General features: G+C 38.2%; 4 pseudogenes; all 4 read right to left on the reverse strand.

The window, feature by feature from the left end:
- Positions 1-2,773: 2,773 nt before the first annotated feature.
- On the reverse strand, positions 2,774-18,641 carry LOC133251820 (olfactory receptor 7A17-like; annotated as a pseudogene).
- Positions 18,642-18,850: 209 nt separating this feature from the next.
- On the reverse strand, positions 18,851-24,323 carry LOC133251821 (olfactory receptor 7A10-like; annotated as a pseudogene).
- Positions 24,324-37,549: 13,226 nt separating this feature from the next.
- LOC133251822 (olfactory receptor 7A10-like) lies at positions 37,550-54,096 on the reverse strand (annotated as a pseudogene).
- A 5,361-nt stretch (positions 54,097-59,457) lies between these two features.
- On the reverse strand, positions 59,458-60,446 carry LOC133251823 (olfactory receptor 7A17-like; annotated as a pseudogene).
- Positions 60,447-72,089: the final 11,643 nt, after the last annotated feature.

Raw genomic sequence — 72,089 nt, forward strand, 5'->3', positions numbered from 1 at the left:
GGCAAAACTAATACAATTATGTAAAGTTTAAAAATAAAATAAAATTAAAAAAAAAAAACACAGAAATCCCAGAGCTGAAAAAAAATTAATAAACCAGATGAAGAATGCATTAGAAATCACTGGAAATGGGACAGAATTAGTGAATTTGAAGACGGAAATCTAGAAATGATACAATCTAGAAATGATAGAAGAGGGAAGAGAAATGAGATATTTAAAAATGAGGAAATTCAATGAGAGTTAACACTCTTTTAGGAAGGACAACATTGAGATAATGGGTGTCCCAGGAGAACAGAGGAAGGAAAGAGTGGAGGGTTTACTTAAATAAAACTAAAAACTTAAATAAAACAGAGAGCTTCCAAAACCTGGGGAAGGAATTGGATATACAAGTCCTTGAAGTTAAGATCATCTAATTATCTCATTGCACACAGACTTTTCCCCTCATATTGGGTTGGCCAGAAAGCTCGTTTGGGTTTTTTGCAAAACATTCATTAAGAATGGAACTATCTTAAAACAAATGTTGAAAGAAGCTCTTCTACCAGAAACAAAAAGGCAAAAACACACAAAACCTGTGTGTGTGTGTGTGTGTGTGTGTGTGTGTGTGTGTAAAACAGAATATCATTGTTGTTGTCACTTAGTTGCTAAGTCAAGTCTGACTCTTTGTGATCCCATGGACCACAGCCTGCCAGGCTCCTCTGTCCATGGGATTTCCCAAATAAGAACACTTGAGTGTGTTGCCATTTGCTTCTGCAGGGGATATTCCCAACCCAGGGGTCAAACTTGTGTCTCCTGCTTGGCAGTCAGATTCTTTTTACTACTGAGTTGCCTGGGAAGGTGAATATTATTCATCCATGTTGTTCATCTTTTAAGAATGAAATCCTGTCATTTGTAGCAATGTGGAAGGACCTAAAGAATGTTATGCTAAGTCAGACAGAGAAAGACAAATACTGTATTATATCACTTATATGAGGAATCTAATAATGGTGTTGGGCAAGTTAGGGGAATGGTATTAAGATATACAAACTACTGTAAAATAAATGAGCAACAAGTATGCCTTGTATAGCACAGGTAACTACAGCCATTTTCTTCTAACATCGTTTAATGAAATATAATCTGAGGACTTCCATGGTGGTCCAATGGTTAAGAATTCACCTTCCAATGCAGGGGACATGGTTTGGTCCCTGTTCAGGGAACTGATAGCCCACATGCTGTGCTAAGCCCTTGTGCCCATGCCCTGCAATGAAGATTCTGCATGCCACAACTAGGACTTGACACAGCCAAATAAATAAATATTTTTTAAAAGAAATATAATCTGTAAAAATATTGAATAACTGTGATGTACACTTGAAACTAATATAGTATTAGAAATCAACTATATCTTAAAAATCAGAAAAAAAAAAAAAAAGAATCAAAAAGTGTTACCTTGTAGAGTCCACATGGAGACATGTATTTGATAATCTACTTTTGCCAGTGACAATGGTAGGAATTGTGGACCCAGACCTGAAAAAGATGATAGATTCCTAATGAGAAAAATAAAATTTATTGAAACCCTGTGAAATACACTGAATGTAGAATCTAGGATATTAGGAAAAGGAGTTAACATAGTGACCCACAAGGAAATGATATAAACAAAAGTGAAATTCTGTGGGCTGAAATTTTCCTTTCTATAACCCTAAAAATAGCAACAGGTACCTAGAGTATATTTTTGCCACAGTGGCAAAAAACTTGATTATCCTTTTAGTACAACAAAGAAAGAAGACTTGTTTCTATGTATTTTATTTCAGAATAAATTGTTCTTAAGAAATCCGTCTAGACATACCATAAACAGTAATTTCCCAATTGTTCTGATCTAAGTTGAGAATAAATTTGAGTGGGAAAACCAAAAAACGGAAAAGCTTATGAAAATGGGAGAGATCACAAAGCCTAATCAAGTGAGTTTTGTAAAGGTCTATGTGAAGAGTTGAATCATTGGAAAAGACTCTGACGCTGGGAGGAATTGGAGGCAGGAGGAGAAGGGGACAACAGAAAATGAGATGGCTGGATGGCATCACCGACTCAATGGACATGAGTTTGGGTGAACTCTGGGAGTTGGTAATGGACAGGGAGGCCTGGCATGCTGCAATTCATGGGGTCTCAAAGAGTCGAACATGACTGAGCAACTGAACTGAACTGAACTGATACAGTCAAAGCTATGATCTTTCCAGTAGTCATGTAGGGAAGCAACAGCTGGACCAGAAAGAGGCTGAGTGTCGAAGAATTGATGCTTTCAAATTGTGGTACTGGAGAAGGCTCTTGAGAATCCTTTGGACTGCAAGGAGATCCAACCAGTCAATTCAAAGGAAATCAACTCAGAATAATCATTGGAAGGACTGATGCTTAAGCTAAAGCTCCAATACTTTGGCCACCTGAGACAAAGAGCTGACCCATTTTTAAAGTCCCTGATGCTGGGAAAGATGGAAGGAAGGAGGAGAAGGGGGCAACAGAAGATGAGATGCTTGAATGGCATCCCTGACTCAATGGACATGAGTTTGAACAAACTCTGGGAGATAGTGAAGGACAGAGAAGCCTGGCATGCTGCAGTCCATTGGGTCGTAAAGAGTTGGACATGACTTAGCAACTGAACAGCAGCAAAGTGTATGGAGGACCTGAAGTCAAAGAAAGGTAAATTCCAAGGAGTAAATCGAATGAGAAATTTCTGATTTCTTAAACTGTCAAAGGTCTGAAATTTCTGGCTCTGAGGCTTTGAACATTTCAAGCTTCAACTGTAAGCCCTTCTTCAGCCCAGGAAAATTTGCTTTTTATAACTGACCACAGTATACATCACAGAGGCTATTTTACTTGAGTGTGAGCTGTGGGTAGCAGCAGAGCTAAGGTACACTCCTAAGCCTGTACAATAAAATAAGGAGACAACTGAGAGGTGAGACGCACAGGTGGGAAATGCTTTATACTTCCCTTAAGCTGATGCAATTCTATGTATGGAGGAAACCAACTTAGAATAAGAGTAAAAGATACCAACAAGGGGAATACTACCCAACAGCCCAGCTGCAAATTTCTTTTTTTTTTAATTTTTGCAGGGCACAACCTTTATTATTTTTTTTTTCTTTACTTTTTTTTTCCACCACAGGTATACATGTGTTCCCCATCCTGAACCCTCCTCCCTCCTCCCTCCCCATACCCTCCCTCGGGGTCATCCCAGTGCACCAGCCCCAAGCATCAAGTATCGTGCATTGAACCTGGACTGGCATCTCGTTTCATACATGATATTTTACATGTTTCAATGCCATTCTCCCAAATCTTCCCACCCTCTCCCTCTCCCACAGAGTCCATAAGACTGTTCTATACATCAGTGTCTCTTTTGCTGTCTCGTATACAGGGTTATCGTTTCCATCTTTCTAAATTCCATATATATGCATTAGTATACTGTATTGGTGTTTTTCCTTCTGGCTTACTTCACTCTGTATAATAGGCTCCAGTTTCATCCACCTCATTAGAACTGATTCAAATGTATTCTTTTTAATGCCTGAGTAATACTCCATTGTGTATATGTACCACTGCTTTCTTAGCCATTCATCTGCTGATGGACATCTAGGTTGCTTCCATGTCCTGGCTATTATAAACAGTGCTGCGATGAACATTGGGGTGCACGTGTCTCTTTCCCTTCTGGTTTCCTCAGTGTGTATGCCCAGCAGTGGGATTGCTGGATCATAAGGCAGTTCTATTTCCAGTTTTTTAAGGAATCTCCACACTGTTCTCCATAGTGGCTGTACTAGTTTGCATTCCCACCAACAGTGTAAGAGGGTTCCCTTTTCTCCACACCCTCTCCAGCATTTATTATTTGTAGACTTCTGGATCGCAGCCATTCTGACTGGTGTGAAATGGTACCTCATAGTGGTTTTGATTTGCATTTCTCTGATAATGAGTGATGTTGAGCATCTTTTCATGTGTTTGTTAGCCATCTGTATGTCTTCTTTGGAGAAATGTCTATTTAGTTCTTTGGCCCATTTTTTGATTGGGTCATTTATTTTTCTGGAGTTGAGCTGTAGGAGTTGCTTGTATATTTTTGAGATTAGTTGTTTGTCAGTTGCTTCATTTGCTATTTTTTTCTCCCATTCTGAAGGCTGTCTTTTCACCTTGCTAATAATTTCCTTTAATGTGCAGAAGCTTTTAAGGTTAATTAGGTCCCATTTGTTTATTTTTGATTTTATTTCCAATATTCTGGGAGGTGGGTCATAGAGGATCCTGCTGTGATGTATGTCAGAGAGTGTTTTGCCTATGTTCTCCGCTAGGAGTTTTATAGTTTCTGGTCTTAGGTTGAGATCTTTAATCCATTTTGAGTTTATTTTTGTATATGGTGTTAGAAAGTGTTCTAGTTTCATTCTTTTACAAGTGGTTGACCAGATTTCCCAGCACCACTTGTTAAAGAGATTGTCTTTAATCCATTGTATATTCTTGCCTCCTTTGTCAAAAATAAGGTGTCCATATGTGCATGGATTTATCTCTGGGCTTTCTATTTTGTTCCATTGATCTATATTTCTATCTTTGTGCCAGTACCATACCGTCTTGATAACTGTGGCTTTGTAGTAGAGCCTGAAGTCAGGTAGGTTGATTCCTCCAGTTCCATTTTTCTTTCTCAAGATCGCTTTGGCTATTCGAGGTTTTTTGTATTTCCATACAAATTGTGAAATTATTTGTTCTAGCTCTGTAAAGAATACTTTTGGTAGCTTGATAGGGATTACATTGAATCTATAAATTGCTTTGGGTAGTATACTCATTTTCACTATATTGATTTTTCCAATCCATGAACATGGTATATTTCTCCATCTATTAGTGTCCTCTTTGATTTCTTTCACCAGTGTTTTATAGTTTTCTATATATAGGTCTTTAGTTTCTTTAGGTAGATATATTCCTAAGTATTTTATTCTTTTCGTTGCAATGGTGAATGGAATTGTTTCCTTAATTTCTCTTTCTGTTTTCTCATTATTAGTGTATAGGAATGCAAGGGATTTCTGTGTGTTGATTTTATATCCTGCAACTTTACTATAATCATTGATTAGTTCTAGAAATTTTCTGGTGGAGTCTTTAGGGTTTTCTATGTAGAGGATCATGTCATCTGCAAATAGTGAGAGTTTTACTTCTTCTTTTCCAATTTGGATTCCTTTTATTTCTTTTTCTGCTCTGATTGCTGTGGCCAAAACTTCCAAAACTATGTTGAATAGTAATGGTGAAAGTGGGCACCCTTGTCTTGTTCCTGACTTTAGAGGAAATGCTTTCAATTTTTCACCATTGAGGATAATGTTTGCTGTGGGTTTGTCATATATAGCTTTTATTATGTTGAGGTATGTTCCTTCTATTCCTGCTTTCTGGAGAGTTTTTATCATAAATGGGTGTTGAATTTTGTCAAAGGCTTTCTCTGCATCTATTGAGATAATCATATGGTTTTTATTTTTCAATTTGTTAATGTGGTGTATTACATTGATTGATTTGCGGATATTGAAGAATCCTTGCATCCCTGGGATAAAGCCCACTTGGTCATGGTGTATGGTCTTTTTAATGTGTTGTTGGATTCTGATTGCTAGAATTTTGTTTAGGATTTTTGCATCTATGTTCATCAGTGATATTGGCCTGTAGTTTTTGTGTGTGTGTGTGTGTGGGATCTTTGCCAGGTTTTGGTATTAGGGTGATGGTGGCCTCATAGAATGAGTTTGGAAGTTTACCTTCCGCTGCAATTTTCTGGAAGAGTTTGAGCAGGATAGGTGTTAGCTCTTCTCTAAATTTTTGGTAGAATTCAGCTGTGAAGCCGTCTGGACCTGGGCTTTTGTTTGCTGGAAGATTTTTGATTACAGTTTCAATTTCCATGCTTGTGATGGGTCTGTTAAGGTTTTCTATTTCTTCCTGGTCGAGTTTTGGAAAGTTGTACTTTTCTAAGAATTTGTCCATTTCTTCCACGTTGTCCATTTTATTGGCATATAATTGTTGATAGTAGTCTCTTATGATCCTTTGTATTTCTATGTTGTCTGTTGTGATCTCTCCATTTTCATTTCTAATTTTATTGATTTGATTTTTCTCCCTTTGTTTCTTGATGAGTCTGGCTAATGGTTTGTCAATTTTATTTATCCTTTCAAAGAACCAGCTTTTGGCTTTGTTGATTTTTGCTATGGTCTCTTTTGTTTCTTTTGCATTTATTTCTGCTCTAATTTTTAAGATTTCTTTCCTTCTACTAACCCTGGGGTTCTTCATTTCTTCATTTTCTAGTTGCTTTAGGTGTAGAGTTAGGTTATTTATTTGACTTTTTTCTTGTTTCTTGAGGTGTGCCTGTATTGCTATGAACTTTCCCCTTAGGACTGCTTTTACTGTGTCCCACAGGTTTTGGGTTGTTGTGTTTTCATTTTCATTCGTTTCTATGCAAATTTTGATTTCTTTTTTGATTTCTTCTGTGATTTGTTGGTTATTCAGCAGCGTGTTGTTCAGCCTCCATATGTTGGAATTTTTAATAGTTTTTCTCCTGTAATTGAGATCTAATCTTACTGCCTTGTGGTCAGAAAAGATGCTTGGAATGATTTCTATTTTTTTGAATTTACCAAGGCTAGCTTTATGGCCCAGGATGTGATCTATCCTGGAGAAGGTTCCATGTGCGCTTGAGAAAAAGGTGAAATTCATTGTTTTGGGATGAAATGTCCTATAGATATCAATTAGGTCTAACTGGTCTATTGTATCGTTTAAAGTTTGTGTTTCCTTGTTAATTTTCTGTTTAGTTGATCTATCCATAAGTATGAATGGGGTATTAAAGTCTCCCACTATTATTGTGTTATTGTTAATTTCTCCTTTCATACTTGTTAGCATTTGTCTTACATACTGCGGTGCTCCTGTGTTGGGTGCGTATATATTTATAATTGTTATATCTTCTTCTTGGATTGATCCTTTGATCATTATGTAGTGACCTTCTTTGTCTCTTTTCACAGCCTTTCTTTTAAAGTCTATTTTATCTGATATGAGTATTGCTACTCCTGCTTTCTTTTGGTCCCTATTTGCATGGAAAATCTTTTTCCAGCCCTTCACTTTCAGTCTGTATGTGTTCCCTGTTTTGAGGTGGGTCTCCTGTAGACAACATATGTAGGGGTCTTGTTTTTGTATCCATTCAGCCAGTCTTTGTCTTTTGGTTGGGGCATTCAACCCATTTACGTTTAAGGTAATTACTGATAAGTATGTTCCCGTTGCCATTTACTTTATTGTTTTGGGTTCGAATTTATACACCATTTTTGTGTTTCCTGTCTAGAGAATATCCTTTAGTATTTGTTGGAGAGCTGGTTTGGTGGTGCAGAATTCTCTCAGCTTTTGCTTGTCTGAGAAGCTTTTGATTTCTCCTTCATACTTGAATGAAATCCTTGCTGGGTACAATAATCTGGGCTGTAGGTTATTTTCTTTCATCATTTTAAGTATGTCTTGCCATTCCCTCCTGGCTTGAAGAGTTTCTATTGAAAGATCAGCTGTTATCCTTATGGGAATTCCCTTGTGTGTTATTTGTTGTTTTTCCCTTGCTGCTTTTAATATTTGTTCTTTGTGTTTGATCTTTGTTAATTTGATTAATATGTGTCTTGGGGTGTTTCACCTTGGGTTTATCCTGTTTGGGATTCTCTGGGTTTCTTGGACTTGGGTGATTATTTCCTTCCCCAGTTTAGGGAAGTTTTCCACTATTATCTCCTCAAGTATTTTCTCATGGTCTTTCTTTTTGTCTTCTTCTTCTGGAACCCCTATGATTCGAATGTTGTAGCGTTTAATATTGTCCTGGAGGTCTCTGAGGTTGTCCTCATTTCTTTTAATTCGTTTTTCTTTTATTCTCTCTGATTCATTTATTTTACCATTCTATCTTCTAATTCACTAATCCTATCTTCTGCCTCTGTTATTCTACTATTTGTTGCCTCCAGAGTGTTTTTAATTTCATTTATTGCATTATTCATTATATATTGACTCTTTTTTATTTCTTCTAGGTCCTTGTTAAACCTTTCTTGCATCTTCTCAATCCTTGTCTCCAAGCTATTTATCTGTGATTCCATTTTAATTTCAAGATTTTGGATCAATTTCACTATCATTATTCAGAATTCTTTACCAGGTAGATTCCCTATCTCTTCCTCTTTTGTTTGGTTTGGTGGGCATTTATCCTCTTCCTTTATCTGCTGGCTATTCCTGTCTCTTCATCTTGTTTAAATTGCTGAGTTTGGGGTGTCCTTTCTGTATTCTGGCAGTTTGTGGAGTTCTCTTTATTGTGGCTTTTCCTTGCTGTGTGTGGGTTTGTACAGGTGGCTTGTCAAGGTTTCCTGGTTAGGGAAGCTTGTGTCGGTGTTCTGATGGGTGGAGCTGTATTTCTTCTCTTTGTTCAGTCGCGCTGTGGGGAGGGAGGGAGGGATGCTGCAAACAAATTACACTGGCGTGCGCTCGCAGTGCCTCAGCCACACTGGGTCTGCCCCCGCTCACGGCGCATGTAGCCTCCCTGCCCACACTGCTTCGGCTCTAGGTTGTTCCGCCGGGAACAATCCGAGGCTGGCCCTGGGTTGCATGTACCTCCCAGGTCCAAGCCGCTCAGGTTCAGGCACTCGGGTAGTCCTCAGAGGCGCAGACTCAGTTGGGCCTGAGTTTTGTGCTCTTCCCAGGTCCGAGCAGCTCAAGTGATGAGGTGTTTGGCGAGCGCCAATGCTGCAACTTATCGCCTCCCCGCCAGTCGGTTATCTGGGTGTAAAACCGGCACACCTTCTCAGGCAGATGTTGACCGTCCAGACCCCCAAGAAGTTTTAGTTAGCAAAGAAGCCTGCTTACAGTTTTATAGATAGTGTCTCTCTGGGGCTGCGATTGCCCCCTTCCGGCTCTGGCTGCCTGTCACCGGAGGGGGAAGGTCTGCAGCCGGCTATCTGTGTTCAGTCCTTTGTTCAGTGCGCGGGCCTCGCGGTGTCTTAGGTTGGGGTTGGCTTTTCGCGTGGTAGATATCCCACAGTCTGGTTTGCTAGCCCAAATTATTTCGCTTAGATAGTGCTCAGGGTTTTCAGGCCAGATTCTTACTCTAAGCGATGCAGCCCGCGCTGCACCTCCCTGCCCAGCCCCTGCTTGCTAATGGCGCGTGCAGGCGTCTGCGCTGCTTCTCCGCTGGGGGAGTTACCGTAGGACTCGCAATCTTCGAGTTTTAATTGTTTATTTATTTTTTCTCCCTGTTATGTTGCCCTCTGTGCTTCCAAAGCTCGGCACAGGTTCGGCAGTGAGAAGGTTTCCTTGTGTTTGGAAACTTCTCTCTTTTTAAGACTCCCTTCCCGGGATGGAACTCCGTCCCTCCCTGTTTTGTCTCTTTTTTTGTCTTTTATATTTTTTCCTACCTCCTTTCGAAGAGTTGGATTGCTTTTCTGGGCGCCTGATGTCCTCTGCCGGCATTCAGAAGTTGTTTTGTGGAATTCACTCGACGTTTAAATGCTCTTTTGATGAATTTGGGGGGAGAAAGTGTTCTCCCTGTCCTACTCCTCCGCCATCTTCCCAGCTGCAAATTTCAACACCATGTCATTAAGAAAGTTGTCAGAACAGGCAAGATAAACTAACTGAGTTCACAAAAATAGTGAGGGATTTTCACCTTGCTACAGAAGGACAGCCTCAACACCATTAAGCTTTCTAACAAGGAATGCAGGACACTGATGACCCAGCTAACCAGAACCAGAATTCCACAGAGCTAGGAGTTCATGATGACCACCTAGTGCAGGGGGTGGCAGATGTCCAGAAAGTGGTCATAGGCCATTGTTGGCAGAAGGAAGTCATCCAAACCTGCAAACAGCATGCCAAACACACACACACACACACACACACACACACACACACACACCTGGGTGATACAGGCTTCATAGGTTATAACTTTGCTCTGTGTCTGGATGCTCCACAGCATCTTTGGGATGGTGGTGGATGTGACACAGATGTCTACAAAGGACAGGCTAGAAAGGAAGAAGTACATGGGGGTGTGGAGGTGGGAATCTGAGCTGACAGCCAGGATGATGAGTAGGTTTCCAAATACAGTGTTCAGGCACATGGAGAGGAAAAACCCAAATATGAGGGGCTGCAGTGTTGTTCCTCTGAAAAACTCAGAAGAAATTCTGAAACTCCTGTTTGGTTCCTTATGCCACCTTAGTGGTGGAGGTAACTCAAAAAAAAAAAAAAAAGGGGGGGGGGAAATAACATGACTAATTTTCACACAATCAGGCATGGTTCACATTGTTGAAATGCTATCATTTACATTTTTCTGTCAAAAAATTAATTTCAACATTTTATTCACAGACCAGTTCCCCTTTATTGGTTAAGCTAATCATCTCTGGGCTTCCCAGGTGGCTCAGCAATAAAGAATCCACCTGCAATGCAGAAGATGCTGGTTTGATCCCGGGGTCAGAAAGATCCCCTGGAGAAGGGAATGACAGCCCACTCCAGTATTCTTGCCTGGGAAATCCCATGGACAGAGGAGCCTGGTGGACTATAGTCCATGGGGTGGCAAAGAGTCTAATATGATTTAGCGAGTAAACAACAACAACTTCATCTCTAATTAGAAAACTTTTTCTGCTTTTAGCATTTTCCCCAACATATCATCTATTCAGCACATTTAATGAAAAGCTATTTCCTTCATTTTGGGAATACAAATTCAGTATAATGTTCCAGGTGCTGCCTAGGCAAAGATTGGAGCATTCTGAAAAATAAAAGCTCCTAAAAATCCAGCCATGGAGAAAAAAACACATGACCAAATAAAAAATTATTTAGCATGCCAAAGGGTGACAGGTGCTTTGAAGAAATTTGCATGCTGCTAAAAGGGAAAGAGTGAAGAAGAGTGTAGTTTTGGGGAAATGTTCATGCAAGACATGGAAATACGGTGACATTTGAACAGAGACTTTCAGGGAAAGGAAGCAGGAGCCACAAATATATCAGATGAAATGTGTGTCAGGCCAGGAGAACAGCCTGTGCAAAGGCTTTAGGAAGCTACTTATTTAAAGATGTTCAGTGTGTGGAGTGACATGAGCAGGAGGGAGAATGAGGAGATATGGCGTCAGAGGATACTGAAAAACAAGTTGGCCTCCCTGTTGCTGCCGAAACTTCAAGTCACAGGGTTCTCTAATCCACACAAATTGTTGCAAAGATGTCCTGTATGTGTAAATGAATCTCTTCTGTTGATTGAGCTCTGGCCTCTGTATATTAGTCACATCAGAATACGTGAGGTCCCCCTGGTCTCAGGACTTTGCACGCTTCACAAGACATGGGCAGAAACACAAACACAGAGTAGACCCTGTCTTCCTAGACTGTTACTTTCATCTATATTTCACCCCTAGAGACCCTGATAAACTTAGAGATGATAAAACTCAAATTGATCAGGTCAGGTTATTTGTAAATAATTTTTTATTTATTTCCAGAATTTACAGTTTTAAATTTTCCAGGTACCAAAAAACTTGGGGTTCAGTTGTGGCATGGCCACCTTATGCTTTGTATTAACAATCCATATTTTTTTTCAGTAAACAAATATATTTGTGTATGTGGGTTTTTCTGGTGGTTCAGACAGTACAGAACCTGCCTGCAGCATGAGAGACCTGGATTTGGTCCCTGGGTTGGGAAGATTCTCTGGAGAAGGGAATAACAACCCACTCCAGTATTCTTCCCTGAAGAATTCCATGGACAGAGGAGCCTGGTGGGCTACAGTCCATGGGGTTGATATCTTGCATTAAAAATATATAACTTTTTTCAGTAAAAAATATTTTTGTGTATTATCTGTATTATTTCTGTAAAACTGGGTTTTAAGATATAGGTATACATTCTGAAAGAAAAGGAAAGAGAGAGAGATGGACACAAGAGAAAATAAAGATCCCCAATAAGCTGAAACACTCCCTGAGAAAATATGCGGAAAAAGACTCCTTTGATTCTGGAACATTTCATGTGTTGCTGTATTTCTTTGATGTCTAGGAAAAGTAATAAAAGAGAAAAAAATAAAGTAATCCAAGAGATAAAGTTGTGATGTAGTGAGACACAGACTGTACAGCCCAAGATAAAAATGAGCAAAAAGAATAAACCAATACTACACAACAGTATGTATAAAATGTGCAGTGAGTGTAAAATGAACTTGGTTAATTTTCATACAGACAGCAAAACTTGCTTTTCCTGTGCCTATTTCCTATTCATTTGACTAATTGGTTTTACATGATCTAATAGCAGAGGAGGCCAGACTCTTTCTCTCTTTTTATATGTAGCATCTTCTCTTTGTTATTCTTTGATTTTGTTCCTTTTCTGATGAGTCCTAAGGGCTCACTCTAGTTCTAGGTCTGATCTTTGCCCAAGCTTTAACAATGACTTCTCAAGACTGGCACATACCTTGATTATTCCAACATTTTTACAGAGTAACATTTTTTGTTACTATTAGTAACAAAATAGTATCATTAGTTTTTCCTATTTTTAATTTTTTCCTATTACATTCTGGACATTGTATTATATACACATTTCATTCATTGTACACTATTTTCTCAACTATGATGATAGATCTTAACAGTCAGGAACTTCTACTTTGTTCACCTTTGTGTTTTAACCAAGTGTGTAAATGTAGATACACTTGTACAAAAATAAATTTATAAAAATGAAAAATTAGGAAATAAAAAGAATGGCAAGGAGATTGAAACCAGGTTAAAATAGTAGAATTTAAAAACAAATGCAGTAAATAAAATTAAATGGAGTGTTGAAAAATAATTGAACAAGAAATACAGTAGCAGTAACTTATGATATCAGTATAGGTTAAATTGGCAATGAACTAGATATAAAATAAAATGATATATAATATTCTTAGAGTGAACTGGTATGTAGTACATGCTCAATTATTTTTTGTTGAATGAATTGACTGAAGTATGTTGTTATTTATGAACACACAATATATGACAAGGCTGTACTTCAATTTATTTAGAAGGATTGATTTGCTGAAAAAAAAAAAAAAAAAAAAACAACTAGCACAAACATCTATCAAGCTTGCAAAAATAAAATTTCCTCCTTCCCTCAAACATCTTAACAAAAAATGAGAGTTACAGAATCAGTGTAAGAAGAACCAACACAGTATAGATAAACATATTGAAATTTACATATAAAATAGTTGGTGGATAAAACTATTTTAGATAAAGCAAGAAACTCAAAGTAAGACAATAAACACATTTAACTAAGTAAATATCTTTAAAATTATTTCCAAAGTGTCACTTAAAAGTCAACTGAAAACCAATCTTTTGTAAAAATTGTCTGAAAGGCTATTAACTGTGGAAAAATTGACTTATAACTTATGGGTACATAATAATAATAGGCAAATCAAAGTGGTGACCAAATATATAGATATTTACTTTACCTCAGTATATAATTTGAGAAAACAAGAAGAAATCTCTTTCATAGCATCACCTTGAGGAAAAACTTAAAGATCTCACACTTTGGAGTGAGAAGCTTTGAATTAACAGCTGTGGCATGCTCTGATTTTTCTGGCAGAAACATGAGTGTTATAACTTTTTAGGTAAACAGTCTGAAGACAGCTATCAATATTTAAAATACAGATAGTCTTTAATTTGAGGATCTTCAGAGTTGGCATGATTGACATTCAAGTCCAGATCACTGTGGTGGAATCTGTCTTATACATTGTGGCCCCTGTGGAGCCACCCATGTGACAGACAAAAAAAAAAAGAAACCAGAATATTGCTCAGTGTACCCTGGGTGACAAAATCATCCATGATTCCAACCACAGTTCAAACATAACTATCTCAACATCTATTAGTAGCATTGATTAAAGAAGCAACATGACTGTAAAGAATATGAGAGTAAAAGTGAGGGTAACACAGGCACACCATGAAATGTTGAATGGCCATAAACAATGAATCATCACTAGACTAGTGATTGGAGGCAAGTCCATGAGGAAATATTAAAATGGAGCAAGGGGTAGGAAAAATGACTCCATTCAAACAAAAGAGTACTTATGAAGTATATGGAGTCTGTGTGGATAATATAAAAAGTGAAGTTTTAAAAGAATCTAAAAATTTATGGAAAATTGTCAGTGAGAATAAAATTAGGTTAAGTAGAGCGGTTTTAAAACAACTATAAATAAATAAATTTTAATTAAAAAAAACTATACATTATATGTGGAATATAGAAAAATAGTACTGTTGAACCTATTTGTGGGGAAGGAATGGAGATGCAGACATAGAAAATGGACTTGTGGATGCAGTGGGGGAAGAAGAGGGGGAATAAACTGAGTAAGTAGTGTTGACATAAATACACTACTATGTGTAAAATAGCTAGCTATTGGGAAGCTGCTATATAACACAGGGAGCCCAGACCTAGAGGAGTGGGGTGGCAGGGGGAGGAAGGGAGGCTCAAGAGGAGGGGATATATATTTATATTATATATTTATATAATATATAATTATTAAAAAAATATGTGCTCGACTGCATACCAAAGTCACATATATGCCATCATTTCCCCCCTACCTCTTTGGAGCTATCTGAGGTGCTGTATTCTGGGCTGCAGACCTCCTATTGTTACAAATAAAACTTAACATGCAACTTTCATGGTGTGCACTTTTTTTCGTTGACATGGAAAAAGTGTAAAGGGCAATATATTAGCACTGTGCTGTGCTGTGTTAAGTTGCTTCATCGTGTCTGACTCTTTGCAACCCCATTGACTGCAGCATGCCAGGCTCCTCTGTCCACAGGAATTCTCCAGGCGAGAATACTGGAATGGGTTGCCATGTCCTCCTCCAGGGAATCTTCCCAACCTAGTGATCAAACCCGCATCTCTTATGTCTCCTGCATTGGCAGGCAGGTTCTTAACCACTAGGGCCACCTGGGAACCCCCATATTAGCACTAATGAGTCACAAATTTTAGCATCATTTTGCTTAAAACAATGATTTGCAAGTGGGAAACATTAAAGTGACAGCTCATCTCCTTCAGGGGAAAAAACAAACTTAAAAATAAAAAACAACGGAGAACACACAGTGTAATTGATGGATAGGTTTGACCACACAAAATTTATAAACACCCACAGTTCCCCTCCAATACATTATATATAGATAAACGAACTAAATGACAAACAGCCACAAACTTTTTTTTTGTGAGAAAAAAAAGTCCAATTCTTTTTTTTTTAGCATTTTATTTATTTATTTTTTAACTTATTTATTTTAATTAGAAGGTAATTACTTTACAATATTGTATGGGATTTGCCATACCTCAACATGAATTCCCCGTACCATCCCTCTGGGTCATCCCAGTGCACCAGCCCCAAGCATCCTGTATCCTGTATCCTGGACTGGTGATTCATTTCTTATATGATATTATACATGTTTCAATGCCATTCTCCCAAATCATCCCCCCCTCACTCTCCCACAGAGTCCAAAAGACTGTTCTATACATCTGTGTCTCTTTTGCTGTCTTGCATACAGGGTTATTGTTACCATCTTTCTAAATTCCATATATATATGCGTTAGTATACTGCATTGATGTTTTTCTTTCTGGCTTACTTCACTCTGTATAATCAGCTCCAGTTTCATCCACCTCATTAGAACTGATTCAAATGTATTTTTTTAATGGCTGAGTAATACTCCATTATGTATAGGTACCACAGCTTTCTTATCCATTCATCTGCTCATGGACATCTAGGTTGCTTCCATGTCCTGGCTATTATAAACACTGCTGCGATGAATATTGGGGTACACGTGTCTCTTGCAATCAAAAATATGAATAAAGTTTCTCTGATTCTTCTCTACCAAAGCAAGGAGTCATACAGATAATTTGAGATAAAGAAAGTAAATGGCAGTTCTAATGAGATGGATGAAACTGGAGCCTATTATACAGAGTGAAGTAAGCCAGAAGGAAAAACATAAATACAGTATACTAACGCATATATATGGAATTTAGAAAGATGGTAACAATAACCCAGTGTACGAGACAGCAAAAGAGACACTGATGTATAGAACAGTCTTATGGACTCTGTGGGAGAGGGAGAGGGTGGGAAGATTTGGGAGAATGGCAATGAAACATGTAAAATATCATGTAGGAAACGAGTTGCCAGTCCAGGTTCGATGCATGATGCTGGATGCTTGGGGCTGGTGCACTGGGACGGCCCAGAGGGATGGTATGGGGAGGGAGGAGGGAGGAGGGTTCGGGATGGGGAACACATGTATACCTGTGGCGGATTCATTTTGATATTTGGCAAAACTAATACAATTATGTAAAGTTTAAAAATAAAATAAAATTAGAGGAAAAAAAAAAAAAAGAAAGTAAATGGCTAATAAATCCACAAACGTATCTACCCTCATAGGTAATGAAATGATTGCAAAGTAAGATAATTAGCATACCCCTTCTCACATCTAAAATTCATAGAAGATACTGTGAAATATGTTTCTCACAACCACAAGGACTTTTGCAAAGATGCATTTGCAAGAATTCCTTGGTGTGGATCTTTCTTATCAATAAGTAAACATGGTCAAATATGTCATCCTAAAACTTAGAAAGAAATGTTTTCATTTCATTTTATACCTCTACACAGCTAGTACACTATTTCTGCACTCCAGTTAATTAATAAGATACTTGGACATAAGTCCTACTTTAACTGGAAGCACTTTTTTGCCTCTCATCCCTTTTCTGATGGAGCTTTCATTCCTATTAATATCTCATTATTATCACTGAACATTACCTTACTGAGTTCAATGTTCATGTCTCTTTTTTAGCATCTAAAAAATACTTTGAATTTTCACCAAGCAACCACATCCTGTCCATCCTGAAGGGTGCAGTAGGGAACTATATACAATTCCCTGTCTGCGCATTAGCACATTTCTCTCTTGTTACAAATGCTTCTAAATAATTGATCTTCTTGCCAGACACTGGTCTGAACAGAAAGAATAATTTCCTTGTTGAATCTCTGTTCCTATGCAACTGGGCTATAAACCGGGTGAATTCAATTTTTATTATTCCTTATCTAATACTTCTCCTGACTTCCAGAGGTCTAACCTTAAGTTGTTTTTTCCAGTTTATAATGTTGAGTGACTCATCTTGCCTACGTTTCTTGGACTTCCAAAGCCTTGACTTGTGATGGGGGTAAAACTCCTGATATTCCTAGAAGTTTGATTTTTCCCTTCATAACAAAGGGGATACTTTTTTTTTTCTATACATAAAACTTTTATAATACAGTCCTTAGCTTTGTGACACTTTTGCAAAATAATGAGGGATTTCATATTTATATAGCAGTAGAAGTGTTAGTTAAAATTCAGTATTAAAAGTTTGTTAATTACAAGAGATATATTTAGGCCTTAGCACTTTATATATATTGTCTAACTTTGTTTTGAAAAGTCTTGTCTATGCATTCTTAGTCATTTAGTTGTGTCTGATTCTTTTGTAACACTATGGACTGTAGCCTGCCAGGCTCCTCTCCATGGGATTTTTCAGACAAGAGTACTGAAGTGGGTTTCCATTTTCTCCTTCAGGGGATCTTCCTGATCCAGGGATAGAAGAGGCATCTCCTGTGTCTCCTGCATTGCAAGCAGATTCTTTACCCACTGAGCCACTGGGGGAGTCCTATTCTCTATGAACAGTTACTATTAGGATCTCTGTTCTTCATGCAAGAGTGGGGTTTACAGGGATTTAGTAATCTGCTCATGTTATAGTCTAATTAATGAATAGAATCTTATTTAGAAATATGTCAGGATCCTTGCAGTTCTCAAACTCTGTAGCAGTGTTTATCAACCATGTATGATTTTCCTCCTGGGGATATTTGACATTGTCTGGAGGGACAGGCTGGTGACACTGGCAATGCAGAGAATAACACCAACAAATAATCATCAAACACAAATATGAATGGTAAGAATATAAATTCTGGACCAACACTTCAACTTTTTGATGTGCACAGGAGTAAACTAGGGAACTAAGGACACTAGTTCAAATGTAAATTCTGATTCAGCATGTCTCCTGTGATCCCAGAAACTCTGCACTTCTAACAAGCTCCTGGATGATATTGTTGCTGCAGGTCCTAATCTATGGACCACTGTCTGAGTTGCAAGACTGTGGTCATGTGTTAAGAGTCAGGTGTGTTAAATTTTTCTTCACCATATATTTTGCTAATATAAGATTTTAATGAAAAACATATTCAACCAATTCAGAGGCTACCATATATTCTGTGTATGATTTATATTACAAACCTCAAGGGACTTCATTTAGTATACTTCTGAAAAGACTGTATAGTAAACAGAATGTGTTGTACTCAGTTGCATCAGACTCTTTAGACTGTAGCCCGCCATGTTCCTGTGTCCATGGGATTTTCCAGGCAAGAATAGTGGAGTGGGCTGCTATTTCCTCCTTCAGGGGATCTTTCTGATCCAGGGATCAAACCTGCATCTCCTGCATTGGCAGGTGAATTCTTTACCAGTGAAGCCACTTGGGAAACCAGTAAACAAAATAAGGACTTCCAAAAGATGTCTACCTACAAATCCCAAAAACCTTAGAATATGTTAGTTTATATATTATAAAAATGTATTATATAAGTTTAATTATATATTAAATAAAATTTTGTCTCAGACAACTAAGTTTAAGCCTCTCATTTCATTTGTTTAACTTACCTTGGGTGAGGCTATGTTACCTTGAAATTCCATCTTAATAGAAGACTAAGTTTTAAGTACTTCTGGAGACAGGCTACCTGCTCTAGCTGACCCAGTAAATGGCCTTTTCATAAATGTAAGTCTGATGGTCTGATTCTGAGGCATTTGAGGAATAAATATAGGAAAATAATTTACTATGAAAATCATCCTATTTTAATTCTGTTTCTAAATTCCTGCACTGTTGTTCATGCTAATTCAAACATTCATTCTTTGATTTCTATCATCTTCAACTTCCTCTCAAATTCTCTTTCACTGTAAAAGAAGAGATCATAATTGTCTATGCAATTGTACATAAATGTGTTTGTGCTTATTTGAAAGAAGAATGTGTACAAATGCACATACACAGACCACTCCCATGAATGTTTTCTTTGAATATAATTAAATATTTCCACACACTTTTTTAATTCACCATACATCTCTCTGAATTTTTTTTTTTTAATCCCACAGTACCTTCAGAAATATAGACTTCCCAGATGGCTCAGTGGTAAAGAATCCACCTCCCAATGCAGGAAACATGGAACAGAAAGATTCCCTGGAGAAGGGAATGGCAACCCACTCCAGTATTCTTGCCTGGGAAATCTCACCAGAGGAACCTGGCAGGCTACAGCCCATGGAGTGCAAAGAATCAGACACAACTGAAGCAATTTAGCATGCTTGCACCTTCAGAAGTAAGAAAATTGAGGTTTATGGAAACTAAATTTTTGCTACGTATAAAACCCTTAAAGCTTATTTTCGTGAATTATTAATATGTACAAATGCAAAACTGCAGTATGCCCTCTTGATTCTGTAAAGTTTCTTTAATTCATCAAAATTTACACTTAACAGGTGCAGTTTATTATGTTCATTATATGCCAATGAATTCTTTATTTTTTGTAAATTAATTAATTTATTTATTTGGAATTCTTTAAATGAAAAAAATCTCATGGTTGAAGTATGATCTAGAAAGCACAAAGGTAGCTGATTCACCCTTAAAATGAGTGGAAGGTATGTTTTCTAACTATGACAAAAGCAAAATGTCACAAACATATAGGATCAGTGCATTGAAGTCAAAGTAATTTATATGCTAAATATGTTTTTTTTTCTGTAAATACAATTTAAAAAATAGAAGTGAAGTAAACTGACCATAAATTTGTTCGAGACCAAAAGGCACTATAGACACACATGGGGCATGGACGAGCCCTAAAACCCACCACAGAGCCTGACAACTGACTCCACATTCATAAGGAACTCACTAGAGTTCAGAATAACTTCACATCATGTAGCCCCTTTTAATAATAAAGGCATTCAATTAAACCACTTGATTTTCTGAAGATCTATTATATAACAATAGTTAACTGATATAACAAAGTCATCTGAACTGAGGACAGTTCTAAGAGTTCACTACTTCTCATGTCAGTGATCTCTGTTCTGATATTTGAGGACACTGTTCATGATAACTCTGATATAGTTTATTTCAGACAACTCTACTAAAAAGTGAGGTTCTGTTCCAGGGAACTTGGACAGGTGAGAAGGAGTTGCATTTTCATGCAGAAAATCAGCTGTCCCTGAATCACATGATTGGAAAGGAATTCAAACTCTCCTGTGTCATAACATCTCATGAAGATTAACATCTTGTTCATTCTACAAGTAGACATGGAATGAATAATATGTTAGTCCACTACTCCTTTAGACATGATGTTGCAATTTAGAAAAGATTGAGGCATATCATCTAGAGAAATGGAAGGATTTATATATGTAGGCAGCACGACATTTTCAAACAGATTTAGGAAGATGACCAATCCCATTGAAACACATGAAACAATCCAACAAGTCTTTCACTCCATTATATAAACCCTCTAAAAGATAAACACAAATCTTCCATATGTCAATAAGTAGATTTACAACTTGAAAAGCAAATATTTGCATACAATGTATAATTTTAAACTTTGCTTTGTCATATTTAGGGTCACCTATGTTTCAATATTGGAAAAAAAAACCTGAGATCATGGCAACTGGTCCTATTACTTCATGGTGAATAGAATGGGAAAAAGGTGGAAGCAGTGACAGATTTCCTCTTCTTGGGCTCTAAAATCACTGTGGATGGTGATTGCAGCCGTAAAATTAGAAGACAATTGTTTCTTTGCAGGAAAGCTATGACAAACCTAGACATGTGTGAAAAAGCAAAGACATCACTTTGCCAAAAAAGGTCCGTATAGTCAAGGCTATGGTCTTTCCAGTAGTCATGTATGGATATGCGAGCTGGACCATAAAAAATGTAGAGTGTCAAAGAACTGTGATGCTGGAGAAGACTCTTGAGAACCCCTTGGACAGCAAGATCAAAACAGTCAATCCTAAAGGAAATCAATCCTGAATATTCATAGGAAGGATTGATGCTGAAGCTAAAGCTCCAATCATTTGGCCACCTGATGCAAGGGAGCTGACTCACTGGAAAAGACCAGTGAAGGGAGAAGGAGAAGAGAGCAACAGAGGATGGGATGGTTGGATGGCATCATCTACTCAATGGACATGAACTTGGGCACCCTCTGGTAGATGGTGAGGGACAGGGAAGCCTGGATTGCTGCAGTCCATGGGGTCAAAAAGAGTCAGACACGACTTGGTAACTGAACAGCAACAATGACTCCAAGGACATATTAAGTGAATTTGTTTATTCTAAGTTGTGTTGAATAAATACTCCACATGGAGACATATACCTAATTACCTATTTTTTGCCAGTGGCCATGGCAGGCATTGTGGACATGGAATTGAATAAGAGAATAGGATCCTAGTGAGGAGAATAAAAGTCAGTGACTGGATATAAAATACAATATATATTGTATAAATTACTATAGAGATATAGAAAAATGATGGCCCCAAAAGGAAAAAAAAAATTGTCTGAGACTTTCCTTTAAATCATATATAAACATATAAATGTGATCGTTTCTGAGTGTATTTCTTTCCAAGGGAGTGTACAACTCATGACTAATCTTTTACTTAAAAAACAAAACAAAACATGGCTTCAGGCAGTTCAGTCCCTCAATTGTGTCCGATTCTTTGTGACCCCATGGACTTCAGCGTGCTAGGTCTCCCTGTCCATCATCACTCCCACGGCCAACACAAACTCATACCCAATGAGCCAGTGACACCATCCAACCTCATCCTCTATCGTCCCCTTCTCCTTCTACCTTCAATATTTCCCAGCATCAGGGTATTTTCAAATGAGTCAGTTTTTCGCATCAGGTGGCCAAAGTATTGGAGTTTCAGCTTCAGCATCAGTCCTTCCAATGAATATTAAAGACTGATTTTCTTTAGGATGGACTGGTTGGATCTCCTTGCAGTCCAAGGGACTTTCAAGAGTCTTCTCCAACACCACAGTTCAAAAGCATCAATTCTTCGGTGCTCAGCTTTCTTTATAGTCCAACTCTCACATCCATATATGACTACTGGAAAAACCATAGCTGTGACTAGATGGACCTTTTGAAAGGTTGTTACTGAACCAGGAAAGATGAAAAGATTCTTGGCCTCTGGAGGAGAAGAATTCAATCTGGGCCAGAGACGAGGCTTGATCGCTCAGAGCTTTTGTGTAATAAAGTTTTATTAACGTATAAAAGAGATAGAGAAAGCTTCTGACATAGACATCAGAAGGGGACAGAAAGAATACCCACCTGCTAGATTTTTTATAGCTAGTTTTTATATGCTGGATGTCATATAGTTACTAGCAGTCTGTTAGTGAAAGAGAAATGCCTAAAAACTCAGAGAATGGCACCAGGCCCCTCACCCACAAGATGCATTTTGAGATAATCTTGGCACCAGGCTGGTGATCCTGGGCCATAAACTGATTGACTTGAATCTTGTAGAATGGCAGATTACCATACAAATAGTTCCATTTACATGGATAAGGAGAACAATATATGAGGATAACATACTGGTTTGTCAAGTCAGTTCTGAGCCTTTAGGGGGAAACTACTTGAAGTCAGGGTTTGGGGTAAATGCATAGTACATTAACATAGCTTAAGACAAACATTTCCAGAAGAAAAATGCGTTGGTTAGCTCAAGATTTGAGAAAAGTTAAGTTCAGGTGGAACCAAGTGTCATTATGGCAACATAGTATTTTAAGAGAAACATCTTTTTAAATTTGTATACAGAAGGGGAAAAAACATATCACTAGTTTGTTTTCTGACACTTAAGAGGGAGATAAAAAAAAATGTCTGACACTTGCAACCTATTTCCTCCGTTTGGAGACCCGTGGCCTTCCTGCCTGTTACCCTCTCACTTTGTTGGCAAAGTAATGTCTCTGCTTTTCAATATGCTGTCTAGGTTGGTCACAGCTATTCTTCCAAGGAGCAAGTGTCTTTTGATTTCATGGCTGCAATCACCATCTGCAGTGATTTTGGAGCCCAAGAAAGTAAAGTCTGTCACTGTTTCCACTGTTTTCCCATCTATTTGTCATGAAGTGGTGGGACTGGATACCATGATCTTGGTTTTCGGAATGTTGAGTTTTAAGCCAACTTTTTCACTTTCCTCTTTCACTTTCATCAAGAGGCTCTTTAGCTCTTCTTCACTTTCTGATGTAAGGCTTGATATTATATTTTTTATTTGAGAAAAAGAATTTTAAATAAATTCAAAGTCATATGATTTGAAATAGAAAATAATTTGGGAGAGCAGGAAAATGATAAGAGGTAAAACTGCTGAAATCATACCTTCTGGCTCCAATATTATGAACCCTGTACTCACATGGCCTTGTTCAACTCCAGGACAGTTGCACCTTGTTGCTATCCCCACATATTTTTTCATAGCCTTCTTTATGTCTTTATTTCTCAGACTGTATATGAAGGGGTTCAGCATGGGTGTGACCACTGTGTACATCAATGAGGCTGTTGCACTTGAGTGTGAGCTGTGGGTAACAGCAGAGCTTAGGTACACTCCTAAGCATGTACAATAGAATAAGGAGACAATTGAAAGGTGAGATGCACAAGTGGAAAATGCTTTATACTTTCCCTAAGATGATGAGAATCTACAAATGGAAGACACTATCTTAGCGTATGAGTAAATGATACCAACCAGGGGACCACCACCCAGAAGTGGGGCTCCAAAACACATCACTATGTCATTAAGAAAGGTATCAGTGCAGGCAAGTTGAATCAACTGATTAAGTTCACAGAAATAATGAGGGATTTCTAAATGTGTATAGAAGCCAAGCTGCAAAACCATTAAGGTTTGTAAGAAGGAATGCAAGACATTGATGATCCAGGAGACCAGGAGCATAATGCCACAAAGCCATGGATTCATAATGACTGTGTAGTGCAGGGGGTGACAGATGGCCACAAAGTGGTCATAGGCCATGGCCATCACTGTTAGGAAAAAGTCATCCAACCCTACGAAGAGTATGACAAAGTACATCTGAGTAATGAAGCTTTCATAGCTTATCAGCTTTCCCTGGTTCTGGATGTTCCACAGCATCTTTGGGATGGTGGTAGAGGTAACACAGAGGTCTACAAAGGACAGGTTGGAGAGGAAGAAGTACATAGGTGTGTGGAAGTGGGAGTCAGAAATGGTGGCTAGGATGATAGCCAGATTTCCAAACACAGTGATCAGATACATAAAAAAGAAAATCATGAATGTGATGGGCTGCAATTCTTGTTCGTTTGAAAATCCCAGAAGAAGAAATCCTGAAACTACTGTAAGATTCTCTTCTTCCATTTGTTGAAGTTGAGTATAAGAAAGGAGAAAACTATCATTAGCTATCTTTACACAAATGGCTTTCACCCACAAAATTGAAACGGTTAGTTTATATTTTGCAGTAACAAAATTAACATCAATACTTTTGTGTATGGACCTAATCCTCTGTGGGATTCCCTATTGCTATCCCTGATTAGGAAATTTTCCCATTTTTAGCTTTTTTGTCACCATGTTATGTTCCACCCTTATTAAAAATTCTATCATTTATTTCTAGAATTCATATTGTTTGCTGACAATTTTCCTATTACTGTCTAGTCTTTGAGTGTAAGAAGATGAAAAGCAAAAGCACCTAACATGCATAAAAACATCACATATGATGTACCCACAGCTAACTTCATAATAAATGGTGAAAAAAATTAAAGTTTTACCTGTATGATCAGGAGCGAGACAAGGGTACCCTCTCTCACCACTCTTATTCCACATGGTACTAGAAGTCCCTAGTCAGAGCGTTAAAGAACAAAAAAGAAATAAAACATGTAAGACTTGGAAAATAAGCAAAACTGTCTTTGTTTGCAGATGACATACCTATAATACAATCCTAAAAAAAAATATGTGAAAAATGTTACAGCTAATAAAAAAAATTCATTAAAATGCAGGATACAAAACTAACATATAAAAATAAGTAACAATTATTTTAATTTAAATTTATTTATTTTAATTGGAGGCTAGTTACTCTACAATATCAAATTATCAAAAAGGAAATAAAGAAAGCAGTAGTATTTACAATAGTATTAAAACCAACCAAATGCTTAGGAATAAGTTCAACCAATGAGGGAAAGTATCTCTATCCTGAAAATTACAAGACATCGTTGATAGGAATCGAAGAAGATACAAATAAATGGAAAGTATCCCATGTTTCTAGATTCGAAAAAATATTATTCTTATAATGTTTATATTAGTCAAAGCAAATATACAGATTCAATGCAATCCATGTCAAGATTTCAATGGCATTTCTCACAGAAACAGGTAAACAATCCTGAAATTCATAAGAAATCACAAAACCATAAATATCCAAAATAATCTTGAGAAAGAAGGACAGAGCTAGAGTCATCACACCTTCTGCTTTCAAAAATATACTACAAAGCTACAGTCATCATAACAGCAGGGTACTAGCATAAAAACAGACATGTATTACTATGTAACAAAACTGGTATCCCATTAATAAAATGACACTTAGATGGTTAATTCATCTATGACAAAGAACACATTAATATAAAATAGGGAAAATATGACCTCTTCTATAAGTAATACTGGAAAAATTGTCCAGCTACGTAGAGCAGATTGATATTGGACCACTACTTTATGGTAGTCAAAGAAATTCCTCCTAAATGAATTAAAGACATAAGTAGACCTAAAACCATTAAAATCCTATAGAAAAACATATGGAAATGATTTCTTAGCATAGTTCTTGGAAATATTTATTTTGGATTTGACATGTCAACAAAGTATCAAAATAAGAAATAACCAAGTGGTACTACATCAAACTAGACAGCATCCACAGGAAAAAATAAAAAACAAACTAACAGCATGACCAAAAAAAAAAAAAAAAAGATATGGAACTGGAAAAAAATATTTTCAAACAAGATATCTGAAAGGGAGTTAATATTCAAACTATAAAAGGAACTCATACAACCTAGCAGGGCTTTCCTGGTGGCTTAGTGATAAAGAATCTGCCTGCCAATGCAGGAGTCAGAGGAAACGTGGGTTTGATCCCTGGGTCAGAAATATCTCCTGCAAGAGGAAATGACAACCCACTCCAGTATTCTTGCCTGGAAAACTCTATGGACAGAGGAACCTGGAGAGTTACAGTTCATGGTGTTGCAAAGAGTCAGACACAACTGAGACTACTGAACATACAACCCAGTATTTATTGAATAAAAAATAGGGAATAAATAAATAAAAATAGGGAAAGGATATGAGTAGATGTTTTCCAGAGAGATATTCAAATGGTCAACAAGTGTGTGAAAAGTCACGCAACAATGCTGTTCATTAGGGAACTTCAAGTCAAAACTGAATGAAATATCAGCTATTCCTGTTATAATGGTGATTGTCAAAAATATTAGAGCTAAGAAGTGATTATAAGAATGTGGAGAAAAGTGAACTTTGTGCACTACTGGTGTTAATATAATTTGCAAAATCTGTGTAATTTGTGAAATGTCCATTATATAAAACAGAATGGAGTTTCATCAGAAATAATTAGAAAGAGACTACAATTCAATAACTTCAGCTCTGGAAAGTGAAAGTGTTAGTCACTCAGTCATGTCTGACTTTTTGCAACCCCATGAATTATAGCCCACCAGGCTCCTCTGTCCATGGAATTCTCCAAGCAAGAATACTGGAGGGGGTTACCATTTCCTTCTCCAGGGGATCTTCTTGCTACATTGGAAATAGGTACACAAGTAATTTATTAGCACTAATGAGATAGAGGAAATTTCACTAATATTTTTGTTTAAATCAATGATTTAAGACTGAAGAATGTTAAAGTGACACCTCAAATAGTTCAGCAATGAAAACAAAAAATTAAAATGCAATGGAGGGAGAAATCTATGGCTGATGGATTGATTTGATCACAAAAAGTTGTAAACACTCACAGTGGCCCACAGACACATTTATAATATGTAAAAGAGCTAAGTGGCAAGTAGTCAGTTTGTGGAAAAACTTCAATTCTTTGAAAGAACTGTGAAAAGCAGGAATTAAAATAGTCCAACCAAATGTATTGAATCAAATGCCACATACATATAATTTGTGTCAAGAAAGTAAATGTCTAACATCCACATATATATTCAGCCTCACAAGGTAATAAATAGTTGCAGAATAAATCTGGTTGCATACCTCTTTGACATATAAAATAATTCTTTTTCACATGGACACCCTGAGTGACAGAAGATATTCTGAAACGTGTATCTCATGAAATGCTATTGTAAATATTCATTTGCAGTCATTCCTTGGTCTTGATCATCTTATCATATGGGTATATAGTCAAATAGGTACTATCTTAAAAAATGAAAGGAAACCCCACACTTCCCTGAACATCTCTCCACAACTAATATCTATTTGTTTACTTCTATTAATTAATAAGTTCTTGGACATAAATTTCACTTTCCTCAAAGTGCATCACACCTCCCATTCCCCCCTCTAATTTGATTTCCATCACTAAGATTTAATTGGTATCACTGACCCTCAAATTGCTGAGTTCAATGTTCATGTTTATTTACAGCATCATAAAAATACATTGATCTATTAATCAAACAGCTTTTCAGGTGGCACAGTGGTAAAGAATCAGCCTACCAATGAAGGAGCCATAGGAGAGTCAGGTTTCATCTCTGGGTTGGGAAGATCCCCTGGAGCAGGAAATGGCAACCCACTCCAGTGTTCTTGCCTGGAAAATCTCATGGACAGAGGAGCCTGGGTCACAGAGTCGGACACGACTGAGTGACTGGGTGCATGCACAGCATGCACACACACACATGTGCACACACACACACACACACACATCAATCAAACAAGCGAACAACCACAATGATCTCTGGACACTGGGCTAGACTGGATTGGCTTTCAGGTGACCTCAGATAAGCAGTAGGCTTCCATATTATCTGATACCTTCTCTATCAGTTGGGTATCAGAACTAACCTGGATGGAAACTCTCTGTGTGGAAGTCCTCCCTGGGTGATGGATGATGGAGACTGAAACTCAGTCCCCACAAGTCAGCTGTTAAGGGTCAGGCATTCTTCCCTGATCCAGACTAAGGACAACAATAGTGATAACTGTGCCCCACCCAATCCAAGTTTGTACTCATGGGAAACTGCAGTGAGAAGGTGTTTACAGCTCTCTCTCTGCTCATTAAGTATATTTCCCTCTTTTACTACCAAACCCATGTAGGTGATTTCCCAGTGGGACACTCATCTAGAGGGCATGAAATTTTTTCTGCTGATTCTCTGCTCCTAGGGGACCAGCTTATGAGCCAGGTGAATTCTGGCTTTATCACTCCTCCATTAACTCTTCTTCTTTCCAGAAGTCTAAACCCTAAGGTCCTCATCAAAACCTGGAGTTAAATTTTTCTTAAAGCCTAAGACTGAAGATTCTGTATTGTTTAGGTTCCCTGGAACTTCACACATTGATTTTTGATTGGGATAGTGTCCCTGAAACTTCACAAAATTATTATTCCTCTGTTTTCAAAAGGGACAGATTGTAAAATTTAATATAAAACCTTGGGCAGTATACTCCTTGGCTTCCTGACACTTTGACCAAAGCAATTAGAAAACCCATAGTTATATCACAAGATAAAAGCTGTGGCTTAGCTCCTTATTATAAAGTATGCATGATTCATTTCGATGTTTGGCAAAACTAATACAATATTGTAAAGTTTAAAAATAAAATAAAATTTAAAAAAATAGACATTTCTCCAAAGAAAACATAAAGATAGCCATGAGACACATAAAAAAGATGTTCAACATAGCTAATTATTAGACAAAAGCAAATCAAATCTACAATAAGGTATCACCTCACACCAGTCAGTATACTAAGTTGCTGCTAAGTTGCTTCAGTCGTGTCCGACTCTGTGCGACCCCACAGACGGCAGCCTACCAGGCCCTGCTGTCCCTGGGATTCTCCACGCAAGAACACTGGAGTGGGTTGCCATTTCCTTCTCCAATGCATGAAAGTGATAAGTGAAAGTGAAGTCACTCAGTCGTGTCTGACTCTTAGCGACCCCATGGACTGAAGCCTACCAGGCTCCTCCATCCATGGGATTTTCCAGGCAAGAGTACGGGAGTGGGTTGCCATTGCCTTCTCCGACCAGTGAGTATGCCCATCATTAAAAAAAAAATCTACAAACTATAAATGCTGGAGAGGGTTTGGAGAAAAGGGAACCCACTTACACTGTTGGTGGAAATATAAATTGATATTTATATTGATACAGCCACCATGGAGAACAGCATGGAGGTGTCTTAAAAAACTAAACATAAAACTACCATTTTATCCAGGAATCTCACTCCTAGGCATATATATATAGAGAGAAAATCATAATTTGAAACCAATACAATACTGTAAAGTTAAAAAATAAAATTAAATTAAAAAAAAGAAAACTAATGCAAAAAAAAAAAAAGAAAGAAAAGAAAAGATAAATGTGTTCCAATGTTCACTGCAGCACTATTTACAATAGCCAGAACATGGAAGCAACCTAAATATCCATAGACAGAGGAATGAATAAAGAAAATGTGCTACATATACACAGTGGAATATTACTGAGTCATTAAAAAGAATGATATAATGCCATTTGCAGCAACATGGATAGACCTAGAGATTATCATACTGAGTGAAGTAAATCAGTAGAGAAACATCATATTGTATCACTTACATGGTACAAATGAACTTATTTGTGAAAAGCAAACTTATGGATACTGGGGGGAAAGGGAGGGGTAAATTGGGAGATTGAGATTGACACATGCACACTGTTGATGTAGTTTGGTCGATGAGTCATGTCCGACTTTTTGGGACCCCATGGACTGTAGCCTTCAAGACTGCTCTGTCCAGGAGACTTTTTCCAGGCAAGAATATTGGAGTGGGTTTCCATTTCCTCCTCCAGGGAATCTTTCCAACCGAGGGGTTAAAACCATGTCTCTTGCATCTCCTGCATGGGCAGGCAGATTCTTTACCACTGCACCACCTGGGAAGCCCCAATTCTGTTAATGGGAATGTAAATTGGTACAGCCAGTATGTAGAGTAGTATGAAGATACCTTTATATATATATACACAAAGGAATATATATTATTTTATATATATATATATATAAAGGAATATATATTATATATATAAAGGAATATATATTATATATAAAGAAATATAATTTATAATATATAATATATTATATATATAATATATATTATATATATATATATACACATTATAAATAGAGCTACCATATGATCCCACAACCCTACTTCTGTGGCATATATCTGGAGAAAACCATAATTTGAAAAGACGCATGTAATCTGATGGTCACAAAGTAGTCAATGGTCACAAACCAGTAACAGGACAGCAAACTCAGGAGAATATCGCCCAACTCTGAAAAGACTGCGGAAAAAAATACATCTGGATAATGCAGCCTGAATAGGTCATGACTTTCTTCCTTAATTACATACTGACTCTAAACATTGTTGAGGTAAAACAGATGTTGATAAATGTCAGCAAGAGATAAAGTACATGGGGGTATGGAAATAAGAATCTGATTTGATGATTGCAGTGACAAGCAGTTTTATGCATACAGTTATCAGGTGCTTGGAGTGGATAAGTCCCAATATGGGGGCTGCACTCCTGGTGCCTCTGAAAATTCCAGAAGTCATTCTGAAATTCAGGTAACTTCTTCTGGTTCCATGTGGTACAAGTGACTGCCAATAAAGTGTTTTAAAGATTAATATTCACACAAGCTCATGTTCAGTTCAGTTCAGATCAGTTCAGTTGCTCAGTCGTGTCCGACTCTTTGCGACCTCATGAATCACAGCACGCCAGGCCTCCCTGTCCATCACCAACTCCCGGAGTTCACTCAGACTCATGTCCATCGAGACAGTGATGCCATCCAGCCATCTTATCCTCTGTCGTCCCCTTCTCCTACTACCCCCAATCCTCCCAGCATCAGAGTGTTTTCCAATGAGTCAACTCTTCGCATGAGGTGGCCAAAGTACTGGAGTTTCAGCTTTAGCATCATTCCTTCCAAAGAAATCCCAGGGCTGATCTCCTTCAGAATGGACTGGTTGGATCTCCCTGCAGTCCAAGGGACTCTCAGGAGTCTTCTCCAACACTACAGTTCAAAAGCATCAATTCTTCAGCGCTCAGCCTTCTTCACAATCCAACTTTCACATCCATACATGACCACAGGAAAAACCATAGCCTTGACTAGATGAACCTTTGTTGGCAAAGTAATGTCTCTGCTTTTGAATATGCTATCTAGGTTGGTCATAACTTTTCTTCCAAGGAGTAAGCATCTTTTAATTTCATGGCTGCAGTCACCATCTGCAGTGATTTTGGAGCCCCAAAAATAAAGTCTGACACTGTTTCCACTGTTTCCACTGTTTCCCCATCTATTTCCCATGAAGTGATGGGACCGGATGCCATGTTCTTCATTTTCTGAATGTTGAGCTTTAAGCCAACTTTTTCACTCTCCACTTTCACTTTCATCAAGAGGCTTTTGAGTTCCTCTTCACTTTCTGCCATAAGGGTGGTGTCATCTGCATATCTGAGGTTATTGATATTTCTCCCAGCAATCTTGATTCCAGCTTGTGTTTCTTCCAGTCCAGTGTTTCTCAAGATGTACTCTGCATGTAAGTTAAATAAACAAGGTTACAATATACAGCCTTGATGTATTCCTTTTCCTATTTGGAACCAGTCTGTTGTTCCATGTCCAGTTCTAACTGTTGCTTCCTGACCTGCATACAGATTTCTCAAAAGGCAGGTCAGGTGGTCTGGTATTCCCATCTCTTTCAGAATTTTCCACAGTTTATTGTGATCCACACAGTCAAAGGCTTTGGCATAGTCAATAAAGCAGAAATAGATGTTTTTCTGGAACTCTCTTGCTTTTTCCATCATCCAGCAGATGTTGGCAATTTGGTCTCTGGTTCCTCTGCCTTTTCTAAAGCCAGCTTGAACATCAGGAAGTTCACGGTTCACATATTGCTGAAGCCTGGCTTGGAGAATTTTGAGCATTACTTTACTAGCATGTGAGATGAGTGAAATTGTGCGGTAGTTGGAGCATTCTTTGGCATTGCCTTTCTTTGGGATTGGAATGAAAACTGACCTTTTCCAGTCACTGTCATATAATTTTAAAGCAGAGAGGTTTCTTTTTTTAATATAAATTTATTTATTTCAATTGGAGGCTAATTACTTTACAATATTGTATTGGTTTTGCCATACATCAACTTGAATCTGCCATGGGTGTACACGTGTTCCCCATCCTGCACTCCCCTCCCACCTCCCTCCCCATACCATCCCTCTGGGTCATCCCAGTCCACCAGCCCCAAGCATCCTGTATCATGCATCGAATCTGGACTGGCAGTTCTTTTCATACTTGATATTATACATGTTTCAATGCCATTCTCCCAAATCATCCAACCCTCTCCCTCTCCCACAGAGTCCAAAAGACTGTTCCATACATCTGTGTCTCTTTTGCTGTCTCATATACAGGGTTATCATTACCATCTTTCTAAATTCCATATATATGCATTAGTATACTGTGTTGGTGTTTTTCTTTCTGGCTTTCTTCACTCTGTATAATAGGCTCCAGTTTCATCCACCTCATTAGAACTAATTCAAATGTATTCGTTTTACTGGCTGAGTAATACTCCACTGTGTATATGTACCACATAGCTTTCTTATCCATTCATCTGCTGATGGATGTCTAGTTTGCTTACATGTTCTGGCTATTATAAACAGTGAAAGCAGAGAAGTTTCATTTCAATATTTTCTTTATGAATCAGTGCTGTAATGGCAACCCACTCCAGTATTCTTGCCTGGAGAATCCCAGGGACAGAGGAGCCTGTTGGGCTGCTGTCTATAGGGTCGCACAGAGTCGGACACGACTGAAGCAACTTAGCAGCAGAAGCCCCTTTAGGACATTCCATTTCCATTTCCATTTCTTGCTAGGAATTCTTTTACTAGTCTCAGGATCTTTTTCAAGCATAATTTATACCATTTTTATTAAAAACATCTTTCATTTAATTGAGGAATATATATTGAGTATCAGATATTTTTCAGGCACTACCCAGGCAAGGAGTATTGGATACTGAGAAAAAAACATCTATACAACCCAGTAACAGAGAAAGAACACAAACAAATAAAATAATGATATAATAGGTCAGATGGTGACAAGTGTAATGAAGAAAACAGAAGCAGGTATAAAAGAAAGAGTGAAGAGCAGCCACTATTTTTTATTGGGTGTTCTGGCAGGACTGCAGTCAAGATGATGTTTCAAAAGAGACCTTAAGGAAGAGACAGCAGGGGGAATGAACTCATCTGGGGAAGTGTATGACTGGCAGAAGGCATGGCCCGTGTAAAAGTCCTGAGGAAGGTGCCTGTTTCAATCAGTCATGTATAGGAAAGGAAGGCAGTGTCTGGTAGGGGAATGAGAAAGACGGAGGGTGATGAGAGATGATGTCAGAGAATGTTGAGCAACAAGGTGACCTCCCTGATGAAGTAATTTCAAGTCACAGGTGTCCCTCCTCCACACCATGTAGCTTTACACCTTATTAATCTGGTTGCAAAGACATCCCATGAATTGTTACCATCTGTTGGTTGAGTTCTGGTCTCTGTATTATTAAGGGTCATCTTGAAAATATAAGCCCAGTTACTTCTGCACAGAAAAGAAACAGTCATTGTTTTCCTTGTTTGATTTTTTCTGTGTTTTGTTTTCAAGCAGTTTCTTAAGTTTCTTTAAGAGGATTATTATATATATTTAGTTAGACAGTTTACAGATCTCTATTTCTTTAGGAGCATTCATAGGAGCTCTATTAGTTTTCTTGCAGTTTGTGTGTGTTCAGTCATATCTGACTTTTTGCAACCCTATAAACTGTCGCATGCCAGGCTCCTCTGCCCATGGAATTTTCCAGGCAGGAATATTGGAGTGGTTTCCCATTTCCTACCCAGTGGTCTTTTGGATACAGGCATGAACCCATGTCTCCTGTGTTTCTTGACTTGGCAGGTAGATTCTTTACCACAGTGCCACCTGTGAAGTCCTCTAAGTAGTTTCTTTTTTTCCTTGAGTACTTGTGATCCTCACAGCCTTGCATCAGTGTGCATTTAAAGAAGTTGATATCTCTTCCTGTCTTGGCATAGAAAGTCCTTCACCAGATAGCCTGTTATGTTTCTGGATGGGCCAGACGGCTATGTCTTTTGGTCAGCTTCCTTCTGGAGTCCTAAAATGGGAAGATCTTTGTCTGGGCAGGTGATTGATAAGGCCTGATGCTTGGGGCCCTGGGGATAGACCTGGATTTTTGGTTTATAGGGGTTGATGAGGCATCAGGGAACACTGGAATGGGCCTGGCAGTTGGGCTGCAAGAGCTGGCCTCATGCTGGGGTAGACTGAAAGCTCTGGTTAACAGGAGTCATGCTGACTTGGTGCTTAGATAAGCTTGGAGCCTAGGGTCTCAGCAATCATATGGTATCCTATTCTCAGGACAGGCTTACAGATAGGGTCAATGCAGGATGTCCTCAGGCTTGGGGGCATGGACGTTGTTCTACCGGAGTCTCAGTGTGGGGAAGTCTGCCTGGAGCCTGAGACTGCAGGGGGTAGCCTAGTGTATGGGTTACAATGAGGTCAGACAAACACTTCAACTTCTTTCTGTCAGGGGGAGGGTGTCTGTCTCCATGCTTTGTTGCCCACTTGTGGAAAAGTTGTAATGAGGATAACATAAAAATGTGTTTACTAATTTTTTCTCTTATTAATGTAGTATAATCAACAGCCTAGTATCCTGACACTTACAAGTGTATTGTTGTATACAGACAGTTATTCAAATTGATGTTTCTAGTGGTGGAAGAATGCTTGAAATCCCTATATACCTCGTATCGAGAAGGGCGTGGCAATCCACTCCAGTATTCTTGCCTGGAGAATCCCCTGGACAGAGGAGATTAGTGGGCTACAGTCCATGGGGTCACAAAGAGTCAGACATGACTGAATGACTAGAGTGCGCGCACACACACACACACACCTTCATATACCGTATTACTGACATTACTCAGGGAAAATCATTCTCCTCCATCTATCACCTATACTTTAAAAATATGTGTTGTTTAATGTATATCATTATATTCTAATAGGGCTTCCCAGGTGGCACTAATGGTAAACAGATCCAGCTGCTAATTCAGAAGCTTCAGGAGATGTGAGTTCGATCCCTAGGTTGGGAAGACACTCTGGAGGAGGACATGGCCACCCACTCCAGTATTCTTGCCAGGATAATCCCATGGACACAGGAGCCTGACCGGGTCACAAAGAGTTGGACACAACTGAGCAGACAGCATGATACTCTAATAAGTTAGTTAAAAGGAAAAAATTAAATTTGAAGTATTAATTAAAAATTAATAAGTCAGATAATATTTAGAGTGAAGTATGGAATATAGGTCTTCTAACTGGGAAGAAAGCAAAGTGCTATATATGGATATAGGAATTGTGGCATTAGGTAAAGGGATTCACATTTCAGAATCTCATTTTTTCTGTAAATGGATAAACTGGATATAGACAAGGAATGAACTGACCATAAATATGTTCAAGACAAAAGAACACAAGTCACACAGTTTCATGGATGAGCCTTAGAAACACAATGAAGAGACTTCCAGCTGAATAAAGACTCATCAAGTGGCAAACAGGGCTCAGGACCACTCCCTATCATACTGTCTCATTCAATAATAAAGTCATTGTGATAAGTTATTTTATTTTATGTTGGCTTGTTATGCTGCAATAACTGATACAATAACTGATACAATAACCCAAAGGCACAGAACTGAAGGCAATGAAAATAATCTACCTTATCTTATTTTTGACATTTATTCTGATATTTGAAGATAGCATTTCTGATTGTATCATTATTTATGATACAAATCTCTGCCTGCAATTCCTGGGTCTAGAAGAGCCGCTGGAGAAGGGATAGTCTACCTACTCCAGTATTCCTGGGCTTCCCTTGTGGCTCAGCTGGTGAAGAATTTGCCTGCAATGCAGGAGACCTGGATCCAATCCCTGGGTCAGGAAGCTCCCCTGGAGAAGGGAAAGGCTACCTACTCCAGTATTCTGGCCTAGAGAATTCCATGGACTGTATGGTCCATGGGGTTGCAAAGGGTTGGACACGACTGAGAGACTTTCACTTTCGCAAGTAACAGTAATAAAAAATGACTACACTGATATCCTTTCCAGTTACCTAGGAGAACTCAGAAGGACATGTAGGTTGGTGCAGAAACTTGGCTGACCCTGAATCACATGACTAAGAAGATTCACATTGTCTTGGGAATCATTTATGATAATAAAGATTGAAGAAATGTCCCTGTATAGGAGATATATAATAGATGATTGTGGTTATTCACTGTCCCTCTAGTGTTCATAATGAAATTTAGAAAAGGATGAGTTATTTTACTTAGAGCAATAGAAAGAATCATGTTTGTATGCATCACTGGAAGATTTCAAGAAAAACAAAACAAAAAAACAGTAATTCAATGAAAAACCTTAAAACATACCTTCCAAAACTTCACACCAAAGAATAAACCCCCCTTAAACAAGTGATGTATATCTTACTTCAAAAAGTAAGTGTATATTTTGAAAAATAAATATTATGCAGAGTGATACAAAGTATAAGTTAAAGCTTGCTTCATCATATTCTAGGTCATATGAATCCAATAGTTTATTCAAATATTTGTTTTCATGGAGACATCACTAGGAGACATGTGTTTGGTAGACAAAGTTAGGGGCTAGTGTTGGCACTGTGCACATAGGGTGTATAAGAAAAAGAATACTCACTCCAGTATTCTTGCTGGGTATTAATTAATTGAAATTAATTAATGAAAACAAATGATTAGCTAAACGCACTATATGTTGCTGCTGCTAAGTCTCTACAGTCGTGTCAGACTCTGTGCGACCCCATAGACGGCAGCCCACCAGGCTCCCATGTCCCTGGGATTCTCCAGGCAAGAACACTGGAGCAGTATATGTTGAATCTATATAATTATGAAAAACAACTGTTACTGATATACAAGCAGTTGTGCTTATATAGTGAAAAATGCTGGTCTCAGATTTTGCTCTCCTATAAACTTATATAAATGACCTTGTTTTCTCAAATGTGTTCTTCTTTACCCCCATAGGTTTAGTACAGCCTAGAGTTACGCTTTTAGGAAAACTAATGGAAGATTACATAGGATTATATATGACATTTGAGAAAAAAATACTGAGAAATGCATATTGTCCCACGAGACAAATGAGATTCTTCAAATATTTAATATTTGAGATTGGGAATAAATTTGGAATAATTGGAAGACAAAAAAGGGAGAAAATGTTCAATATCAGAGAGAGAATAAAGCATAATAATGGTAGTTAAAGTTTTTTAGATAAATGGAAGCCAAAGAAATAAAAATTCCAGAAATAAATAGAAAGAGCAAGTTCTAGTTTCAAAATGTGATTCAAATAATCACAATTTATGGCTTTGAGTTGTGAGCCCTGCAATTAACAGCAGTTCTTCAATATCAAGTCAATTATCTCTTTTATAGTTTCCTTTGTAAATAATATTTTCAGAGCTCCTTTTATGTCATTGTTCCTGAGACTGTAGATGAAAAGGTTCAACATGGGTGTGACCACGGTGTACATCACCGAGGTGATTACGCTTGACTGTAGCCGTGGGTATCAGCAGAAGCAATGTACACTCCTAGGACTGAAGAGTAAAATGAGGAGACAACTGAGAGGTGAGATGCACAGGTGGAAAATGCTTTATACTTCCCTTGAGCTGATTAGATTCCACATACAGAGGAGACTGAGAGTAAGAGTAAGGAATACATGTGAAGGAACCACCACCGATCAGCACTCCTGCAAAATACATCACCATGTTACAGATGGAGGTGTTAGAACAGGCAAGTAGGACAACCTGACTGGGTTCACAGAAAAAGTGAGGGATTTCATTGTTTGTACAGAAGGACACCTGCACCACCATTAAGCTCTGCAGCAAGGAATACAGGAAACTAATAATAAAAGATAGCAGAACCAGGAGACCACAGAGCCGGAGTTTCATGATGACCATGTAGTGCAGAGGGTGACAGATGGCCACATACTGGTCATAGGCCATCACAGTCAGGAGGAAGCCATTCAGTCCCCCAAACAGTAATATAAAATACATCTGGATGATGCAACCTTCATAGGTTATTACTTTGTTGTGAGTCTGGATGTTCCACAGCATCTTTGGGATGGTGGTGGAGGTGAACCAGATGTCTGCAAAGGACAAGTTGGAGAGGAAGAAGTACATGGGGGTATGCAGGTGGGGGTCTGAGCTGACAGCCAGGATGATGAGCAGGTTTCCAAACACAGTGATCAGGTACATGGAGAGGAAAAGCCCAAATATGAGAGGCTGCAGCTCTGGTTCCTTTGACAATCCCAGAAGAAGAAATCGTGAAACCTGTGTGTTATTACTGGTTCCATAAGGTAGATGTAATGACTAGAAAAGAAAAACATAATATAACTAATTTTCATACAAATGGGCATTACTAGCTAGGTGAAATATTACAATTATATATATATATATATATATATATATATATAGCTTGTATATATTAAAGTTTTAAATTAAGCCATACACACACACACACACACACACACACACACACGCACACACACCAATGAAGAAGCCACTACCTAGCAGCACTTGTATATATGGCTTAACTGAAAACTTACATGCGTGCTAAATCACTTCAGTCATGTCTGACTCTTTGTGACCCTATGGATGGTAGAACACCAGGCTCCTCTGTCCATGGGATTCTCCAGGCAAGAATACTGGAGTGGGTTGCCCTCCAGGGGATCTTCCCAACCCAGGGATCGAATCTGCATCTCTTATGTCTCCTGCATTGGCAGACTGGTTCTTTAGAACTAATGGTGCCACCTGGGAAGCTCAACTCATACACACACACACACACACACACACACACACACACACACACACACACACATATATATATATAGAGAGAGAGAGAGAGAGAAAGAGAGATCTATATCTAGATTTATGTAGAAACAGAGAGATAGTAACTCACTCCAGTATTCTTGCCTGAAAAATCCCATGGACAGAAGAGTCTGGTGGGCTGCAGTCCAAAGGGTTTCAGAAGAATCAGACACAATTGAGCAACTAAGCTCACTCACACACACACATAGAGTTTGAATCTCATCCCCTTAAAGGATTCTTTGTGGCTTCCCTGTATATGAATTCTTGTCTCAGCTTTGTCCTACAAAAGTCCTACAATCTGATCATGAATGAGGAAAGAATATTAGCAAATATATTTCATGCCAGGTGGTGGCAGCTGCTATGAAGTGTTCACCCAGATGGTTATGAATTTTGCTTACAATGCAGGAGACCTCGGTTCAATCCCTGGCTTGGGAAGATCCCGTGGAGAAGAGAATGGCTACCCACTCCAGTATTCTTTCCTGGAGAAGCCCATGGACAGAGAAGCCTGGCAGGCTACAGTCCATTGGGTAGCAAAGAATTGGACATGACTGAGTGACTAACACTTTCACTTTCATAAGAGAGAGGGCTGTTATTTTTTATTGGGAATTCAGGAATCCTGTAAACAAAATGATATTTAAAAAGATACTTCAGGGAGGACACAGCTGGTGACAAGAGGTTATCAGGGTAGTATGTGTGTCCTTAAGGAAAAAGAACCTGTGAAAAAACCTGAGGGTCTTTTCCCCCCAGATATCCAAGTTTCACACTTAAGCCATTGTTTGGGGGAATGTAAGAAGGAGGTGATGAAGGGTTTTATTAGAGGATGCTGAAGAATAAAGTGGCTTCCCTGCTATTGTTAAAACTTCAAGACACGGGGAGTTCCTTGTCCATGTGTTCTTTGCACTCTGTGTATCCCCTGGATACCCAGATTAACTAATAAAGCAGAAAAATATGTAAATGATAAAAGAGATATCACTATGATATCTAGTCACTTTATCAATTCAACATCCCACTATAAAAATAAGCAAAGGGAATAAATCCACAATTTAGAAAAGGAAATGCATAATATACAACAATAGTGGGAGATTTTTAAGGTGAAATGGTAAAATAAACTTCTAAACTATATTAATAACAACTTTTGAAATTAAAAACTTGACACTGCATCTTGGAACTACCACATATTAGCTGTTTGAATTTTGAGAGGCAACTGAACCATTCAAAAACTTACATCTTTACCCAAATAGTGAGAATAGGGGTATTTATCCTCCTGAAAGTGTTAGTCACTCAGTCGTGTCTGACTCTTTGTGACCCCAAGGACTGTAGCCTGCCAGGCTCCTCTGTTCATGGAATTCTCCAGGCAGGAATACTGGAGTGGGTTGCCATTCCCTTCTCCAGAGGATCTTCCCAACCCAGGGATCGAACCCAGTTCTCCCACATCACAGGCACATTCTTTCCCATCTGAGCCACGAGGGAAGCCCCTATTCTCCTAAGAAGGTGGTCGATAATCTATTTAAAAAGATTAGCGTGAACACTGGGCTTGGGTCCCTGTGTTATATAGCAGCTCCCAATTACCTCTCTTGACAGTTTATATAGGTCAATGCTAGCAAGGTCTGGGCTCTGGGCCCTGGGCCCAGCAGGTGGCTCTCAGGTGACCTCAGGTACACATGCATGGATTTGATCTTGGACCCTTTCCTGCAGTACCTCCTGGATTCGCCAATTCACCTGGTTGGGAACTCTGAGAGGAAGATCACTGTGAGAAGGTCCAAACTCCTCCTGGATGGTTAATAATGGAGACTGAAGCTCTGGCCCCACAAAATACAGCTGAAATGAGGCTTGCATGAGTCTCTCAGCCAAACTTAGGACTCTAACAGCAATAACCACATTCCATTCAGTGCAAGGTTGTACAGACTAAGGGGAGCAGCAGAGGAGATATTTACAGCTCCTCCATCTACTAATCAGCACATTTCCCTCTTTCTACTCCAACGTCTAGGCCCATGATTTCCCTATGGGACACTGGTCTGAACAGTGAAGGGAATGTCCTGGAGATTCTGTGTTCCCAAGAGACCAGGTTAGAGTCAAGAGAATCAACTGCTAATTATCATTGTTCTTCCTCATGCACTTTGCTGACTTCTTGAAGGGAATGTCCTGGAGATTCTGTGTTCCCAAGAGACCAGGTTAGAGTCAAGAGAATCAACTGCTAATTATCATTGTTCTTCCTCATGCACTTTGCTGACTTCTTGAAGGGAATGTCCTGGAGATTCTGTGTTCCCAAGAGACCAGGTTAGAGTCAAGAGAATCAACTGCTAATTATCATTGTTCTTCCTCATGCACTTTGCTGACTTCTTCAGTCTAACCTTTGAAAAATGCTTCATCCCAAACCTGATTTTCTCCAAGTTTAGGAATAGATTACATACCTTCCTAAAATAGATCCATTGACTCTTCAAATATTGACTTGTAGTAAAGACACAACCCCTGAGGTCTAGAAAAAGTTGTTCTTCTCCTCTTCAGCAAGGACAAGGGGGAGAACTGTGTTCCTTTGATATAAACCTTGAGCACTGTACAGCTTGGCTTGGTGCCACATAGTCCAAAATCACTAGGAATTTCTTAATTCTATCACAAGTTGAGTTCTGATTTAATCCCTCATATTGAAATGTTTGTTCATTGTAATGAATATATTTATATTCTTTTCCTACGATAGTCTGAATGAAAAATAGGGAAATAGATTTTTCCCTTTAGCTTCCCGAGGAAATCAAGCCCTGCAAACATGTTGATTTTTAGTCCAGAGAAACCCATATCAGGCTTCCAAACTCCAGAATTGTCAGAGCATAAATTATTTAAATCACTGGTGTGGTAATTTTATCTTGACATTAGAATTTTTTTTTTTTTTTGTATACTTTACAATATTGTGTTGGGTTTGCCGTACATCAGCATGCATCCACAATGGGTGTACATGTGTTCCCCATCCTGAACTCCCCTCCCACCTCCCTCCCCATACCATCCCTCTGGGTCATCCCAGTGCACCAGCCCCAAGCTTCCTGTATCCTGCATCGAACCTGGACTGGCGATTCATTTCACATATGATATTGTACATGTTTTAATGCCGTTCTCCCAAATCATCCCCCCACCTCCCTCTCCCACAGACTCCAATAGGCTGTTCTATATATATGTGTCTCTTTTGCTGTCTCGTACACAGGGTTATTGTTACCATCTTTCTAAATTCCATATATATGCATTAGTATACTGCATTGGTGTTTTTCTTTCTGGCTTACTTCACTCTGTATAATAGGCTCCAGTTTCATCCACCTCATTAGAACTGATTCAAGTGTATTCTTTTTAATGGCTGAGTAATACTCCATTGTGTATATGTACCACAGCTTTCTTATCCATTCATCTGCTGATGGACAGCTAGGTTGCTTCCATGTCCTGGCTATTATAAACAGTGCTGCAATGAACATTGAGGTACACATGTCTCTTTCACTAGTACAGCCACTATGGAGAACAGTGTGGAGATTCCTTACCATTAGAAATTGAAAACAGATATTTTTTTCCCAGTAAAATTTTGTTCAGGAAATGGAGATTATACTTCTCAGTTCATTTATTGAGCCTCCCCTGGGGAAAGATATTTTGTGTTATAATCCCGTCTTAATTGGGAAGAGGAAATTTAAATTCAATTTGGGGATATTCAATCTCTTTATCTGATAGAGATTTTCTCATGGCATACATGTAAACTTGCTTCAGATTGTGATGTCCATGAGGCATTAAGATAGGAAAAGTAATTATTTAATTTGTTGTCTACCATTTACACTATATTCAGTCAAGCATTCATTATTTTTACATGTATCCTCTCCATCTTTCTCACACATTTCCTTGTAACATAAAACATGAGGCTGTGTACAAATCAATGTGCATATGTTTATTTGAAATAAAAATTTGTATAAATGAATACATATACACATGGCTGTCTTCTTTGAAGGTTTTATTTGGACCCATCAAAATATATCCACACATCTCATTTCTTACAGCATTTGTCTGAAGTTATGTTTACTATCTCACATTTTCTTCAGAAACAAGGACAGTAAGACCCAGGAGATTAAATTTTTGACAGTTTCCTAAAAATGATATTAGAGTTATTGTGAACTTTCTTGAACTATACATAAACAGAACTGTGCAGTGTATCCTGTTATTTCTGTAAGACTTCTATATTTTGTTAAAAAGTGCATTTTAACTATGTGCAGATTATAGGATGTGAATAATGCCAGTGAGTCTATCATTGTTGTTCAGTCACTAAGTCTTGTCCCACTCTCTGTGACCTCGTGGACTATAGCACGCCAGGCTCATCTGTCCTTCACTATCTCATGGGGTTTCTCAAACTCATGTCCATTGAGTCAATGATGCCATCCAACCATTTTATCCTCTGTTGCCCCTTCACCTCCTGCCCTTAATCTTTCTCATCAAGTGTCTTTTCCACTTTTCCAATGAGTCAGCTCTTTGCATCAGGTGGCCAAAGTATTGGAGCTTCAGCATCAGTCCTTCCAATGAATTATTCAGGGTTGATTTCCTTTAGGATTTGGTTTGATCTCCTTGCAGTTCAAGGAACTCTCAAGAGTTTTCTCCAGCACCACAGTTCAAAAGTGTCAATTCTTTGGCGCTCAGCCTTTTTTATGGACCAACTCTCACATCCATACATGACTAAATAAGTCTGCTGCTGCTGCCAAGTCACTTCAGTCGTGTCTGACTCTGTGCAACCCCACAGACGGCAGCCCACCAGGATCCACAGTCCCTGGGATTCTCCAGGCAAGAACACTGGAGTGGGTTGCCATTTCCTTCTCCAATGCATGAAAGTGAAAAGTGAAAGTGAAGTCGCTCAGTCATGTCTGACTCTTAGCGACCCCAAGGACTGCAGCCCACCAGGCTCCTCCGTCCATGGGATTTTCCAGGCAAGAGTACTGGAGTGGGGTGCCATTGCCTTCAGGAAATAAAATACAGCGGGGCATGGATCAAAGAGGAACCTGAACCCCGGGTACCTGATTCACACTGAGCAGTGGTAGTGGATGTCTGCTCTGCCTGTGAAAAAGGAAAATGTAGATATAGGAACTCTAGTACTAAATTAAGGCAATTCATACTTGTTGCACTTTTTTTTCCAATAAAATAAAAGGTAAAATAGGTGAATACCAGAAACTGATAATATATTTGTTCAAGAGAGAAGAGCATCATGACCACATCCTACATCATTAATGAGATGTACAAGTACAGGGTAGAGACCCAAATAGACTCAAGAGGAGAACAGCAGAGGTCATGACAACATTTCACCATAGAATCTGATCAATGGATTTTTGGATATCTGGCACAACTTTAGCTAACTTATATCTAATCAAAGTGAACAGAAGTGAGGGCAGTGATAATAATCTGCTGCTGCTTACTTTTGCCTTGCTATTATATATGAAGAAAACATTCATGGCTTCTTTTCAGACAGCTGTATTAAAAAGATTATCTTATTGGGATTCCTTTCCAGGTAACCAAGAACGATTGAAAGGATATGCATTTTTTTAATTTAAATTTATTTATTTTAATTAGAGACTAGTTACTTTACAATACTGTATTGGGTTTGCCATACATCAACATGAATCTGCCACAGGTGTACACGTGTTCCCAATCCTGAACCCCCTTCCCACCTCCCTCCCCATACCATCCCTCTGGGTCATCCCAGATATGCATTTTTTTGTGTAGGAAAACTGGTGAACCTGATTTATATGCTTTGACAGGAATTCAAGCTCTTGCTTGAGGTATTCTTTGACCAGAAAGATGAAGAAATTTCTGATCGTAAAGGGGATATATAATGAAAGATACTGATAATGATTAATCATGATACCTTTAGTGGTTATGGCAACACTTTAAATCAGGGAGTTATTTCATTTAAAGCAATGCAAGGAGGAGCCATATTATCAGCAATATCAATAGAAGGAACATGACAGGCTTCAGTCCTTGGGTCAAAAAAAAGAGTCAAAGCAAAAGAGACACAGATGTATAGAACAGTAATTTGGACTCTGTGGGAGAGGGAGAGGGTGGAATGATTTGGGAGAATGGCATTGAAACATGTATAATATCATATATGAAATGAATCCCCAGCCCAGGTTCGATGCATGATACAGGATGCTTGGGGCTGGTGCACTGGGATGACCCAGAGGGATGGTATGGGGAGGGAGGTCAGAGGGGGGTTCAGGTTGGGGAACACGTGTACACCCATGGCAGATTCATGTTGATGTATGGCAAAACCAATACAATATTGTAAAGTAAAAAAGAAGAAGAAGAAGAAGAAGAAGAATCTATACAATGTGATGATGGTTAAAATGTAAAGAATGGATACAAAAGACATGAAGAATTAAAAGACTTTGGGTTAAAGGTGGCAAAAAAAAATAGTCAAAAACAACTTAGTGACTAAACAACAACAACAGTTCAAGGTAGTATCAATTCACCTTTTTATTCTAATTTCTGTTTCTGTGCAGAAATCACTAACAGACATGTATTTGATAATTGATTTTAATCAAGAGCTAGTGTTGGAGCTGTGTATACAGATGTGAGTTAGAGAAGAGGAGTACCCTAGTCAGGAGAATAAAAACAAATAGCCTGCTATAAGACACTGTATGTTAATTTATATTATTATGAAGTACAACTAAGTTAGTAATATACTATGATTAGTGGAAATACAGTGAAAAACTGTGGTCTCAGATTTTCCTGTCATATAAACTTATCAACTGATTCTTTGGTAAGGATCCTGATACTGGGAAAGATTGAAGGCAGGAGGAGAGGGGAACAACAAAGGACGAGATGGTTGTATGGCATCACCAACTCGATGGACATGAGTTTGAGCAAGCTCTGGGAGTTGGTGATAGACAAGGAAGCCTGGCATGCTGCAGTCCATGGGGTCACAAAGAGTCAGACACGAGGGAGAAACTGAACTGAACTTTTAAACTCATCAACGCTCGGTTGCCAAGTGTGTTTTTTCGTAGAGTTTGTACAACCTAGTACTCTTAGGAAACCTAAGGAAATATTGCATAGGATTACATTTTCATTTGAGAAAAAGTATTAAGAATTGCATATAGTCCAATGAGATAAATGGGAATGTCCAAATATTTCTTTTCCAAGATGGCAAATAAATTAGAATTAGTAGGAAGACAACAAAGGGGAAAACTCTCAATATCACAGAGAGAAGAAAGCTTAATAAAGTGAGTTAACTTGTATAGATAAACAGAAACCAAATACATAAAAATTCCATAAATAAATAGAAAGAGCAAGTTCTACCTTCAAAATGAAATTTAAAAAATTCACCATTTATGCTCTGAGTTTTAAGCCCTGCAATCAGTGGCAGTTCTTCAGCCCCAGGACACTTAACTCTTTATTAGTTTCCTTCCCAAATATTTTCAGAGCTTTTTTAATATCTTTATTCCTGAGACTGTACATGAAGGGATTCAGCATGGGTGTGACCACACTGTACATCACCGAGGCGATCACACTTGAGTGTGAGCTGTGAGTATCAGCAGAGGTAAGGTACACTCCCAGGACTGAACAAGAAAATAAGGAGACAACTGAGAGATGAGATGCACAGGTGGAAAATGCTTTATACTTCCCCTGAGCTGATGAGATTCCATTTATGCAGGCAATTATCTTAGAGTAAGAGTAAAGAATAGCACCAAGGGAACCACCACCCAGCACCACTGATACAAAATATACCACCATGTCACAGATGAAGGTGTCAGAACAGGCAAGTTTGATCATCAAGTTGGCTTCACAGAAAATGTGGGGGATTACCCGCTTTGTACAGAAGGACAACTGCACCACCATTAAGCTTTGCATCAGGGAATATAGGAAACTCATAATAAAAGATGACAGAACCAGGATACCACAGAGCTGGGGTTTCATGATGACCATGTAGTGCAGAGGGTGACAGATGGCCACATACCGATCATAGGCCATCATGGTCAGGAGGAAGACATCAAATGCCCCAAAGAGTAACAAAAAATACATCTGGATGATGCAGCCTTCATAGGTTATGACTTTGCTGTGAGTCTGGATGTTCCACAGCATCTTTGGGATGATGGTGGAGGTGAAACAGATATCTGCAAAGGACAGGTTGGAGAGGAAGAAGTACATGGGGGTGTGGAGGTGGGAGTCTGAGCTGACAGCCAGGATGATGAGCAGGTTTCCAAAAACAGTGATCAGGTACATGAAGAGGAAAAGTCCAAATATGAGGGGCTGCAGTTCTGGTTCATTTGATAATCCCAGAAGTAGAAATTCTGAAATCTGTGTATTATTACTAGGTCCATAAGGTTGATGTGAAAACTAGGAAAGAAAAAAAAATATATATATGACTAATTTTCATACAAATGGGCATTACTAAAATAGGTGGAATTTTGCAATTAATATTTTGAAGGTAAGCTACATATATGTGTGTGTGTGTGCATGTGGCTCAGCTGTGTTCCACTCTTGCGACTCCCATGAACTGGAGCCCACAAGGCTCCTCTGTCCAGGGAGCTTTTCAGGCAAGAACACTGGAGTGGGTTGCCAATATATATATTTGCCAGGAATTCACCCTATTAAATGGGTCTCTATGACTTCTTTGTCTATGAATTTTTGTCTTGGACTTTGCCTTTCAAAAATTTCCCCTAAAGTCAGAAACAAGACAAGGGTGCCCACTTTCACCATTACTATTCAACATAGTTTTGGAAATTTTGGCCACAGCAATCAGAGCAGAATAAGAAATAAAGGAAATTCAAACTAGAAAAGAAGAAGTAAAACTCTCACTGTTTGCAGATGACATGATCCTCTACATAGAAAACCCTAAAGACTCCACCAGAAAATTACTAGAACTAATCAATGAATACAGTAAAGTTGCAGGATATAAAATCAACACACAGAAATCCCTTGCATTCCTATACACTAATAATGAGAAAATAGAAAGAGAAATTAAGGAAACAATTCCATTTACCCTTGCAACGAAAAGAATAAAATACTTAGGAATATATCTACCTAAAGAAACTAAAGACCTATATATAGAAAACTATAAAACACTGGTGATAGAAATCAAAGAGGACACTAATAGATGGAGATATATACCATGCTCATGGATTGGAAGAATCAATATAGTAAAAATGAGTATACTACCCAAAGCAATCTATAGATTCAATGCAATCCCTATCAAGCTACCAATGGTATTCTTCACAGAGCTAGAACAAATAATTTCACAATTTGTATGGAAATACAAAAAACCTCAAATAGCCAAAGCAACCTTGAGAAAGAAGAATAGAACTGGAGGAATCAACCTGCCTGACTTCAGGCTCTACTACAAAGCCACAGTCATCAAGACAGTATGCTACTGGCACAAAGACAGAAATATAGATCAATGGAACAAAATAGAAAGCCCAGAGATAAGTCCACGCACGTATGGACACCTTATTTTTGACAAAGGAGGCAAGAATATACAATGGATTAAATACAATCTCTTTAACAAGTGGTGCTGGGAAAACTGGTCAACCATTTGTAAAAGAATGAAACTAGAACACTTTCTAACACCATACACAAAAATAAACTCAAAATGGATTAAAGATCTCAATGTAAGACCAGAAACTACAAAACTCCTAGAGGAGAACATAGGCAAAACACTCTCCAACATACATCACAGCAGGATCCTCTATGACCCACCTCCCAGAATATTGGAAATTAAAGCAAAAATAAACAAATAGGACTTAATTAAAATTAAAAGCTTCTGCACAACAAAGGAAACTATAAGCAAGGAGAAAAGACAGCCTTCAGAATGGGAGAAAAATAATAGCAAAGGAAGCAACTGACAAACACCTAATCTCAAAAATATACAAGTAACTCCTACAGCTCAATTCCAGAAAAATAAATGACCTAATCAAAAAATGGGCCGTAGAATTAAATAGACATATCTCCAAAGAGGACATACAGATGGCTAACAAACACATGAAAAGATGCTCAACATCACTCATTATCAGAGAAATGCAAATCAAAACCACTATGAGGTACCATTTCATGCCAGTCAGAATGGCTGTGATCCAAAAGTCTACAAGCAGTAAATGCTGGAGAGGGTCTGGAGAAAAAGAACCCTCTTACACTGTTGGTGGGAATGCAAACTAGTACAGCCACTATGGAGAACAGTGTGGAGATTCCTTTAAAAACTGGAAATAGAACTGCCTTATGACCCAGCAATGCCACTGCTGGGCATACACACTGAGGAAACCAGAAAGGAAAGAGACACGTGTACCCCAATGTTCCTCACAGAACTGTTTATAATAGCCAGGACATGGAAGCAACCTAGATGTCCATCAGCATATGAATGGATAAGAAAGCAGTGGTACATATACACAATGGAGTATTACTCAGCCATTAAAAAGAATACATTTGAATCAGTTTTAATGAGGTGGATGAAACTGGAGCCTATTATACAGAGTGAAGTAAGCCAGAAAGAAAAACACCAATACAGTATACTAATGCATATATATGGAATTTAGAAAGATGGTAACAATAACCCTGTATATGAGACAGCAAAAGAGACACAGATGTATAGAACAGTCTTTTGGACTCTGTGGGAGAGGGAGAGGGTGGGGGTGATTTGAGAGAATGGCATTGATACATGTATAATATCGTATATGAAATGAGTCACCAGTCCAGGTTCAATGCATGATACCGGATGCTTGGGGCTGGTGCAATGTGACGACCCAGAGGGATAGTACGGGGAGGGAGGAGGGAAGAGGGTTCACGATGGGGAACACGTGTATACCTGTGGCAGATTCATATTGATATATGGCAAAACCAATACAATATTGTAACGTTAAAAATTAAAAAATAATAATAAAATAAATTAAAAAAAACGTATTTTGAAAAGAAAAAATAAATAAAATCCCTATAGTCCAATCACAGAGAAAGACTATAAGCAAATATGTACCACACTGGGTGGTTTTAGGTGCTATGAATAAAGAAAATATACAGGTATAAAAGTGAGTGGCTGGCACTTATTTTTCATTGAGAGCTATATTTATTAATCAGTTAATCTGCTAACTAGATGATGTTTGAAAACAGAATTTAAGGACGATGCAACAGGTGACAATAGTTTATCAGGTCATGTACATGTCCTGTTGGTAAAAGAATCTGCAATGATACTGAAGATCTTTTTTTAGCTATTTAAGCTCAAAAGTAAGCCAGTGTTCAGGGAAATGTAAGAGGGAGGGTGATGAAGGGTTGTGTCAGAGGATGCTGAAAAATAAAGTGACTTCTGTGCTATTGCTAAAACTTCAAGACACGGGGAATCCATCATCCAGTGTATTGTTCCTTGCGCTCTGTAAATCTGCCTTATGCTCAGAATAACTAATAAAGCAAATATGTGTATAGTATATATACACATATATTCATATGTACTTACACATTACATTTACACTTACACTTACACAGTCTCTCAATCACCTTTGTGACCTTATGGACTGCAGCCTGCCAGGCTCCTTTGTCCATGGAAGTCTCCAGGCAAAAATACTGGAAAGAGTAGCCATTCCCTTCTCCAGGGGAGGATCTTCCAGACCCAAAGGATCAAACCCAGGTCTCCTGCATTGAGGGTAGATTCTTTGCTGTCTGAGCCACCAGGGAATATGTGTATATACATCTCCAGATTGAAAAAAAGTTATATCTTTATGATAGCAAGTCATCCTATCAATTCAACATCCCACTAGAAAGATCAGCGAAGAGAAAAAACCCAGAACTTGCTAATGGGAATGTATAATATACAAAAAATAGTGAAAGGATTTTATAGGGAAATGGTAAAAGACACTTCTAAACTGTATTAAACACATCCTTTTAAAATTAGGAAACCTTTCATCAAATCTTGGATCTATCACAAGTATCTATTTAAACTATAAGAGGCAATTTAATCATTCTATATTTTTACATGTTTACCCAAGTAATGGGAAGCATGGTATTTATCTTCCTGAGGTGATTGAAAATATATACAAAAAGATTAGCCTCACCTTTCTATTTGCAAAAGAATGGTTGTCAGTGGTGATGAGTCACCATGTTCAGTCCTGTGGATGACAGGACAAAGATAAAGCTGCTTGATGTAATGTTTAAGCAATAAATAGGAAGCTGACACTGCAAGATGAATGTGCAAAGGGGAAAATGATGAAAGAAAGTGTGAAAGAGTGTCCAGGAGTGAAGCATCCAGTTTCTCAAAATGTGAGTAACACAGCCATAGCATCGAATATTAGGCAGACTTTGAAATAGTGAATGAACAAAACGCTAGTGAACTGGAGGCAAGTCCATGAGGTACTAATGAATAAGAAGGAACAGTGGACACAAAGAAGAAACAAGACTGCACTAAAATATAAAGAGTGTGTATGATATGCACATAATTCTATTTATTTGAATAAAATTATATGAATATATATGCAAATATATATTATATATAGATTATACATCTATAGGAAAAGAAGTTTAAAAAGAACAAAGAATTTATAATATAGAAAGTGTCAGTAAGAATTCAATTAGACTAGAATTAGTGGTTTCTATGCAGGTCAGGAAGCAACAGTTAGAACTGGACATGGAACAACAGACTGGTTCCAAATAGGAAAAGGAGAACATCAAGGCTGTATATCGTCACCTTGCTTATTTAACTTATATGCAAAGTACATCATGAGAAACACTGGAATGGAGGAAGCACAAGCTGGAATCAAGATTGCCAGGAGAAATATCAATAACCTCAGATATGCAGATGACACCACCCTTATGGCAGAAAGTTAAGAAGAACTAAAGAGCCTCTTGATGAAAGTGAAAGAAGAGGGTGAAAAAGTTGGCTTAAAGCTCAACATCCAAAAAACTAAGATCATGGCATCTGGCCCCATCACTTCATGGCAAATAGATGGGGAAACAGTGGAAACAGTGGCTGACTTTATTTTTCTGGGCTCCAAAATCACTGCAGATAGTGATTGAAGCCATGAAATTAAGAGACACTTACCCCTTGGAAGGAAAGTTATGACCAACCTAGACAGCATATTGAAAAGCAGAGACTACTTTGTCAACAAAGATCTGTCTAGTCAAGGCTATGGTTTTTCCAGTGGTCATGTATGGATGTGAGAGTTAGACTATAAAGAAAGCTGAGCACCGAAGAATCAATGCTTTTGAACTGTGGTATTGGAGATTTTTGAGAGTCCCTTGGACTGAAAGGAGATCCAACCAGTCCATCCTAAAGGAAATAAGTCCTGAATATTAATTGGAAGGACTGATGCTGAAGCTGAAACTCCAATACTGTGGCCACCTGATGTGAAGAGCTGACTCATTTGAAAAGACCCTGATTCTGGGAAAGATTGAAGGCAGGACGAGAAGTGGGTAAGAGAGGATGAGATGGTCGGATGGCATCACTGACTCAATGGACATAGGTTTGGGTGGACTCCAGAAGTTGGTGATGGACAGGGAAGCCTGGCATGCTGCAGTTCATGGGGTCACAAAGAGTTGGACATGACTGAGTGACTGAACTGAACTGAATCAACCATATGAAGCAAAATTGAATAAGAATCCAAAACTAACTTATACAGCAAAATAATATAATAAAAATTTGACAGTAACATTATGGGTCTCTGGCTATAGATTAAATTTCCAAAGACTTGGAAATGTAAGGATATAAGGGAAGGTCTTTTAAACTCATGGAAGAAGCAGTACAGTGCCTAGTTTTATTTTCATCCTATATAAGAATATACTGTCATATAAGTTTATGCAATGCAACAGACATGAAAGATGAGGATTTGATCCCTTGTTTGGGAAGATTCCCTGTAGGAGGGCATAGCAACCCACCCCAATATTCTTGTCAGGGTAATCCATAGACAGAGGAGCCTGGAGGGCTACAGTTCATAGGGTCATAAAGAGTCAGAGATGACCTAGTGACTGGGCACGCTTGCACACATACAGAAGAATATTCACTTTCACTTTTGTTTCTATCAAAGATCTTCAAGAATACTAAAGTGACAGCTCAATTTTTCAGTAAGGAAAAATATGGAGAAAACCGGATAGACTGAGTGATATATTCGACCACACACTCACAACCCCTTACATATACACCTGTACATTCATAAAAGAACTCAGTCTTAAACAGAGATTTGGTAGAAAAACTCCAGTTCCTTGTTTGGAACAATGTAATCAAAAACAAGAATAAAAATTCTCCGACCCTTCCTACACAAATGTAAAGATTTTGTATAGACTATAATAGAGAATACAAATGAAAAAGTAATCCACAGATAGTATTCAGCTTCACAGAAAAATAATTGCAAAATAAAGCTATTCAGCATACTGCTTTTTAATTCTCAAAGACATTTTTTAATCTGAATCCCCAGAGTGAAAAAGAGATAATGTAACATTAATGTAATGTTACATTACATTAATGTAATTACTGTAACATTAATTATTACAAAGTAATATTTGCAAGCAATACATTGGTCTGGATCTTTCTTACTAATATAGAAATGTTTCAAAAATAGCCCATCTTAAAAATTAAAAAAAAAAGAAATACCCACAATTCGTCAGACTACCTCCACACCAAACGATTTTTATTTACTTCCTTTTTCTCCAAAACCCCTTAGATAAGTCCTGCTTTTACTAGAAGCACGGTATGCCAGCCATTCTTGACTCTAATGGGTTACCTTCACTTCATAGTCAACAGTCACCCCTGTGAAGGTTCATGCTCACGTCCCTTTTCAGCATGATAAACAAATATATTAATTAGTTAATCAGAAAAGCAAACAACTAGCAATCTCTTAGCGTTGGGCCCAGCAAGTGGCTATCAGGTGACCTCAAGGATATGTTCTTGGATTTGATTTTCTCTGATCCTTTTCCACAGTATCTCCTGGACTCGCCAACTCACCTGGATGGGTACTCTGAGAGGAAGGTCACTGAGGGGAACTCCAAACTCCTCCTGGATGGTTAATGATGGAGACTGAGTCTCTGGCTCCTCAAAAGACAGCAGGGAGGAGGGTGGTGAGAGTCTCCCAGCCAGACTTTGGACTCCAAGAGCAACTACACGCCCCATGCAGTCAAAGGTTGTACAGGCTGAGGGATGCAGCAGAGGAGATATTTATAGTTCCCCTTGTCCGCTCATCAGCACATTTCTGTCTTGTTACTCCAAACTCTAAGCACGTGATTTCCCGGTGGGACACTAGTCTGAAGACGGAAGGGAATATCCTGGAGATTCTGGGTTTCCAAGAGACCAGGTTAGAGTCAAGAAAATCCAGAGCTTATTATCATAGTTCTTCCTCGTGTACATTCTGAATTATTCAGTCTAATCTTCCAGCACCTCATCCCAAACCTGACCTAAGATTTTCTCCAAATTTAAGACTACATTACATACTTGGCATAGATTAGATTCCTTGAGTCTATAAAGTATTTTGTAGTAGAGACACAGCCCCTGATGTCTAGAGAAAATTTCTCTTCTCTTTAACAAGGTCAAGGAGGAGAACTTTATTCCTTTGATATAAACCTTGAGCTATGCACACCTCAGTTTCATGCCACATTGTTCAAAATCATTTGAAATTTCATAATTATATCACAAGTTAAGAATTGTCATTTAGTCCCTCACATTGAAATGTTTGTTAATTCTAAGGTGTATATTTGGATTTTTTTCCCTCTATAATATTTACTCAGAATAGGAAAGTAGATATGTTCTTCCTTATAGCTTCCAGAAGAATTCCAGCACCACAATCATTTTGACTTTACCCAGTGAGACTCATTTCAGTCTTTTGACCTCCAGAATTGTAGAAGCATAAATGTAAATGTGTTTGTTTAAATCATTAGTGTGGTAATTTTACATTTGCATTGGGAATTGGCTATAGATATTTATTCAACTTCCCTGGTGGTTCAGTCGGTAATCTACCTACAATGTAGAAGATACCAGTTCAGTCCCTGGTCCAGGAAGATCAAATGGAGAAGGAAATGGCAACCCATTCCAGTAGTCTTGTCTGGAGAATCCAATCGACAGAAAAGCCTACAATACGTAGGGTCACGAAGAGTAGACATGACTTATCAACTAAACCACCACAAACACCATAGACATTTAGCCAATAAAATTTTGTTCAAGAAACTGAGATTACATTTCTGAATTTATACATTTAACTTCCCCTGGGGAAAGACATACTGTGTTGTAATCTCATCTTAAGTAGAAGAGGAAATTTAAATTCAATTTGGGAAATATTCACTTTTTAGATGATAGAGATTTTCTCATTGCATACATGTAAATGTGCTTTAGATTGTGATGTCCCTGAGACACTAATATAGGAAAAGTAATTATTTAATTTGTTGTCTACTATTTATACATATTAATTCTTCTGATCCAAGAACATATGATATTGCTCCACTTATTTGTGCCTACTTCCACTTCTTTCATGAAAGTCTTAAAAACAGTTTAGTGTATAGAAATTTGACCTCTTGGTTCTGAATACTTTTACATCCTTTTTGATGCTATTGTAATTGAGAGTTTTCTTTTCTAGATTGTTCATTGTTAGTGTATATAGACATAATTGATTTTTACATATTGATTTTCTATCCCGCAAATTTACTGAATTTATGTGTTCTAATATTGTTTGATGGAGCCTTTAGGTTTTCATGTAGATAGATAGATAGATATAGAGAATTATCTTCTTCAAACAGACAAATTAATGTTTTTCTTTTCAATTAGGATGCCTTTATTTTCTTTCCTAGGTACTCTAACTAGAACTTTCAGGACTATGTTGAATAGAAGTGTAAGAGTGGACCCTCTTGTCTTGTGTCTGAGCTTAAAGAATATGTTTTCAATTTTCTACCAGTCAGCATAATGTCATCTGTGGGCTTTTCATATATGGTCATTTTACTGCTGAGGTTCATTCCTTCTATATTCACTTTGGTAGAATTTTTATCATGAAAGAATGTTGAATTTTGTCAAATGATTTCTCTGCATCTATGGTTATTTAATTCCATTCATATGGTGTATTACATTGATTGATTTGCTTTTGTTGAACCACATTTGTGTCCCAGAGATTAACCCCATGTGATCCTCGGTTATGATCCATTTAATGCTCCATAGAACTTGGTTTGCAAGGATCTTGTTTAGAAATTTTTCATGTATATTCATCCAATATATTGGACTATAGCTTCCTTTTTTCCTTCTTTAAAGATTTTTTAACTTTTAAAAATAGCTTTATTGAGATATGATTCACATGCCATACAATTTACCAATTTTAAATGTACAATTCAATTTTTTTAGCAATTCTTAGATATCTACAACCATCAATAGTTTTAGAACATTTCCTGATAGAATTCATGATGCATTTGTTAGAATCTGCTTATCTATGATTCCCTTCAAGGGTCCTGGCTGCTGTTATTCCAATCTCTCCCCACCCCCTTCTCATGAAGTTTATGTCAGTTTTCTGGATGGACATTTAGTCACTGATTCCCCTGCACAGCTGGGGAAGCTTGACTCTCACTCATATGCTTTCACTTTTTTTTGTGGGAGAAACCACAGGACCAAATGTTGCACATGACATTGACCTGTTCCACCTCAGGGGAGGCATGATGCTAGAGAAACTAGCTAACTTGAAACATAAAGAAAGACAGACACCCTCAATGAGAGTCATGAATGAGAATGTGAGAAACAACTTGCCTGGAAAAGACTAACAGAAGCAGCAAAAAATGTAATATTTTTTGTTTTTGCATAAAATATTAATCAATTTCTAGAGGTCAGGTATGGACTTGCTGTATGAGAAGAAGTACATTGCACAGGGTATTATTTCACTGCAACTACTAGATAGTCATGCAAGTTGGCAGACCAGGCAAAGTTGACTGTCAAATAAAGCTCTTGGGCAAAGAACTCCAGAAACTGGCAGTTTGTAATTGGGCTGAGAAATCTCATATATGAAAATAATCAAGATGATAAATGTGGGACACACCAGTATCTAATACAGATATAAATAGCATGGTTCATCCCTTGGGGATTTGTTGAAAATCTACTATTCTTGAATTTATTGATGTGAGGTGAGCACACAGGTATGGAGTGAGCACATTGGGATGATAGGATCATACACAATGTACACAATGTTGTACTCAGCTATATGGACTTATGAGCATCTGAATAGTGATCAGAGCACCTCCAGCTATATAATTTCACTTGATAAGAAAGGCAGTGTAATAAACTATATGATTTAGGATAACTTGTTATGCAGCAATAGCTAACTGAAACAACAAAGCAAACAGTAATGAGAGCACGCATAAAAATCCACTGCTTTTTATTTTTGGCATACATCTTGATTTGGGGACAATATTCATGATTATTATTTAAACTTGTTTCAGATAACTAGATTATCAGTTGGTTCATTGGTTTCTCCTTAATGAGGAACTTGTTCTAAGAAACTTGAAATGGTTGGAAGGATATGCACATTGTGCCAAAGTAAATGGTGATCTGGAATCACATGACTAGGTAGAAATTTCAGCTTGCTTGTGAGTCATCCTTTGATCATGAAGAATGAAGGTTCCTGAGGAGGAAGGACAAATGAAATCATTCAGCTTGATATTGTTCATTCACTGCTCATGATTCTTCAGTGGTTATGATGAAATTTAGAAAAGTGAAGATCCTTCGTTCAGAGCAACAGAGGAGTCATAACTGTAATCAGGACAGGAAATTTTAAAGTCAAAATTGAGTGATCCAGGAAAACAATTATAAAACACACCAAATAATCACTAACTCCAGTGTATAGACTCCCTCTCTCTTGGACACCAATTTTCCACTTTTCAATGAGTAGATATATAGACAGAAATTTTTTACATGTAAGGTTGAAAATTTGCTATGACATATTTAAGGTTATCTGTGACAATAGGACCATACTGTTACTGTTGTTCAGTTGATGTTAGGTCTGACTCTGTGACCCCATGGACTGTGGCAGGCCAGGCTTCCCGGTCCTTCACCATATACCAACATTTGCTCAAGCTCATGTCCGTTGAGTTGGTGATGCCATCCAACCATCTCATCCTGTCATCCCCTTCTCCTGCCTTCAATCTTTCCCAGAATCAGGATATTTTCCAATGACTCTGCTCTTCACATCAGGTAACCAAAGTATTAGAGCTTCAGCTTCAGCATCAGTCTTTCCAGTGAATATTCAGGGTTGGTTTTCTTTAGCATTGACTGGCTAGATCTCCTTGCAGTTAGGGGACTCTCAAGAGTCCTATCCAACACCACAGTTTGAAAGCATCAGTTCTTTAGTGCTTGGCTTTCTTTATGGTTCAACTCTCACATCCATACAAAACTACTGAAAAAAACATAGCTTTGACTATATGGACCTTTGTTGGCAAAGTAATGTCTCTGTTTTGTAATATGCTGTCTAGATTTTTCATAGCTTTTCTTCCAAGGAGCAAGAGTCTTTTAATATCATTGCTGCAGTTACCATCAGAAATGATTTTGGAGCACAAAGACCATATTAGGTCGGTCTATTTATTCACATTTGCATTTCAATATAGATTTTACTGGGAGATACACATTTGATGATGATTTTTAATAGGTGACTATGATAGATACTCAGAGAAGGCAATGGCACCCCACTCCAGTACTCTTGCCTGGAAAATCCCATGGACGGAGGAGCCTGGTAGACTGCAGTCCATGCGGTCGCTAGGAGTCAGACACGACTGTGTAACTTTCAAGTAGGCAACCTGAGCGACTTCACTTTCACTTTTCATTTTCATGCATTGGAGAAGGAAATGGCAAGCCACTCCAGTGTTCTTGCCTGGAGAATCCCAGGGATGGGGGAGCCTGGTGGGCTGCTGTCTATGAGGTCGCACAGAGTTGGACACGACTGAAGCGACTTAGCAGCAACAGCATGGTAGATACTAGGGACACAGGTTGAACAAGCAGCATATAACCCCAGAAGAGCAGTTATAAAACTCAACAGTATGAATAAAGTTGATATTACCAAGATATCATGGAAATAAAGTTATAATATAGACAAAAAATGAGAGACTCAAAATAACAAACTGGTTTGGATTTCACTCTGCAGTGGAATTATATAGGTTACTCTAGCTGCTAAGTGTGGTCTTTCTATGTGAGTGATACAGCTCAAGACAATTCTTTATGGAAAATTAAAAAAAAAATACTTGGGGAGATAGCTCTCACTTAAAGGGAAAAAATGAGGAACAAAAATTTTCCCATGAAGTAAATGGAAATTTTCAAATATTCCTTATCCAATTTCAGAAAAAAATAAGAAACTTAGAGAAGTAAGGAAAGGTATCCATATACCAGACAGAATAGAAAGCTTAATCAAGTGACTTACTTAAATTATATGGAGAAGTTGAAATCAAAGAAATAGAAAGACCAGGAAATAAATGTAAGGAATAAGAGCTCTTTCTGCAATCTGATCAAGAATCACAATTTCTGCCTCTAATGATTTGAGTGCTGTAATAACTGACACTTCTTCAGCCCCAGGACAATTGGCCCTTTTACAGCTGCCATCCCAAAGAATCTTCTTAGAAATCTCTTTATGTCTTTATTTCTCAGACTGCAGATGAAGGGGTTCAGCATGGGTGTGACCACTGTGTACATCACACAGGCTGTTTCACTTGAGTGTGAGCCATGGGTAGCAGCAGAGCTAAGGTACACTCCTAAGCCTGTACAATAAAACAAGGAGATGACTGAGAGGTGAGATGCACAGGTGGAAAAGGCTTTATACTTCCCCCGAGCTGATGAGATTCCACGTATGGAGAAAACTATCTTAGAGTAAGAGTAACATATCCCAGTGAATGGACCACCACCAAACAGCCCAATTGCAAAATACATCATCACATTATTGAGAAAGGTGTTAGAACAGGCAAGTTGGATCACATCTTTGAATTCACAGAAAAAGTGGGGGATTTCCAAGATGGTACAGAAAGACAGTCGTAATGCCAGTAAGCTTTGTAACAAGGAATTCAAGGCACCTATTAGCCATGATATCAGCACCAGCAGTCCACAGAGAACAGGGTTCATGATGACTGTGTAGTGCAGGGGGTGGCAGATGGCTATGAAGCGGTCATAGGACATCACAGTCAGAAGAAAGTTGTCCAACTGTACAAACAGTAAGAAAAATACATCTGGGTAAGGCAGTCTTCATAGGTAATGACTTTGGTTTGAGTTATTATATTCAGCAGCATCTTTGGAATAGTGGTGGAGGTGAAGCAGATGTCTACAAAGGACAGGTTGGAGAGGAAGAAGTACATGGGGGTGTGGAGGTGGGAATCTGAGATGATAGCCAGGATGATGAGCAGGTTTCCAAACACAGTGATCAGGTACATGGATAGGAAAAGGCCAAATATGAGGAGCTGAAATTCTGGTTCCTTTGAGACTCCCAGAAGAACAAATTCTGAAATTTGTGTATTGTTGCCTGGTACCATGTGGTAGGGATCACTACTAGGACAGAAGGAAAAATGACTAATTTTTATACATATAGACCTTAGCATAGTGAAATGCTGTAAGTTGTATTCAGTCATTTTAAATGGCCTTCCGTAACATATGTGTTATCAATTCATTTCAGTTCAGTTGCTCAGTCATGTCTGACTCTTTGCGACCCCATGGACTGAAGCCCACCAGTCTCCTCTGTCCATGGGATCCTTCAGGCAAGGATACTGGAGTGGGTTGCCATTCCCTTCTCCAGGGGATCTTCCTGACTCAGGGACTGAACCCAGGTCTCCTGCATTGCAGACAGACTCTTTATGGTCTGAGCCACCAGGGAAGCTGTGACAACAATGAATAGAAATTCCCATAGGCAAGTTTTCCACCAACAGGTAATCTTATGACACAGTTTAAATGCAAAATTATTTTATGTTGAATAGTATGCCTTCTCAGGTGGCTCAGTGCTAAATAATCCACCTGCCAATGCAGTAGATGAGAGTTCAATACCTGGGTCAGGAAGATCCCCTGGAGAAGGAATGGCAACCCACTCCAGTATTCTTGTCTGGGAAATCCCATGGATAGAGGAGCCTGGCAGGCTATAGTCCATGAGACTGCAAAAGAGTCAGACATAAATTAACTATTAAACAACAATTGACTGTATTCTGGGCTAAAAGTGTAGGATGCTGACAATGAGACTCCCAATGATAAATAATAAAGAAAGAATATAAATTAGCAAACAAAAAGCATATACCTAGTGATAGGTTTTAGGGGAAAAAATAAGTACAAATAGAGTGAATGGAGGTGTTACATTTGAATGCAAGTTGAAGAAGATCTGCAAACTAGGAGAAATTTGAACAGAAGCCTGAAGAAAGATAAAGCAGAGACACAAAATTACCTGGTGAAAGAATGTGCCCTGTTGCAGAAAGAGTCAGTGAAAAGGTCCTAAGTATGTCACTTGCTTCAAATTCTAGACTTAAAAGAAAGCCGAAGTGTCTAGGGGAATAAGCAAGAGGGAGAGTTAGGAGAGATGGTGTCAGAGGCTGCTGAGGAACACGGGGACCTCCCTGCTACAAGTGAGACCTTAATTCACATGTTGTTCCTCTCACATTTTTTGGTTTGTTTTGATTCATTCCTCTGAGTAGAAGTGGATTCACTCCTTATGCCCTTCTGCTGTTAACATTGCAGGATTTGTCCCTTTTGGAGTACATAAACTCAGGCATCACTGCCCAGAGAAATGCTCATTGCAAATACACACACACACACACACACACACACACACACAAATACAGCATATTATGGTTTGCTGGGTTTGTTACTTCTTGGCTTTTCCTACTTCCAGTAACAATAATTAGGACATTTTGCTATCTATTAATAGCAAATTATCTTTGCCATAAAGAATGTAGAAATAGTACCTAAATTAAAGATGGAAAGCCTCTTGAGGAAGTGGCATTCCATTTAATATGAGCTCTTTTTTTTTGCCTTCTCTGAAAAGAAAATTTATGTTGGGCTGCCCTGGTAGCTCAGATGGTAAAGAATCTACCTGTAGTGCGGGAGACCCAGGTTTGATCCCTGGACAAGCAGTTAAAAAAAAAAAAAACTGAGAGAGAAGAAAGAATAGAACATGTGGAAGAAAATAAACACTGCCTATAGATTCCACCTCTTGGTGGTTGCCTTGCTCTAGGGCACTGTCCTTGGAGTATGTGTATCTCAGTTCTGCAGGTATTTCATCTTCTTGGATAAGTCTGACGGCTCAGTGATCTACACTATGGTAACCCCCATGCTGAACCCCTTTATTTGCAAAACAAGATCTATTAAGCTCAGGCAGTCTCTGGGAGACAGTGAAAAAGAGAGACTCCTTGGTTTCAGCAGCATCCCAAACCCAGTTATACTCCCTTGATGCCCAGAATACTTAATAAGGTACCCTAAAGGAATTTATCAAGGAAACATGAATCATTATCTTTGTAATGATAACACATTTTACTAACTGAACTCTCCTAGAAAAAGGAGCAAAGGGAATTAGCCCACAATTTACAACAGAAAATATACAATGCTCAACAACAGATGAGGATTTTAAATGTAAGTGGTATAGAGGTTCTAAATTATTTTAAATGAAAAGTTTTTGAGTCAGAAAACCCGTTTGAATCTCAGAACTATCGTCTATCAGCTGTTTGTACTTAGACTACAGACCCATTCTAACTGTTAATATCTTTACACAAAATGTGAGGGAAGAGGTATCCATTCTTCTAAGTTGGTAGACAAATTTACTCAATGTGTATAGAAAACTTAACATACTTGTTTCATGTCACTAAGTGAATGATTATAACTTGTGATGAGTTTGGCTGATTATTTTCTTCTACCTCACAAATGTCTCCATTGCCTTCTCACCACTTGGTAACAAAGAGTTGCAAACTAAAGCTCCGTAGTATACCATCTTGCATATCAAATACAGCTTTTTCATGTGAATACTCAATGTGAGAGAAGATACTGTGAAATGTATGTCTCAAGAGCTCTGTTCCAAGGCAGTACCTAATTCAATCGGTGTGGGAAAAAAATGGAAGATGCCCAATATATCCCATCTTAGAATGCTGAAAAAAGGTGTATGTTTCACCGCTCATGCCTCCAAACCTAGGTTTCTTTTTCTCTGTAACTGTGAACTTCTAATCTGCTCTACTTTACCGGAACCAGTTTGAGCTCCCAATTCCTCCTTCATTCAGGTCTCCGAATCAGACTTCCATTCCCATCGCTTAATTGTCAGCAAAGACTCTTGTGTTGCTGAGTCTATCAGACACTTCTCCTTTGAACATTAAATAAGCAAATTATAATTAGTCAACCTAGCAGAGCAGCATGACTAATATCTCTGCTCTGGTATAAGATGATTAGGTACTCGGGTGACCTCAGGTAAAAATTTTCTACTTCCATTCTCTCTGAACCTTTCTTGAAGTACCTATAGAACTCTCACACTCACCTAGATGGGGACTATGAGAAGAAAGTTCCTGTGTGGATATTCAAATTCCTCCCTGGATGGTGAATGATGGACTGGAGCTCTGTTCCCAGGCAGGTCAGAAGGAAAGAGGGAAGCATTGGTCCTTATTCAGATGTAGGACTTCAAAACCAACAACCCGTGTCCTGTGCAGCTCTAGGTTGTTTAGACTGAGGGACTGCAGCAGAGGAGATACTTACTGCTCCCCGTGTCTGCTTATTAGGCACTGTTTCCATTGTTACTCCCACCTCTGAGCACAACACTTCCCTGTGGGCACTGGTCTAGTTAGACAAGAAATTATTCTTATGATGCTCTGTTCCCAGGAGACCAGGTTAGATGCCAGGAGAATCTAGTTCATATTGTTGTTGTTGTTCAGTTGCTAACTTATGTCTGACTCTTTGTGACCCCATGGACTGTAGCTCTCCAGGCTTCCCTGTCCTTCACTATCTCCCAGAGTTTGCTCAAACTCATGCCCCTTGAGTCAGTGATGCCATCCAACCATCTCATCCTCTGTCATCCCCTTCTCCTCCTGCATTCAGTCTTTCCCAGCATCAGGGTCTTTTCTAATGAGTTGGCTCTTCGCATAAGGTGGCAAAATGTTGGAGCTTCAACTTCAGCATCAGTCCTTCCAATGAATATTCAGGGTGGATTTCCTTTAAGATTGACTGGTTTGATCTTGCAGTCCAAGGGACTCTCAGGGGTCTTCTCCAGCTCTACAGTTCTAAAGCATCAATTCTTGAGTACTCAGCCTTCTTTCTGGTTCAATTCTCACATCTGTACATGACTACTGGAAAACCATAGCTTTGACTGTAGGAACCTTTGTCAGCAAAGTGATATCTCTGCTTTTTAATACACTGTCTAGGTTTGTCATAGCTTTTTTCCCAAGGAGGAAGTATCTTTTAATTTCATGGTTGCAATCACCATCCACAGTGATTTTGGAGCCCAAGAAAATAAATGAAAATGTAGAATTCCTCTCCTGAGGGTGCAATTATTATACCACTGTCACTGTCAGATAACCATGCAAGTAGGCAGAGAGATTTTGTTGGTCAGGTAAAGCCCCCAGGTAAAGAGATTTAGGAGCTAACTGTTGGCAGTTGTACTGAAAACCTCAGAAATGTAAAGGATCAAGGTGATATAGGTGGGACTCACAGGGCCTCTGCTTTCCTTGTGGCTCAGTGGTAAATAATCCATCTGGAATGCAGGAGATTTGGGTTTAATCCCTGGGTTGGGAGATCATCTGGAGAAGGAAATGGCAACCCACTCCAGTATTCTTGCCTGGAAAATTCCATGGACATAGGAACCTGGAGGCTGTAGTCCATGGAATTGCAAAGAGTCATAAACAACTGAGTGTGCACACACACACCACACACACACACACACACAAATATAAACAATACTATGTGTTATATATTATGATATATATTATATATTATAATATATAATACATTATTCAGTATATATTGTATATGGTATATATACTATATAATATGTATTTTGCAATATGTAGTGTATATTATATAGTATATATTATATATTTATTATATGTAATAATGAATGACATTTATATTGTTAATCACTGAACATTTAATGATCATAAAAATTTTAATTTTGTTTAGAGCAATGGAAATAGTAGCATCTACAGGCATCATTGAAATATTTCAAGATGAAATCAGGAAGAAAATTCAATAAAAAACAACTTAAGCATAACAAACCATCACCCCAGTGAAACACATCCTTTCACAGGGACATCGATCTTCCATACTTCAATGTGTGGATGTATAGCATGATAAATATTTCACTTAGTAATACAAAGCAAATTTAAAAATTTTCTTTGTATTCATGTTTTCCCTAACTCAAAAGCCATATTAAGTATAATAAGTAGCATTAAATAAATAAATTTTATTTACTCAAATTTGTTTCAGTGTAGACTCCACCTGCTGATGTGTATTTGGTGACCATTTCAACAGTCACTCGAGCAGGCACTGTGGACATGGAGCTGAATAAGAGAATAGGATCATTTTGAGGAGAATAAAACTCAATGCCCACATATACACACACTATTATTTAAGTCTACAAATGACTGCCGACTCTAGTTCTCTTGCCTGGAAATTTCCATGGACAGAGGAGCCTGGCAGGCTATAGTTCATGGGGTCACAAAAGTTGGACACGACTGAGAGACTAACACTTTTGCTTTATCAGAACAAACAGTTAAAATATGACATGCAAAGGAATGATTTACACAAAGGTGAAAAAAAATCATGGTCTCAGATTTTCCTCTAGTAAAAAATTCTACAAATTATTTTGGTTTTTAATTGTATTTTTTTAAATGAGTAATATAACAACAACTACTCTTTCAGGAAAACAAGAAAAAATTACTTGGGATTCAAAATGCATCACCATGTTATTAAGAAAAATGTTAGAACAGAAATTATCATTGAGAAATTGATGTCTCACCCTATAAAGAATTGAAAATTTCCATATATTTCTATGCAAAGATGGGCAAAGTTTGTAAATTTAAAAATATACAAATAAAAAAAAAACCTGCTTTATATTAGACTGAGGAGAAAGCTTAATAAAATGAGTTACTGACACTGCATAAAGAATTTTAATTAAAAAAAAAAATCCCAGGAAGTAAATGGACAGGGCAAAGCTGATTCTACAATGATCAAAGTACCACAATTTTTAGTTCCAAGGCTTTGAACTGTGCAGTCGAGAGTACTTCATCACACCCAGGATATATGTCCATTTTATTTTTGTCATTACACAGGGACTCTTCTTAACTTCATTTATGTTTTTATTCCTCAAACTCTAGAGAAATGGGCCCATCATGAGTGTGACACCTATGTACATCACTGAGGCTTTTGCACTTAAGTTTGAGCTGTGGGTAGCCGCAGAACTAAGGTATATTCCTAAGCTCCTACAATAAAATAAAGAGACACCTGAGAGCTGAGATGCACAGGTGGAAAATGCTTTATTCTTTCACTGAGGTGAAGAGATTGCATATACGGAGGATACTAATTTAACAAGGGGATCACCAGCCAGCAGCACTGATGCAAAATACATCACTGAGTTATTAAGAAAGGTGTCAAAACAGAACATGAATAATTTTCACACCAATGGGCATTATCCATATTACTTAACCTGGACAATTTTTATTTTGCAGTCATTATTGATTTTAATTGATTATAGATAAGTTCTTCTTGAGATTATGCCCCACTCGTTTCATTTCTGCATAGGAAATTTTGCCCCATTGTCAGCATATTCTCAAAAATAGCATACATGTTGCAACTGTAAGAAGAAATTCTTGCATGTATTTGAGGAACATATTTCAAGTGCCAACCACGTTTCAAGAACACATAGGCAATAAGCATAGGGTGCTTAAAAATAAATACCTGTGGTGGATTCATTTTGATATTTGGCAAAACTAATACAATTATGTAAAGTTTAAAAATAAAATAAAATTTAAAAAAATACCCCACCATCCAATGAAGGTGAAAATGATATACAAATAAGTATGTCAGGTGGTGACAAATGCTATGAAGGAAACAAATCCATGTATTAAAAAAAAAAAAATCTTGGTAGGAGATATTATCTTGTGCTGACTGTTCAAATAAGGCTGGCAAACAGGTGATAATTCAGCAGGTACCTCAAGAAGGAAAGAGAATGGTGTAGTACGATGTCAGGAGGAGCGTGTGTCTGGCAGAGGGAATGGCCACTGCCATGGACCTGAGGAAGATATTTGTTCCACATGTTCAAATGCAAACAAGGAAGCCACTGGGGCAGAGGGATAAGCAAGATGGGGAGTGATTAGAGATGGTGTCAGGGATGCTGAGGAACAAGCTGGCTTCCCTGCTACATATTGCACTTCAGTCCACAGAGAATCCCTTTTTGTATGTACGTTCTTGCATTTGATTAATTTATTGCCAAGGCTTCCTGTGAATTCAAACAAATTTCTTAATACTATCTGTTGACTGAATTTTGATCTCTGTGTTATGTCACTTTAATATATAAGCCCAGGTGCCTCTGCTTTAGGAACTGCTATCAAGCCACAGGGCACAGACACATACCAAATCCTCCTGGGCTGTGTTACTACCATGCACTTCTCACCTAGAACTACCTGCCTGTGTCATTACAATTGAGGCTGGTCAAATCAGATTATCTTTCTCCTAAAGAATGTATAAATGGTACCCAGAAATTCCACTTTCTAAGCTTTCCATGGATCAATAAACTAGGGGTTCCTTTTACGTATGAGTCTTTCTGCCATGTATTTTTAAAAATAAAAAGTAAGAGAGAGCGCTTCCCTGATGGTCCAGTGGTTACGAATCTGTCTGCCAACCTGAGGGACACAGGTTTGAGCACTGCTCCCGGAAGATCCCATATGCCACTTGGCAACTAGGTCCATTCATCACAACTGCTGAAACCTGTGCACCTAGAACCCATGCTCAGCAACAGGAGAAGCCACCAAGATGAGGAGCCAGTGCACCGCAACGAAGAGTAGCGGTGCCACCATGAAGAGTAGTAGTGCCTCTGCACTAGCAGTGCCATAAAGTATATATATATATATATGTATGTATATATATATATATATACACACACACACACACATACAAGAGAGGCTAAAAGAAATGAAATGGATATTGTGGGAAAATGATCTACTAAGCTCAAATGTTCTCTAAGACAATGTGATGAAGAATAACTTCTTCGGTTTGGTAAAATTCCAGCCTCTGTAAGATTTCCTTGATGTCAAGAGGAAAAAGTACTTTTATCCCAACAATATAGACAGTGATATGTATATGATGTGAAACACCATACAGATTGAATATCCAAGAAAAAATAAGCAAAAGGAATAAATCAACAGTTCACAAAAGGGTATATACAGACACATTAATGGCATTGAAACATGTGAAATGTCATGTATGAAACGAGATGCCAGTCCAGGTTCAATGCATGATGCTGGATGCTTGGGGCTGGTGCACTGGGACGACCCAGAGGGATGGTATGGGGAGGGAGGAGGGAGGAGGGTTCAGGATGGGGAACACCTGAGAAATAAAGGAAAAAAAAAAAAGAGTTTAGTATGTCTCATATTAAGCAGTATAAGATTTGTCCTGAGACTTTCCATATTTTTAGACTTTTTCTTTTTTGTGGTCTTGAAGTAGGAGATAGATGAGCCCAGCCCCTGGACTGGATGGCTGGTGTTGGTCAAGTGGAGTAAAACTGAAATTTTATTCTCATCCAGATACTCCAAGGACAAAGCTAGAGGCAGAAGCTGATTTCTGATGAAGTAAAGAGATAAAGTGCCCACTCCTGAGGTCAAGGAAGACTTCTGTGTCTCCACATGTGCAGGGAGGCTCCTTGGGAGTCAAGAAGGGAGGGGGTGCCATCCCAAAATAAGTGTGGACACGCACCCACAGGTCTGTGATGGGATCCATCTTAGCAAAAAGTTGTGTATGTGTCTTGGTCAGGGTCCTAGGACCAATCAGGTGTGATAAAAGAAAAAAGTTAACTGGCCGAGTGTAAGCAAAGACCCAGAAGGACTGTCCTATGTATATGATTTAAATCACCTTTTTATTGTGCTCCTCATTCAGGACACCAGCACTCCTCTCTGGGGGTGTATTTCTGTGCTGATTTAAATAAATAAACTGCTTCTCTGGGTATCCTTCCATTTATTGTGGTGTGTCTCTTAATAATAAACTTTGTGCCTGTTTTTCAGTCTTTGCCTCCTTGAAACATTTTTGCTTTCAAACGGGGTAAGAATCAGGGAACTTTGCTTCTAGCCTTGGTGGTCTAGGGCTTCCCTGATAGCTCAGTTGGTAAAGAATCCACCTGCAATGCAGGAGACTCCCGTTCGATCCCTGGGTCAGAAAGATCTGCTGGAAAAGGGATAGGCTAATCACTCCAGTATTCTTGAGCGTCCCTTATGGCTCAGCTGGTGAAGAATCTGCCTGCATTGCGTGAGACCTGGGTTCGATTTCTGGGTTGGGAAGATCCCTGGGAGAAGGGAAACGCTACCTACTCCAGTATTCTGGCCTGGAGAATTCCATAGAGTCGGTCATGACTGAATCACTTTCACTTTCACTTCTTGGTGGACTAACAGCTAAATTCAATACAAGGACAGGGAAATAAGATCCTGCTTCAAGACTACTGTCTCTCTGAAAACAGTCTGATATGGAATGAAGCAAGCCCTGTCTCAGTTTTCTTATAGGGCACTGCTTTTTTTGTTTGTTTTTGTAAGCATGTTTTTAATTAACATTTTTAGTAAATATTTTTCATATTAAATATCTTCAAATAGCATTGATCTAATACAGATAAACCTGAAACATGAATTTAATATCTCACTGTTCATTTATTTAATAAATATCTATTGAGCATGACGTTATAAAAGATATTAATGTCTAACATTTAGGTCTTCCCTGGAGGCTCAGTGGTAAAGAACCTGCCTGCCAATGCAGGAAACTCGGGTTCAATATCTGGGTCAGGAATATCTTCTGGAGGAAGAAATGACAACCTACTCCAATATTCTTGCCAGGGAAATCCCCTGGACAGAGGGGCTTGGCAGGCTACAGTCCATGGGGTGGCAAAACAGTTGGACAAGACTTATGGCTAACAACAACAAATGGCTAACACTTAACTGAATATTTAACATGAATCAATGCATTAAATGGATTGTTTCACTTAATCTTCACAATAACTTTATGAAGCAGTTTCATTATTATCTGAGTTTTTCATGATATGAAACTGAAGCACAGAGCAGTGAAATGACTTTCCCAGGGTCTCAAAACTAGACAGTTGGTATTTTAACCCAAAGAGTTTGAGTCCAGAGGCCAGGTGTTTAATCATTGTTATGAAACTTGATGTTATTTATAAAGAATAATAAAGCCCTTTTTTTGTTATGCATTTAATGAATTTATAGACTATAGGTGATTGCTTGTCTGTTATCCTTGGGTTTAATATTTTGTCTGATTTTCCTTTTATAAATACATGGGTACACTTTAATCCTGGTTCCTGTCTTTGTCCAAAATGCAAAGACTTTTCCAGACTCTGCTCTGTAAATCTTGAGCACATCCTGAATATCCATTCTCTTATTGTGGATAACTTTCTTCAAATGATTTAAGCCCAAGAACACTATGTCACACACATGCTTATTTCACTGTACTATGATGTCGCCATCTAAAAATAAAGTGACGCTAGTGGTAAAGAACCTGCCTGCCAATGTAGGAGACATAAGAGATGCGGGTTCCATCCCTGGGTCAAGAAGATCCCCTGGAAGGGGAAATGACAACAAACTCCAGTATTCTTGCCTGGAGAATCCCATCGACAGAGGACCCTGGTGGGCTACCATCCACAGGATCACAGAGTCAGACATGACTAAAGCAATTTAGCATGCCTAATGTTGCCACTATAATGTAAGATCTTAATCATTAGAGACTTCACCTACTTTTTCATTTCTTATTTTCAGAAAAATGTGTGACTATATCTGTACTTACACAGAAAACATTTAAGTAAATGTGAAATTATGAAATAAAAAGAAGGGCAGATAGAATGAAGCCAGGTTAAATAGATTAGTTTCAGAGCAACTATATTAAACAAGATTTAATGGAGCATCAAAACCTAACCAAGAAAGTAGTTCATTCTCTACATCTGTGAGTCTGTTGGGTATATTCTTTTTTTTTTTTTTTAGATTCTACATATAAGCATTAACATTTGCTTTGTCTGTCACCACTGAGGAAAAGGAACAGGGAAGTGTCAAGATAGAAGCATGGAATTGAGAAGCACAAACTACTATGTATAAAATAAATAAGTTGCAAGGATACTTTGTACAGCATAGGGAATATAGCCAGCATTTTATAAAAACTTTATATGGTGTATAATCTATAATAATGCTGTCATCATGTCATACATCTAAAATGAATATAATTTTGTAAATCAAATACATTTCAATAAAAAAACTAAAGGTGGCAAAAATTTATAAAAAAAAAGGTGACAAAAATTGTAATGACTTAATGATGTCACATGGATTAGTAATTAAATTGGCAAAGCTATAGGCATAAGTGAATATAGTAGACAATGTTCCTAGAAATAGTGGCATATAGTAGATGCTCAGCTATTATTTGTTGACTGAATCAGGAATTAGGTCTCAGTATAGATGTACACTGAATATATGGTAAGGTTATATTTCAGTTTATTTGGCAAGGCTAGATTATTGAATAAAAGTTGGTAAAAGTGGATATGTACCTGGAAGAAAATGAAGTTTTCCCCCTCCCTCATTCATATTACCAAAAAAATCACAGGGATTATCTATTCACTGTAAGAGTAATAATTTTGGGTGAACATCTAGAAAACTACATATTACAATCTACGGGAGGAGCAAGGAATTTTAATTAAGGCAAGAAACTGACAAGTAAAAAGATAACCATATTTAACTAAATAAAAGGTGAAATATTTGTACAGCCAGAACATCCTCCAAATGCCAACTGAAAAACACTAGCTTTTAAAAACTGATCACCATATGATAATAACAGGCAAACTAGAATGGTGATCAAACATGTGAATCTGATCAAATTCAGTACTAGTTTAGAAAACAACAATGTTTTCCACACCCCACAGCCTTGGAAAACACTTAAAGAGCCATCAGGCTGTTTGCAGTGGTACCTTGAAACAAGGAGCA

The sequence above is a fragment of the Bos javanicus genome, chromosome 7, assembly GCF_032452875.1.
Source record: "Bos javanicus breed banteng chromosome 7, ARS-OSU_banteng_1.0, whole genome shotgun sequence".
Classification (NCBI taxonomy): Eukaryota; Metazoa; Chordata; class Mammalia; order Artiodactyla; family Bovidae; genus Bos; species Bos javanicus.